At 28.7% G+C, this 66,085-nt stretch overlaps 2 protein-coding genes and 1 long non-coding RNA gene across 3 annotated transcripts; 1 reads left to right on the top strand and 2 right to left on the bottom strand.

The window, feature by feature from the left end:
- The first annotated feature begins 6,561 nt into the window (after positions 1-6,561).
- On the top strand, positions 6,562-12,404 carry LOC100203387 (high affinity cationic amino acid transporter 1). The gene is made up of 2 exons (XM_065799166.1): positions 6,562-6,964; positions 10,273-12,404. Exon 2 carries the CDS (start codon positions 10,309-10,311, stop codon positions 12,214-12,216), a length of 1,908 nt encoding a protein of 635 aa, XP_065655238.1. The 5' UTR covers positions 6,562-6,964; positions 10,273-10,308; the 3' UTR covers positions 12,217-12,404.
- A 17,212-nt stretch (positions 12,405-29,616) lies between these two features.
- Positions 29,617-31,732, bottom strand: LOC136080938 (uncharacterized). The gene is made up of 3 exons (XR_010638744.1): positions 30,730-31,732; positions 30,342-30,544; positions 29,617-30,165 (listed from the first exon to the last, which is right to left on the bottom strand). It is a non-coding gene; the product is annotated as an uncharacterized LOC136080938 (long non-coding RNA).
- A 1,383-nt stretch (positions 31,733-33,115) lies between these two features.
- LOC136081175 (tigger transposable element-derived protein 4-like) lies at positions 33,116-34,024 on the bottom strand. The gene has a single exon (XM_065798472.1). The coding sequence runs from the start codon at positions 34,022-34,024 to the stop codon at positions 33,116-33,118; it is 909 nt and encodes a 302-aa protein (XP_065654544.1).
- Between the last annotated feature and the right edge of the window lie 32,061 nt (positions 34,025-66,085).

Raw genomic sequence — 66,085 nt, 5'->3', positions numbered from 1 at the left:
TTTGATGCTTACAAACACTAAGAGTTAGCTACACAGTAATACATCTGTGCTCTTGGCTAGTTGCATGCTGAATAGAAATGGCGAAAAATTCAGTTCATTAATGATCTGTTGCAAAACGTTGGAAGACATTTTAAAAAAATTCTAGAATGGGTGACATCATTTAAAAAAGATAACGCTTCAATTTTTTTCTTTGATCTCTACCATAAATGAGTTCTACTATTTATCTACTAAAAAAGACTTTAGAAGAGTTTCTGCAATAGGGAACATCTTTTTTTGTTGGGTAACACAATATGCAATTTTGTATGATGCTTCTAAACATAGTTTTTGTGTTGAAGTAAAACCTAGCTTTGGTAAAGCTCCGCATTTCTCAAATTATCTTTGGCACAAGAAATATCAACATTATTAAATGCGTTTCTTGAATGGACAGATTTAAGATGCTTCATGATCATTTTTCTTGCTTTATACCATTGCAAGCAATTTATCACACAAAAACCATTGCAAGCAATTTATCACACAAAAAGCACTGTGGCTTTTGTGTTCAGCATCTTGTTCAGCAACAAAAGTAAAACCGAAGGTGACATGAATTGTTATATTTTCTTTTTTCTTTTTCTTTTTTTTTTTGTTTTTTATTTTTCTTGACACTTTTAACAAACAAAAAAATTTTTTTTTACAAAAATACACTTCCATTAATGAAAAACTAAACAATATCTTTGTTTTAAATTGGAGTGCACATGTTACGCTATCAACATCAATAAAAAATATAACAAATTTTTGTTCAAAAAACCAAAATTCCAAGCCGTAATTTTTCCGTAACTGCTACATGCAACCCCAGAACGCAGGCCGTGGACCCCTAAAATTTTCACGGACCACAGGAAGCCCTATATTATTGGAAGGACAGAGATTACTTTAAACAAAAACTAAGCCTATACCTAAACTTTAATTTGTTTCCAAATTTAAGTATAGGTTTCCAAATTTAAGTATAAACCCAATGAATGGAAAATAGCCTTAGCTATTTTCCATTCATAGGGTTTTGATCCTGTTTTTATAACATGTTTACAAATATGTGATAAAGAAACTTTTATTTTTTCTTAGTTATCTTTAAGTAAAAAAGAATGAAGACAAATGAAGTTTATAAATATTTGTCTAGTAAAAATTGTTTCGTTTATTTTGAGATTATGCATTTTTTGAGGAAGATTCTCGGTTTTATTTGGTTTGTTAAATAAACTAATTTTTTTTTTTAATGTTAAGCGAGAATTATTTGAAATTTCTCTCACAATGGCATGGTTGTGGATTTTATTTCGTAAGTTTCCTGCAGGATAGTTTGAAAAACAAGTAGGTGTTATATTTGGGTTTAGGAACTTAACTTCATTAAAATTCCTGTAGATTTTGAAATACTGAATCAAATTGCCTTTCATTCGTCTTACTGAAAGTGTTCTTAATTTCGAATTTGCCAATCAAGATTCGTAGTTCATGTTTCTTAATTGAGGAACAAGTTTAGTTGCTCTGCGTTGAATTTTTTCGAGTCTTTCAATATCTTTCTTTGAATAGGGGTTCCACAATGAAGCGTAAAAATTCAAGCAGCTGACGAACATAGGTAATATATAGTTTAAAAACATAATCGGACTCCAGTTAATATAAGTTCTTTTAAGAATACCAAGCATCTGGTTAGCTTTTAATGCTGCATTACTTATTTGATTAGACCACTTAACCTTATTGTTGAAATAAATTCCTAGTGACTTATCAATATCGACATTTTCAAAAGGAATAAGAGTGTTTGATGAGTTAAGCATACCAAAAGAGTAGTCTAAAATATCGAAACCACTATAAAAGTTTATTACTTTGCATTTATTTATATTAAATTTCATGCCCCAAAGTTTAGACCGGTGTAGTAAGTAATCAATATCTTTTTGGACTAGTTCTAGATCAGATGAACTTTTGATTTTTGCAATTAATTGAGTGTCATCAGCAAATAGCTTACAGAAATTAGATAAAAACTCAGGCATGTCATTAACAAAATTTAAAAACAAAAGTAGAGCAATAACCGAGCCCTGAGGAACTCCACTCAGTACATCTATCTAATCAGAAGTGGATTTACCAGGAATAACACGTTGTTTTCTATTGCTCAAAAAATGTTTTATCCAATTAAGGATCATGTCACTGAAACCGTATCCTTTTAGTTTTAGCAGAACGTGACCCGAGTGCTTATCTGTTTTAACTCCCAAAAACACATCATTGAAAAAATGAGGATAAAAGATTCAAAGTTGTTTTTCTCAACATATATACGCCTTTAAAATTTCTCATTAACTTTATTTGAAAAAGATAATAATTATATATCTTCAGATTAACTTTAAACATTTCTTTATTGTAAAAATATTTTTATATGAATTGAATAGTTTTGGAGATTGTACTCTTCAAAAAAGTATTTGTAAAAAAACAATTTTTATTATCTCCAAAAACAGAAATCAGGATATCATTTTTGAAGCATTTTACTACGTTTGCGATACTCATAATTTGACTATTGTTTTAAACTGTTTCTTCAAGTAAACAAAACGTTTTTTTTAAATTAACAAAGAAGGGTTACCCTAAAACCATGACATTACCACTGTCTACATTGTGGATACAAAAGGTACACTATACAAAATTAATATTAAATAATTTCAACATACAGTAAAAATCAAAGATTATTTCAACAAAACAAAAAATTAGTTTTATAACAAAAAGTTTTTATTTTAAGATTGTTTCATAAAAAGCACAGTCAATTGCAGGCATTAAACATAGCATTGACTTTATATCTTTAGTTATTCTATGTTTAGAGGAATTGGTGATGTTAATAATGAGACACTAGAGATTGGGACTATTTCCTTCAAATGTGTTTTTGTGCCAACTCGTAATGTTCTTCCTTTTATCAAAATACTTACACATATTTCTGGTTCAGTGATAGAGTGACAGTCCTTGTATGTTACAAAATGCGGCATATTTGAAAGATATTTTAGTTGTTTGACAGAAAAAAAGGTATCTGCAAAAAATTCATTGTCTTTGATAATTTTTCAAAGTTAAAAAAATCTGATGATCTCATCTGAAGAATGTGGAGTTGGGGCTTTCTTCTCAGCGTTTTTAATACATGAATTAAGCTAGTTGGGCTAAATACTTCATTCTTATCTAAACTTTTTTCAATTAAGCTATGAGCATTATCAACTTCTTGCACAAGAGAATGATCTTTTTCTGAAAATTTTTTAAAAAGTAGAGATAAGACAAAGTGAATTCTTAATTGACACGTAATTGTGTAATAATACACGTATTACACAAATGTGTAATACGCGTATTATTTCACAAATCAAGAATTAAAATATAAATATTTTAATGTCTTATTGACTGCTTTATAGTTATTTTGATTTTTTACAAAATTGGAGTTAGAACAAATAAGCACTCAGGTCGCGAGAAGAATGTGTTAGATACGATCAAAAACTATTGTGAAGTCTAAACGAATTAGTAGTGCAGAGCAGCAATCATTAAGAGTTTCGGTAATAATGTCTAATACTTCTAAAAGATTAGTCGTACACAAACGATTTTGAACAATCCCATGTTGATGATAGGATAATAAATTGTGGGTGTACAAATGGTCTGCCAGAAAGTCGCGAAGTAACTTTTTCATAACCTTACAAACGACAGAAGTAAGTGAAATAGGCCGATAGTTTTCTGGATCTGTACGACAACCTTTCTTGTGAATTGGAAAAGACATTTTCAAGCTTCCAATATGATGGAACTTGACCAGAAACTATGGAGCATTTAAATATAAGTGAAAGTAGCCTGCTGCTGAAACTAACTGAGCAACTTTTTAAAACATAAGCGTGTGTACCATCAATACTTATACCCTTAGAAGTATCAAGGGATGATAATAATGCTTCTAAATTTTTTCTAGAGAATAAGGAGCTGACGTCTAGAGAACAGATTGCATTAGTTCTAATAATAAACACTGGTAAGCTTAGATTACTTGTGATGGGAGAAAACAATTTGGAAAAATGAAGATTGAAACATTCTGCAATTGATTTTTTATCTACTAGTTGATTACCATTTAAGTCCAAATAGAACAAATTACACTTTTACAAGATTTTTGACTGTTTACATACGAATAGAGCCATTTTCGATTGGATTAACAACATATGAAATTGAAAAAACCACACAATTGATTAAGTTAATGTTGCAATACTATTTGAAACATCAAATAATAAATATGATGTGATACGATATCACACAATCCTTGAGAAATTCTATTAAACTATATGAGTCAATTATATAAGAAAGAGCGGGGAGAGGTTGAACGCGGAGAAGTGGGACATCTTCAAAATTCCAATTAGGAGAGGTAACCAAGCAACTTTATCTAATGTAAACAATGAGATTTTCCCCTATCTATTTAGCAAACATCGCTCTGTTCTCCTTCGTGTGGTATAAAACACCTTTTTGATAAGAACCCCACCATTTTTGATAAGATTCTTTGATAGGTGAAGTGGAACAAAGAAAATTAAATAATCTCCTATTTATTTCACTTTTGTGTAAATATTTTGTGAAAATCTCTTAAGTATTTTGATAAGGATTACGTGTTGTTAATATGTTGTTAATTATTAGCTTTTCCCATTTCACCTCATGGCTGTCCCACTTTACCCCAGTAACACAGTTCCTCTAAAGGTAAAAATAGCATATTGTAAAGCTTATATTTCATTTTACTCTGCAGTCAATCTTAAGGGATGGAATCAGTGCCCGAAATGATGCTTTATTTGTTTGGTGCAGTGCAAAAATTTATCTAAAAAAGATATTAAAGTTATTCTCGAAATTTTTTTTTTTTGTCCCGCTTCTACCCACTCTCCCCTACATCTCAGGTATTATATAAATTTACAAATTTAAATACTAATCGTTTAAAAAAGTAAAATACAAATTCTCTTGAAGACCCGAGCTGCGATACCAAATGATAATATTGTTATTGGTATCAAATGATACCAACAACCAATACTTTCGATACCAGTATAGCGTGATCTCGATATCGATACTTTAAGGTATTGCACCGATACCAAACAATCACCAACATAACCGATACTTTCTATACTAGTATCGCGTGATCCTAATATCGATACTGTAAGATACTGCACCGATACCAGACGGTAAACCGAGACTCGATACCGATTATCTAATGTCAAATGCAAATAACTGACTTATGTAAACTTCAAACTAAACAATGTTAAAACATATATTAAGTTTTATAGTTTTACTTTTTAGTTGAAAATTGAATTGCGGCAACATCTCCTTAAATTTGCAACATCTCCTTAAATTTGCAACATCTCCTTAAATTTGATTTATAACATTTATTTGCTCTTTTTGTTTATTAAATAGTGTTAAAACATACTTATGTTATTAATGTGCTTAGGTTTTAAGTCTGCGCGTTTAACACACATTAAAGAGACAACTTTCTTTCTGATAGAAAAATTGATTTTACACTTAAACTTTTATTTTCTTCAAAATTAATTAACAGGGTGAGGTTCATAATAAGCTGCGGTTGGTTTGAAAAACAAATTTGATTAAACCTGTTTGTAGGCACATCAACATTTTTTTCTTTTTAATGTAAAATAAAAACAAAACAAGTACCATAAGAGCAAAGAGGAACGCTCAAATATTAACTTTCTAAAAATAACCAAACTTATTGTTATATTATTGTTAGTTGAAAAGTTATGCAACTTTTAAACCACAAAATTATTATTATTATTTTTTTTTTGTATAAAAAAATCTAATTAAAAAAACACTAAACGCACTAATGTCATGGGCCCAAAAGTAGAAAGAAAAAAAAACAACAACAAAAATATTTACTTTGGTTTGAATTAAAGTTTATTAATTAAATAAGGAATATAAATTATTAGTTAAATAAAAATGTTATTAATTAAATAAATAATATAAATTATTAATTAAATAAAAAAGGCTGCATCAAATTTCAATGCTGCCCGAAATAGGAATATCTTACTTTACTTGAATAGAATCTCTTTAAGTTCAAACTCTAATACCTAAATTTTGAAACTTTTTGACGTAGTGTCACCCTAAACTTTTGTTGATGTAGTGTCACTTAAACCTTAAAATTAGTCACGTAAAGTTTAAAATTTGTTTATAGAGAAATCGTAATTAATAATCGATTATTACTTTTGATTTGAGGTATTTGTATAATCAAATATATGAGGTATATATATGATACAAAAGGGATATATATGATACAAATATATGAGGTATTTGATTAATCAAATACCGCAAAATTAAATTTTTTAACAGAATAGTTTAATAAATAAAAATAATTAAAAAATAAAACTATTATTTTATTATTCTTGTAATTATATTCATTAATAATTATGTAATCAATTTTGTAATTGTAGTGTAATTACCTCAATTTAATAAATAAAAATAGTTTTAAAAATAAAACTTCTACTTTTATTTATTAAATTGACTTATATTTATATTTTGCATATATTTGAGAAGCTAATATTTATTTTTATACTTTCATAGTTACATTTTGAATATATAAGAGGTTTATACAAAATATATTTAGCATATTTATAATTTTAAATTCATATTTTGCATATATTTGAGTGATTAATACAAAATATATTTAACATTTGTTAAAGAGGTTAATACAAAACATATTTCACATTTGTTAAAGAGGTTTTACAAAACATATTTCACATTTGTTAAAGAGGTTAATACAAACTATATTTTGTACTTCAAACGCGTAAAATGAGTTCAGTGCTTTAAAAGCATTTGGCAATGCCGAAGTTTAACAGGTCAACGAGATACAGAGACGTGTGCATAGAAGCTTGAAATATTAAAAATCGAATATTAAGAAGTTTATTTTACCTTACTTATTACGTCATATAAATGGCAATTCAAGCGGTTTAATAATGGAATTACCTTTAAAAAGAACCCTTAACATCGCATGGTAACAAGTCACTTTTATAAACTTTAAGTTAAAAAAAAAATGTCTGATTTATTGAGTTATTATATTTTTTATTTACAAGCATGAAAAATTTATTGCAATATTATAATAGTATCCTTCTTTAAATTAAGAATTAAAAACTTCATATATGTATGTATGTATGTATATATATATATATATATATATATATATATATATATATATATATATATATATATATATATATATATATATATATATATATATATATATATATATATATATATATATATATATATACACACACACACATGTATATACATATATATATATATATATATATATATATATATATATATATATATATATATATATATATATATATATCTATATATATGTATGTATGTATATATGCATATATATATATATATGTATACAGGGTATATATGTATATGTATATAGTATACATTTATATATTACATACATATATATAAAGTAATGCACAAATGTTTTGTAATAACAAACTAATGTACTGTTTATACTGTAAATTAATTTACCAATATCTTACTTATTGGCATTAATTGTAATTTCTTCCATAAATCCTTATCCGTTTGCATTACCTGTAACCATCATCATTAATTGTATTAATTCGTTAATCCATACTCATTTGATTCAATTCAAAACCTAGTAATCTAGTAAACTTTTTAACTTGCATAACATGATTCTGGAATATTAACACTAAAAAAAAAAAAGCAAAAAAAAATCAAAAACGAAATGCAACATTATTTACTTTAACAGACCATGGTTTGATTTAAAAGTAAGACCATGGCTTACCTAAATGACAGAAACTACTAAATTTATATTTCAAGAAAATATAAATCTGAGCAATTTACTTTTTATCAGCATCTGAGTTTGAGTCGGCTCAATCAATCTAAGTCTGACCTTTAATTTACAAATTTTTATTAATAATTTAATTTATATATTACATAAGTAACGATGTTTTTAAGGTTATAGAAAAATCCACACTTACCCAGTATAAACAAAGATGTTTTAAATCTCTTTTAGGAAGTCTAAAACGCGTGTTCGTAGACATTCTAGATCATGAATCAAAAAGATGTCTTTTAAGATGTCTTTAGGGGGAAAAAATGCTCAATATGTTGTGTCTCCCCTACTAAAAAACGTCTTTTTAAAAACATAACATTTGTGAAAACGCAAAGTATTAGAGACGTAACATTTGTGGAAGCACATAGTATTTTAAAAAAAGGGATCAAATTCAATTTTTTTATAATACAGTTATAAAATACAAAAGATATTTTTATATCAACTAATAGACAGTTATTAATAGCTTAATACTGCTAATAGTAGAGTTCAATATTATTATTTATAATATCACTTTGAAAAAATAATGATATTAGCTGTAATAACGTAATGTTTTTCTTTTAAATGCTTCAATCTAAATGCTTGAATAAGTTACAGAAACAGATTTCTTTTTTTTAGGATCTATAAATAGTCATAACGCAAAAATAAATGTTAACAACTTTATAAAATTAAAAAAGAATATTAAATTTAATGCGCAAGCGTTTTATTTGTTATGGTGTTTTGTAAAACATTATAATAAGATAAATCTAATAATTTTTGCATTTTAATAATTTAAACATCCTAAAATATTGAATTGGACATATTTCGCATATATGAGACGTCTAATGACGTCTAAAAGCTTAGTTTTCATTTTTCAAAAAAATTTACATTAGGCATTTTGACGTATAATAGATGTCTTTTGTAAAGACATTTAAAATTCGTCTAAGGCGTTTAAATTTTCCTTAATAAAAAACGTCTAATAGTCGTCTTTAACAATGTATCTTTTTCTAAATCTTAGAGTTCTATAGACATCTAAAATGCGTCGTGTATTTACTGGGAACTAACTGTTTCTCACGAAGAGATTTGAACACTGTTTACCGACTTCCAAGTTCATCTAATTTAGTTGCTAATTTAAATTGTTAACATTATTTAAAATTTAGAATTCCTAACATTATTTATAATTTGTGGTAAAATTTCAGTATTAGTGGAAAGATTTTGCATTCTTGTCATTTTCACTTTACTTTTGTTTCATCCATCCTACTAAACCAAGTATTCTATTATTCTCCACTTACTTCTGGAATGCTCGGTCCGGCTCTTCTGCAATTAACACGTTTTCATATCCTTTCAGTTCCGGAAAAAACTGAACATACTCCTTCGCATTTTCAGAACAAAATCAATCCCGACATTCTTTTTAAACAACGTTACAGAAATAACAATTAGCGTGTTATCCTCCTCTAAAAAATCATTTCACATTTTAGAGAAGTTGCGAGCAATGAAATTACAGTTGCAAGCAATAAAATTACACAGTGAAACTACAGTTCAATAATTTGAGACGATGCAAATTTCTGTACTTACTATGGAGCTTTAACATCTTATCTCCAAGATAGGAACTTCTTCAAGAAAGTTTTGAAACCCTTTTTCTTCTGAGATTTAATGTTTGATCTGTGTTGTTTCTGCTTTAATGGATGTTTGATCCATTACTTCTAGAATCGTAAATTTTGTTTAGGAATCTCTCAGAAACTCTCTCCGATCTCAGCAGATCAGATTCCAGTTCTTATGATTCTTAAAAAAAATTGTTTTTTAAACACAATCGCTAGAAAATTTAAAAACTGTTAACGTACATAAAAATGTGAAGGAATTATTTAAACTCGAGTTTCAAAAGTTATATATGTATATATGTACATATATATATATATACATATATATATATATATATATATATATATATATATATATATATATATATATATATATATATATATATATATATATATATAAATTATGTTAGTGTATTCTACAAATAGAGCGCTCAATTTTCTTAAAAAACAGCAATGATAAATTAAATTATAAATATATATATAATATAATTATTAATATAAAATAATAATATTTATAAGATATATATATATATATTTATATATATATATAAATATATATATATATATATATATATATATATATATATATATATATATATATATATATATACATATCTACTTCAACCGTTTCCGACTATTAGTAATATGTTATATACTTGTTTCCTTCATTTCATTGTTAACCTTTTGTTGCATCACAAAGCATATTTATTACATCAACTTAACAAATTAGTATATTATTAGTTTTAATGAGAATAATCAATTTTTTTATTAGTTTTGTTTTAACAACTGTTCAAACAAACAATCTAATATAAAAAAAACTCTTTGAAATGAAAACTTTTTTAAAACTAAATTACACAAAATTTTATTTATGTTTAGGAAATAAGATTAAAAAGAAACTGAAATGGTATAACAATGGCAATGTTTGCAACGTTGGCAAACGCCTGGTTTGGGTTGGTATTTCGAAGAAAAAAAGTAAATCGACAATCTTCATTACAACAAGGTCTTTCAAAATGCTTGACAACTTGGCAATTAATACACTTAGGTGTTGGTGCAACACTTGGAGCTGGCACATACGTTGTTACTGGTCAGGTTGCCGCTAAAATGGCTGGCCCTGCGGTAGTAATTTCATTTACAATTGCTGCTATAACGTCTCTTTTATCTGGCCTTTGCTACGCAGAGTTTGGCTCACGAGTGCCTCAAACAACAGGTAGTGCTTATACGTATAGTTATGTTACTATTGGAGAAATTTGGGCGTTTTTTATTGGCTGGAACTTAGTGTTAGAGTATATGATTGGAACAGCTGCAGATGCTGCTGCACTATCAGGTTCATTTGATTACGCAATTGGTTATCGTGTTCGCGAATGGACCCAAGAAAATATTGGTAGTTTCAACAGCGAATATTTAGGAGATTTTCCTGACATACTGTCATTTGTATTTACCATTGCTGTCACAATTGTTCTGGCTTTTGGAGTACGCGAATCAGCAGTATTTACAGTGACATTTAATTTTTTTAATATTAGTGTTGTTGCTTTCATAATCATTACTGGAATATTCTATATTGATTTTGATAACTGGACAAAAGGAGATGGATTTTTTCCTTACGGCGCATCTGGTGTACTGTCAGGTGCAGCTACTTGTTTTTATGCATTTGTTGGATTCGATATAATTGCAACCACAGGGGAAGAGGCTAAAAATCCAGCAAAGTCTATTCCAATTGCCATTGTGGCATCATTAGTCATAATTTTTCTTTGTTACTTTGGTGTATCATCTGTAATTACTTTAATTGTGCCATATAGTAAACTTGATAAACATTCGCCAATACCGGGTGCATTCTCTCAAAGAGGGTTGGGCTGGGCTAACTATATTATATCTGTTGGTGCTATATGTGGATTGAGTTCTAGTTTGTTAGGAAATCTTTTCCCACTGCCACGCATTATTTACGCTATGGCAAAAGACGGACTATTATTTAAAATGTTTACAAAAATAAATAAGAAAACTGAAGTACCTGTAAATGCTACTATTTACCCAGGAATTCTTACTGCCTTGTTTGCATTTTTTTTTGATTTAGAAGAGTTGGTTGAAATGATGTCAATAGGCACGTTACTTGCATATACACTTGTTTCTCTTTGCGTTCTTATACTTCGTTACCAGCCTGACAGTTATTGTAGTTACGAATCGCAGCCTTTTGTTAATAAAAATAATGATAGTGAAACTGATGACGGTGAAAATACGTCAAGCACAATTTTCATGAACGATATTTCTTCTATTAAGACAATAAACAACATAAATAAAGCAGATGAGCCAAATAATCCACTAATAACCAATAAGGAAGAGTTAAAGGAAAGTTTGCTACCAAACAGCGAGGAAAAAGTTCCAATAAATAAAAAAATAAATGCTGTAAAAGAAGCTGACCTACCAACTGAGTTCTCAGGGAGAGTAGTTTCGTGCATGTGTTTATGCCTGTTTGTCTGGTTTTTCGCATTTAATAGCACCCTCTTGTTTGCATTTGATCAAATCTACAACAAACAGGCATGGGCTATATTTTTATTAGCCTTTTTTGGAGTTTTAATTCTAATATCAATAGGTCTCATATATTCAATGCCTCAATCACAAACTAAATACTCATTTATGTGCCCTTGTGTTCCAGCTTTACCTATAATCGCAATATACGCAAACACATTTTTAATGTTAAAACTGTCAAAAATTACTTGGATTAGATTTACTGTTTGGATGGTCATTGGAGTAGCAATTTATCTATTTTATGGAACTAGAAATAGCAAAGTTGATGTCAATAATGAACATACTGATGAATCTACGTGATAATATAAATAAAAGTTAATAGAATCTTTCTAAAAAACAAAAATTTAGGAAAACATTTGTTATTTAAGTATAACAAGCTGTAGGTAAGTAGTAAAAATCCAAAGCGTTTTGCTACAAGAATAAAACTTGTATTTCAATTAAAACTTCAGTTAACTTATTATGTCTAAAAAATTGTCTCAATCTACAAATGATTTTCTTTTTTGTTTGATTTTACAAACCTGTTTGTACAAACCTTGAATAATCTTACATAGGCGTTACCTTATTTAAACATTTTACTATTCAAACTAACTTATTTTCGTTTTTGTAGAACACTAACAAAAAATATACGAACACCGCATTAAGTTAGATATTATATTTAAATTCAGTCGTCGCGTCGCAGCGCAAAGCGTATTTGCATCTTGAGTTTCATGTACTTTTTATTGCATGCATAGCAACAGATATAACACTTTTAGATATTTATGTGTTAAAGTTAAGTGTTATTTAATCAAACAAGAAAATCCAAATTCGTGACTCGAATTTAAAAAAAGAATTTATCATAGGTTAATTACACTGAAAAACAGTTAAAATTCCTTTACCCTGGTTATGTGCTGTCAAAGGTTTTTGAAATTATTAATGAATTTTTTAAACTGAATTAATATTTTTACTGTAAACTTTTTTTACTATTTTGAAGCCCATTTTATTAATTTTTTAAATGATCTTTAATTGTAACATAATTATAACTTTTTAAATATATAATATAGTACACCCAGATCAAGGATGCCACAAGTCAAAAATTATGGATATTAAGTTATGAATGTCATTTAATAGTATGTTATGTGTAGTACATGGTGACAAAATGCCACAAGTCTAAAACGAATGTTTACAAAATGACAGATAAAAATGGCACTCTTAGTTGGAAAAAATATTAAAAACTTAAAACTTTAACCCTGATTTTCTCAGTTTGACACTTTTTGGCTTGTGGCACCCTTGATCTGGGTGTACGATATGTTTGTAATATTTGTGGTAAATATTATTTGTAAAAACGCCAAATAAATACAACTCAATAATAAAATTTAAAAAAGTATTGTTACGCCAAACGCAATTAGTATTCGTTGGCGCAACTGCATTTTTTTATTTGGTTTGCGCAACTGTTGTGAGTATACCATTGAGCCTATTTCATTTTGCGTTAGTTGCTGCAACTGCATTAGATTTGCAGTTGAACTGACTACAATTAGCCCAATATAACTAATATGATTTGCGTCGCTTTGGTACATGAGTAATTTTGTACCACAAGTAAGTAATTTAACTTTTTCTTAGAGTTTTAGCAAAATTTCTGCTTTTGCTATGCTTGCTTTCTTACAAAATTACTTCTTGTTGTTGACTTGTTTTCCCATAACTTAAGTTCTTCACAAAACTCACTTACTTTTGGTCCGTGGAGATGAATAACAATGCGGATTTAGGTATGTGGCCTCTATATGACATTAGGCCGAAAGAATTTTTTTCCAAGTCACTGATATTTTTTTATTATTCGTATTTCATACTGGAGAATAAATAAAATAAGTGAGATAAAAATTGGTAGAGTAGAAATAATATATAATATAAACCATCAAACTAAAAGTAATTCAAATCTAAATTCCATAACAAAAAACTAGTTGGACCGAGGAATGATGCCATGCTTTTTATTTTAAACGGTCATAGAAAAATAAATCAAAGTTTTAAATAAAACGTGTTTTTGAAATAGTACCAAACTAATTAAGAGAACTTTCTTTATTCTACAGAGAGCTATTAAAACTATCGGTGAAATTAAACTGAGATATCATTAATTAGGGTGAACTGAGATATCATTTATTGGAGTGAATTGAGGTATCATTAATTGGAGTGAACTGACATATCATTATTTAGGGTGAACTGATATATCATAAGGTGACCAGACGCGTACAAAGAATAAATTTGGCATGTATAAATATAAATGGTATTTAAATCAGGCCCGTAGCCTGATTTAAATACCATTTGTATTTATACATGCCAAAATATAGACTGAATATAGACGCTAATTAAAAGCGTCCAAGGGCAACTTTTTTTAGCGTCTATGTTCACCTATTTTTTGATAAGATTTTGCATAAAATGATTTTAAGCAAAATCTTATCAAAAAATAGGTGAAACCGTCTTGAAAAAATAAAAAGTATAATTAATCATTTTTAATAAAATGATTAATTATATTTTTTATATTTTCAAGACGGTTTCGCCTTGCCCATTTTTGTGTTGTACTAACAATTTTTGAATATATGTTTAATTTCAATTTTTTAGTGGTTTAAATGGGTTTTACTAAAAATTTGTTTATTTCATAATAGCATGCGAAGAAACTAATTTATGGAAGAAATATTAAACAATATTTGCTTTTTTAAATCACAAATAGTTTTCATAAGAATGAATTGTTTTCAGCAACATGTCATCTTTTTTAATTTTATCTGCAAATTCTGAGCAGCTAAATTTTTTAAAATTAAATTTAACAAACAAAATAGCTGCAAAAGTTTTCATTGTAAGTTGGGATTTCCCTTCCGTCCAAATATAATTGGCAATCGAAAACAATCGCTCAACGGAAGCGTTTGTACCTGGCAAACATAAAGCGGCTTCCACCAATTTTAACAAATTGTTATAAGAAACGTGATTATTTTCGAAATGAGAAAAAATTTCAACCCATCGCTTGTCACATTTAACACTGTGAGTTCCAAGAAGAAAACCTTTACTCTGTGCAATATAAATTAGTCCTCCGAATTTCATCGAACAATTCATTGTCGTCGAATTTGATTTCTATTGATTTTTTCAAAAAAAAATTTTTCTTTATTTCTAGATTTTATCTGGTCTTTCAAATCCTTTAATACTTCAGAAACTTCAGCGGCAGAAAAATCATCTTTCTTAATTTTTTTACCGTGTTATAAAAAACATTGGCTTGACTGTGAATAAAAAACAATACTATTTCACCCATTTCGTTATTGAAAAAGTCAAATAAAAGTTTCGGAAAATTTTCTAAGCTTAAAAAGTATGATCTTAGAGACTGATATAACTTAAGCACTCTTTCGATAGCTGAAAGTAAAGCCAACCAACTATATTGTTAGCACTAATGCATTTAAAGATAACTTCTGATAAAATATCTGATGTTTCTCCATTTACACAATCCATGTTAATCAGCTGAATTTGCACTCCCTCTTTAACATCAAAATAACGAGCCAAAATTGGATACATTTTAACGCCCTTGAGGTTTGATGCATGAGAAAGAATTGACACATGATTTGTTTAATAAATCATTTTCTGAGTTAGTTTCACAATATTTCTTGAACACGTTTACAATTATTGCTTCGCATTTTGTATGCGCACAAGCAAATTTTGGATTATAAAATTTCTTAATTTGCTTTGATGTACAATTTGGGAAAAAGACATTTTTTTTGTTCTGATTGAAAAATCTTTCGAAGTAATTTTTTTTCTTCTCTAATGGGAATTTTAAAAACTTTATTTTACGGGAATTTAATTCATTTAGTTTCGTGTTTTATAGTTAAGTTTATTGGAATTTTAATTATGTTATTTTTTAACTACATTTTAGAAAATTCATTTATTAAAAGTCTTTCAAATAATATTTTTTGAAAGAATTTTATTTGCTTTTTTTTAATATATAAACGCGTACACTAACGCGTACACACCCCAAACGCGCAAAACTACCATCAAACGCTTACTGTATGCGCCAAACGCATTCGTATGGTCACTTTAATATGATTAATTGGAGTGAACTGAGATATCATAAACCGATAACTACAATAAAACAAATCTTAAACCAACTATTTTCCTTCAATAAACTTATCAAAAAATCATAATAAAAGTTCATAAAATCAAAGGAAAATCATATAAAGAAAAATTAATTTGAGTTGCTGACGTTACATAAACGTTTCAGCCTGGTTTCGCAAATCTCAAAAAGTTAAGAGTTTCTGTGAAAGAAATGAAAAAACTAATTAGTTTCTTACCTGTAATAATTGTTACGCAAACAATAACTAGACAATAACTTCTAACAATCGTCAGAATAACAATTTGCGATTGCGGAACAAGTATTTTCCTTTATTTTATTTTTATTATTTAACTTTTATTTCGCTGATTAACAGTATTACAATTTTTCATATAAAATAAAAAAACTGTATCAAAGGCCTTGGAAAGATCAGTAAAAACTCCTAATACCAGTTCATCTCTATCAAACGACATATATAGTAGAGCAATTATATATAGTAGAGCAATTGCTTTGAAATCCAAACTGATTTTTGTATAATAAATTGCTCAATGTAAAGTACTTATTAACTCTATTATAAATTACTCTCTCATATACTTTTGAAAAAACTGGGAGTAGAGAAATAGGTCGGTAGTTAGAAATATTATTGCAATCACCTTTTTTGAGAATGAGATTAATTTTGGCTAATTTAAGTTTGTCAGGGAATATACTATTTTCAAATGAAGATGATATTAAATAAAATAATGGTTTACAAATGCTGTCCATAACATAAATAGCTACATTACTGGAAATACCATCATATCCACATGACTTATTGCGTTTAAGTTCAATAATTGCTTTATTAAATTCAAGTTTAGTTATCTTTTCATTATTTATACTAGTGTTAGGTTTTCTCCCAAAAAATTATTAAATGTTTTATTTGGTTGCGCAATGTTAAAAGCAAGAGAGGGGCCTACATTAACAAAATATTTGTTAAATTCTTGACATATCTTTGTTTCACTTGTTATAATTTTTTTTATCGGAAATTAATTTTTGTGGTAAACAAGTATGCTTCTTTTTTTCTCTTCCTGTTAGTTGGTTTATAACAGCCCAAGTCCTTTTTATATTGAATTTATGCTTATCAAGCTGATTAGAAAAATATCTTATTTTTGCTTCTTTTATATTATGTTGAAAAATTTTTTTATAATTTTTGTAGAATATTTCATCATCTTTATTTTTTGATTTTAAAAATTTTACGTAAAGTTTTTGTTTTCTTTTTGATGTTTTAATTAAAGTTATTGTCATCCATGGATTCTTATATCCTTTGTTTTTTAATTTTGGGCATGTATTATCAAAGATATTTTGAAATGCGCCTTAGAAATTATCAAACGCAATATTAGGATCTGTTGATGAATAACGTTGTCCCATCGTTCTATTTGGAATTTTTTTTTTAAATTATTCAGGTTTTTTATAGAAAGATTTCTGTAAGTCACAAAGATTTTTTTTATTGTCAACATGAGATAGTACTTCGCGTGCTATATGGAAAACCGGAAAATGATCAGAAAAGTCTGCAATAAAAAGGCCTGATTCAAATTTAGTATTTAGGGAACTGATTGTTAAAATATTGTCAATCACAGAAGATGATTGGTTAGTAATGTGTGTGGGTTTAAATATGGTGGGTATTACATTAAATTCAAATACTCGGTGTAGTTAATGCGATTTACAAATTATTCGAATTCTTTTATTTGGAATTAGCATGATTTTGTCAGCGTATTGTGTCCAAACAAGAACTTTAGACGTTATAAATTTTTTTGCTTCAGATTTTTATAATGTTTAAAGAAACTTTTCTTTTTTTATATATATAATTTTCAAAACCTTTTTACTACCCTTAATAGTAAATCTGAAGAACGCCATTTTATATTCTTTAGATCATTTTCGCTCATCGGTGTTAACATGAATTTAGTTAAAATCTTTTGAAAAAGTGCCTTAACCCATTATAGATCCTAGTTCTAATCAGTTCTGACGTATATTAACTAAATATAGTTGTTAAAATACAATATTTTTATAAAATTTCACGACTATTTTAGGAATTCCGACCAAGAAAGAGCTTATAATTAAGAAAAACTGCCAATAAACGGTCAGAAAATATCATATTATTAAACTATGATGTTCATTTCACCTAAAAAATGTATTCATTTAAAATCTTATTTAAATCTGGACCAGTGATCGCAATTCTTAAGAGATTAAAAAATAATAATAAAAATCTTCGGCCAGGGTTTTTTTGACACAAACATTTTTATTTTATGTTACGTCATATACTTCGCGCAAATCCAAAAATCGAGATATGATAATTATAATGCAATTAAACAAAATCTAATTATATATTTATAATTATTTATATTATTTATAAAAACTAAATTTACTAATTATATATATATATATATATATATATATATATATATATATATATATATATATTATATATATATATTTATTTATCAATTAATTTTTACAATAAAAATCATATAGTTTTCTTTTATAACTTGGTGTTTAAAGGTGACATTTAAAAGTACCATGTCCTCATTTATTCATCCAACAACATGTGGTTATGCAAAAATTTCAGCCTTTAATGCATCTACCCTGGCAAATTTTGATGTAGCCCTCAATGAGAATCAACGGAGTTTTATTATGCGAAATAATATGCACCGATATGACGTATATACACAGCAGTTTACTGATACAAATACTGACTTTATTATACAGTATAAATTCTTTTCAAAACAAATATTAAAAAATTTACGATATATTGGAAAAAACAGTAAGCTCATCAAAGCACAAGTTCTTAGTGTATTCTCTAAAGAAAGATGGGACAAGCTTTCCAGTAAAAGTAAATCAGAGCATTGTTTTGACAATTGTCCGGCATGTTTAGGAGATATTGAATTAAAGTTATATCTTTCTCAGTTTCCAAATTTCACCAGTGACTACAAACTAATTGCAAAATCAGTGGATCTACTGAAAAAAAAAGAAGAGGCATTATTATATATAACAAAAAAAATAGTCAAAAAGTTGGATGTACAATTTAATAAAACATTTAAAACATCATTTTCTAAAACACATGCTGATCTCCTGGAAATTGGATATGAAAATCCATCAGAAATTAAACGAAAACAGAAACTAATAATAAAAAGCCTTAATAAAACACCTTAATATATATATGTTATATATATATATATATATATATATATATATATATATATATATATATATATATATATATATATATATATATATATATATATAATTTTGTTTTTTTTATATATATATTTATATCCATCTTGAAAATTTATTAATTTAGGGTGTTAAGCGGAAAAAAAGTCATGTTGGCTCCACTAAACGATATACATGGAAAAAAGAGGAGTGTCTCAATGAATTTTTAAATTACAAAGGAGGAAAAAAAATAAACTTCACAGGTATGGCCAGAAAATATGATTTAAAAGATAATGATGGAAAAACACCTCGCAATGCTGGTCAAATCATAAAGGAACTCCTTTAGAATCAAAGTGAAATAAGCTTAACAGAATTTTTTCAAATAGCAGGAGAATCTAATACAAGAGTTCGTCGTAAAAAAATAAGGTAAAATCAAAAATTTTGTAACTATAATTTCTAATTGTAAAAAATTTAAAACTAAATACAATCCATACAATAGGAAATATAATCCATAATAGGAATATAAGTCAATATGCACGATATTCCTTAGCAGTATGGTAATAACCATAAATATTAGACAATATAACATCCTTCACATTTTTTGTAGATTGGATATAGATAAAAGTGAATCTCTTCCACAAGAAGAAAGCAACTTCATGGTTACAGAAAGAATGAAGAGACAAATTTATGAAAAGAAGTATTCATTAGGCGAGTTAGTTGTACCGCAGTCATTTGAAAAGTCAGTGATAAAAGAAAAAAATTTAGAAAAAGAAGTTAGTTAAGTTTACAGTAGAAGGACGAAAACAACCTTTTGATACCATAATAAAATATACTAATGAAAGAGTTCATGAGAATCAAAAGTGACAAAGAATATATTGATATGTCAGAAACCAATATTATAGACTTTTTAAAAAGAATTCACGAGTACAATAAAACTCAACAATTAACTACAAAAGAACTCAGATCAAGACTTTAATTTTTTGAACGAAAACGTCATTTAATGTTCTGGCATGATGCTTCAACTGTCTGTAACCATGGGTATATTCTTATGACAGTTTCAACTTTACATGATACCGCTTTATACTACACAGATAAAGAATATAATTTAATAAGTGGGCAAAAAATTATTATCCAGGCAATTGTTGAATCTCCAATATGGTATCTTTTGGCCAGATCTATTGATTCTATCTGTTGACCAGCCTCGCACCCCTTCTTCATCTATTAGGCTGGCGCAGATGAATTTTTAATACATTGTTTCCAGTTTAGGATGTTGAATGCTGGATCTTCTTGACTCAATGCATGGGTTTTGCTTGTGTCTCTGTTTTTATGACTAGGCAACTCATTTTATTATCTCCTAATGAGGGTACAGCTCTAAAACTCAGTTTTATGGTTCTGAGGCCGGCTGGTAGTCAGGTTTCCCGAACTCTGTGGTAGCTCTCAGAGAGGCTGATTCCATCAACAGCTGAAAAATATCAAAGTATTAACAGTGCCATGTTGCGCATGGATGGTGTCCCTGTTTGTACTTTTGGTGTGCATTGCGGAGGCCACATTTGGAGCCCTTTGATACGGCTTAGGGTTTATTAGTAGTAATGAGGCAATTGCTTGGGCTATTAAACAGTGTTCTGAGTACTATCTATGCTTTGAGTCAAGTTCTTTAATCCAAAAACTATAAAACACAAAAAACCATCATCATCACCAAGTTCTCTAAACCTATCATTCACTAATATTCGTGGTCTTCGAAGTGACTTTTCTTCTGTTGAGTCTTATCTCTTGCAAAGTTCACCAGACCTACTTGCTCTTTGTGAGACTAATTTGAGTTCGGCTGTCTCATCTTGTGATCTTAGTGTTGATGGTTATCTTCCTCTAATTCGTAAAGACTCTAATAGTCACATGCTTGGCCTCGGCATTTACATTCGTAAGAATTCACCCATTTATCGTGAAACTAGGTTTGAATCCACAGACTATTCTTTTATGTGCTTTCGTTTAGCACCACTTCACTCTATTTCTATTTGTTCTATATCGCTCTCCTTCATCTCAAAACTCCACTATTTTTGCTGTTATTTCTGATCATATTGACCAAACCCTCTCTCTTTATACATCAGCTAATATAGTTGTTGTCGATGACTTTAATGCTCACCACTCTGAATGGCTTGGCTCTAGTGTCAGTGATTCGGCAGGCATTAAACCCACAACTTTTGCCTTTCTCAATCCCTAACTCAAATAGTCAACTTTCCAACTCGCTTTCCAGACAACCCGAATCATTTACCTTCTCTACTCGACTTATGTCTTGTTTCTGATCCTAGTCAGTGCTCAGTTTCTCCACATTCACCCTTAGGTGCTTCTGATCACAGTTTGATCTCTCTAAAACTAATATCTCATTCTTTTTCATCACCTGAATCCCCCTATTATTGTACCTCTTACAACTACAGTAAAGCTGACTGGGATTCTTTCCGTGATTTTCTTCGTGATGGCCCTTGGGTAGAAATCTTTCGTCTTCCTGTCGACAAATGCGCATCTTACATAACTTCGTGGATTCAGGCTGGCATGGAATCTTTTGTTCCCTCTCGACGATTCCAGGTCAAGCCTCACTCTCCTCCATGGTTTTCTTCACACTGTGCTGCTGCGATTGCCAATCGAAACCGTTACTTCCATATTTATCAGCAAAACAATTCTCCAGAAAACAGACGTCTGTTTATTACTGCTAGAAACAATTGTAAAAAGGTTTTGTCTAACGCCAAAACCCGCTATTCTCAGGTCATGAAATCTCGTATCTCATCTCAAAAATTAGGCTCTCGTGACTTCTGGAGAATCTTTAATAATATCAATAATAAGGGCAAATCTATAATTCCACCTCTCTTGTATGGTTCAGACTTTGTCACCTCACCTAAAGACAAAGCCGAATTGTTTGCTAAAAACTTCATCAATATCATCTCTTGATTCCACTAGTTGCATTCTACCTGATATCGCCAACAAACAGGTTGATCCATTGCTTGACATTCATATCACTCCAGCATCTGTATTTAAAGTGATTTCCTGCCTAGACTCTTCTACAGCTTGTGGCCCGGACAACATACCTGTTATTGTCTTGCAGAAGTGTTCTTCGGAGCTGTCATCTATACTCTCAAAACTATTCAACAAGTGCTTATCAGAGTCTTGCTTTCCAGCCTGCTGGAAAGCGGCATCTGTTATCCCTATCTTCAAAAATTCTGGAGAGCGATCTGATTCGTCTAACTACCGTCCCATAAGTCTTCTTCCTATCATAAGCAAGGTTTTTGAATCTTTAATTAACAAACCCTTAATTTCTCATCGTGAATCTAATAACTTACTTTCTGACCATCAATATGGATTTCAATCTTCTCGTTCTACAGCTGATTTGCTAACAGTAATAACTGACAGGTTTTAGCGTGCATTAGATAAAGGTAGAGAGGTTAAGGCTATCACTCTTGACATTTCAAAAGCTTTTGATAAAGTTTGGCATGCTGGTCTTCTCCATAAGCTTTCTTCTTATGGTGTATCCGGCAACATCTTCAAGATCATTGAATCCTTCCTTTCCAATCGTAGCATAAAAGTTGTCCTCGATGGACAACACTCTTCTTCTTATTCTGTAACTTCAGGGGTTCCTCAAGGTTTTATCCTTGGCCCTATACTCTTTTTAATTTACATTAACGATCTTCCAGATATTCTCACATCTAAGGTGGCATTGTTTGCTGATGATACTACCATTTATTCTTGTCGTGATAAGAAACCAACACCCTTTGATTGCTTGGAGGGGGTATTTGAGCTTGAAAAGGATTTCACTTCTGCTACAGCATGGGGCTCATAGTGGCTGGTGAACTTTAATTCAGATAAAACTCAATTTTTTTCAGCCAATCGTTATCGCAATAATTTAGATCTTCCTATATTTATGAACGGTGATGTACTTGATGAGTCACCTACTCTTCATCTTCTAGGATTAACTCTTACTTCCAATCTTTCTCGGAAAACATATATCAAATCAGTTGCAAAATTAGCATCTGCTAAGGTTCCATCTCTTTATCGAGCTCGTCACTTTCTTACTTCGGATTCTATTCTCTATCTCTATAAATCTCAAATCCGGCCTTGTATGGAATATTGTTGCCATATCTGGGGCGGATCGTCTAATGATGCCCTTTTTCTTTTAGACAAGGTGCAAAAACGCATTGTAAACATAGTTGGACCTGCTCTTGCAGCCAACCTCCAACCATTATCACATCGTCGTAATGTTGCTTCTCTTTCTCTTTTCTACAAATACTATAATGGGCACTGCTCTAAAGAGCTAGCGTCTCTTGTGCCATCTACTATAATTCATTCTCGTGTTACTCGTCATTCAATTAAGTGTCATCCTTTTTCTGTGGCTGTTCCCAAGTGCTCCAAAAACGCTTATTCGTCTAGTTTTTTTCCTCGAACATCAGCTCTTTGGAATTTGCTTCCTTCATCTTGCTTTCCTGATTCATATAATTTGCAATCTTTTAAGTCGTTTGTCAATCGTTATCTTGCTCTACAATCTTCATCTTTTCTCTTTCAGTAACTTCCAACTTTAATTAGTGGCTGCTTGCAGCCTTGTTGGAAGCGAAGATGTTTAAAAAAAAAAAAAAAAAAAAAAACATCACCTTTAACGGATGATTTACTGATGTATTTAACGACCAGAATAAATGACGTTATTTCTCCAAAAACTCCTACACTTATAAATAATATAGAAATTACAGATGAAATGCGATTTTTTAAGGGAGATGGGTCAGCTTCTCAGTTTGAGGCTGGACAGCAGAAAGGAGGGCACTATTTGTGTTGGGTGTGTGGCATAAATGTATAGGCAAACTTATGAAAGAATGAAGTTATTAATGAACTAGTCCAAAGAAATATAAATTTTAAAATGGATATGAAAAAATCTGTCTTATATCAAAAACTTGTTAATGAAATGCATGGTATACAAAGATTACCAAGCCTAATTTTTCTATGAACCTGAATCATTATTCAAAGATCATGGTTTACAAAATTATGAGTTACTAATGGAACCTCTCCACGACATATTTAATCATATTAAAAGCTTATTTATTGAGCTACCTTCTCATTTTTCAAAGCCAGAGTGTAAACAACTAGAAAAAGTAATTAAAGCAGCATTTGACGGAAAAGAATCTAGACGAGCTGCAATTATAAAGATAACAGTATATTGTTAACAACTCCATCCAAATAATACTTTGATTCAAATATTTCTAACTATGTGTCAAATCCAGGAGTACATTTATAAACCTGAATCTGAACGAACAAATGAACTAATTCTTAGTTTTTATTTACATTTGAACATATAATCTTATTGAAAGAAAACATTGGTTCAAATCCTAATATTTTGACTAAAAGGAAATTCTATGGAAAATATTTTCACTGCCTATTTATACACACTCCAGACCAGTTGAGAGTTATTTCAGGGCATGTGGCCAATACTGAGAAAGAAAAAAGACTATTTAATTTTATTAAAAATATGTCTAATTCCACATCAAACCGACACTCTGACAACATAATTTCTAATGCAACCATAAGAATTCAAGTATCTGAGGATTTAAAAATAAAAGCCCAAAAAGTCAAATTGAATCATCAATTTCCAAACTTTACAAAAACAGTTTTATTCAAAACAGCGGCAATACTACCAAGAAAGAAATTGATCGTGTTAAAAAATGCTGGGAGCTATGCTTACTCAATGCAACGTTGTTAATACCAGCTTTTCAAGTTAAAATTGACAGTGTAGATGGTTCTGTTATAAAATTCTTGGATACAATAAAAAATTCTGAACAAGAAGTTTAGGCAAATTAGTAGCCTTTTTTTGTCATGTAGTTGTATATGCAACAACAAAAAATTATGTTAGAAAAAAAATTAATTTGCTCTGTATTTTTGGTTTAAGGGTGAAGCATGGGTTTTCTTTATTATTTAGTCTGATTTAGAATCTCTCTTATGATTGTTGATCTTTGATATAATAGCAAAATCTGTTATGTTTTTCAGTAAGCTTAAACAATAATGGATAAATAATTATCCTAATTTAAAATAATAATTAAATATTAATCTTTTATTTTAGAATAGATTTAGAGCATTAAAACCTTTCTTTATGTAACACACAGTTTAAGGTGTATTTTCTTTTTCTCTTTATAAACAATAAAATGACACTCTTTTCACCTCATAGAAATATTTTTAAAAAAAGGTGGTGGTTATTATTTATATTGATTTAAAAAAATGAGTAATGAAGAAACATGAAAAACTGACCACAAAATCTTGCTCTTTTTAATTATAACAAACAAACAAAGCACATTAATTTGAGTGCATGTATGATGTGTTGCAATGCAATTTGTCATTATATACAAATTTTTTTAAGATATAGTATATTTTCTTACCTTATTTGTATCGAATCAATGATAATTTCTATGTTCGTTAAATAATGATTAAAAAAGTAAATTCCAGTCATGTAAATTTACTAAATTAAATCCATTTTTCAACAGTATTTGCTCTAAAATAAAATATATAAGATAATAAGAGGTAGAGTTATTACCTTTACAAAAAATTTATGAATGTAAAATATGATACTTGTAGAATATTAATTCAACAAAATTCCTTAGTGTATTTAAAATTGAGAAAATTACAGAATAAAAATTACAGATAAACTAAACATCAATCAGCAATCCCACAAAATTTTATTAAATTTTTTGAACTTTTAATATATAAACAAAGCATATCAATTTGTGTGCATGTACTATATGTTTGTGTGTGCAATTTGTCAACAATGTATGTATATTGCATACATACATTGTTGACAAATTGCATACATACATTGTTGACAAATTACTTTATAATGTAGAATTTTATATTTTTTCATGTTTGTAGTGAATTCAAGTTTATTTCTATTTTCGTTAAATAATGATCACAAAACATATTCCATTCATGTAAAATTACTAAATTTCATCTATTTTCTAACAGTATTTGCTTTAAAAAACAATATAAAATATAACAGGGGCTTAACTTATGAAGTTTACAAAAAATGTATTAATGTAAAATAAGTTACTTGTGGAATATACTTAGCACATAAATACTCCATTAATTGGCCTAAAATAATTTTTATTAGAAAAATAATTTGTGTCATAATATTATACATATTTAATTAAAACTGTTGATAAATATAAAAATAGACATAAATAAATAATTCTGTTATATAGGGCAGAAAAATATATACTCTACTCAAGTGTAAACTATATATACAACTAAGAATACAAAAAAAGCTAATTAATTTAAATTTTAAACAACTATAGTTGTGAATTTTATGTTATAGATTGTTGTATAAATATGTTGTAAATTTTAAACAACTATATTTTGTATACGGCAAAATATAAAAACTCATTTTGTTTTGTCATAATTCAGAGACCGTATTATTTAAAGAAATTATGTTATGGTCAGCAAAATATCATACAGACCCTATAATATTTTAAAACGGCCTTAACTACATCGAGTAGTAAATTGAAAAAGTTTTTTATGTTTGCAAACTTTTCAAAACGTAATGCGTCCATATTTGTATCTCCCGCGAAGAAAACATGCTTGTTTTGCTTACTCATTTGAGACATAAAATTTCTTAAGGATATTAAGGAAACTTCCTTAACTTGTTTACCACATGGCGGTCGATACAATGAGGAGATTAAAAACGATTTACCAGAAGTATTTAACACTTCAAGGCACAAAGTTTCAATATGTTTTTGAAAATGTGTTGTTTTTTTTTAATTCAAATTTATCAAGAATATATACTGCAACGCCACCTCCCTTGCTGATTACACGTGGTTGACTTATCATTTTATATGAATCTAAATTGTAAAGGGAATTTTCGGGCATGGGCGAATTCGCATCTTCCCAAGTTTCTGATATACATATTACATCAAAAAGATAATTTAAAGAATAATAAAAATGTTTAAATGATTCAAAATTTTTGTTCATTGACCGTATATTAATACTTAAAATGTTTAAATCTTTGTAACGTTTTTCTGTCTTAAATTCTTCTGGTTTATAATATTCATTATTTAAGCAGTTAATATCTATTTCAGTCCTAAAATTATAATCATTTTTGTTATATTTCAAAATTTCGAAAATAGGTGATATTAATTTTGTCAAATTAGCTTCATCGTTATGCATTGTTTTAGATATACTCATTGTTAATATAATCCTTAATAAAAACCTTAATTTAGTACTTAATAAAATAATTAAAACGTAAATAAATAAACTACTTGCTTTCAACACCCTCGTTCTCGTTTTTCATTTCTCTTACCACTAATCGATTATATATGACTTTCGCGTATTTTCCGTTACCACGATGTATTTTTGCTTGGACAAAAAGCTCTTTACGAATTCGCATTGTTTCATCGCTATAGTCTTCGTTAATAAATATGTTTTTTCCCGTCGGTTTCGATCCTCAAGATTTCTTTTATTTTCATTTAAATCGTTGCTTAATTTTCCGTGGAATGATTTAATACCCACAATAGTTTCTTTAATTTCTCCCATTTTACTATCAACCTTGCTCACTTTTGTCTCCATTTAATCACCAACAAAGGTAAGTCCACGTTTTATTTCTTCAATGTCTTTGGCTAAGTTATCAACTTTTTCAAGAACACTGAGCAAACTTTCCTTAAAACATTTGAAAATTGTATCTCCTTGTAATGACATGAGTTCTCTAAGCATTTCCATCGTAATTACTTTATCGTTATCCATTTTTTATGTTTTTTAATATATGTTCTTATTTTTATAGATATACAACATATATATGTAAATACATACATACATATATATATATATATATATATATATATATATATATATATATATATATATATATATATATATATATATATATATATATATGTATGTATATATATATATATATATATATATATATATATATATATATATATATATATATATATATATATATATATATATATATATATAAATTTACATTTTTAACAATAAAGTCCGGAGTCTAAATAAATATTTTGAAAATTTAAAGTTTTTTTTGAATGATGTTAAACATAATTTGAGGATTATTTGTTCAACAGAAAGGTGATTTTGACAGAAAAATAAATTTCGATGAATCAACCGCATGAAAATTATGCATGAATCAACCGCATGAAAAGGTGATTTTGACAGAAAAATAAATTTCAGTGAATCAACCGCATGAAAATTATGAAGACGGTGTCGTAAGTTTTTTTGTTTACAATTCAATTAACTTTATCCTTCATAATGAACTATGAGTTAATGAAACAAATTGTGAGTCATTATGCATTGAACTTGTTAAAAACAGTAAAAAACATAATCATTAATACTATTTTTAGAAAACTAACTGGTAGTTTAAAAAAATTTACTTTAACACATTTTTAACTGTCAATAAAGAAGAGAGACATCGATGAAAAATGTTTCTAATAATACTATATATTTTAAAAATACTCTTTTTTCACGTAATCTTATTTACACAATAAATAAGTCAACGAGAATAACCAAGACCTCTTTCTATCTTACTAGATTATAACAAAAATTCTAAGACCTTTTAATATGTAATGATATGTATAAATGTATAAATAATAAATGTATAAAGTGTGATATATAAACTAGCTAATATAGCTAATTGTGTATGAATAATATAAACTAGCAGTCCGGAGCCGTAAAAAAGGGGTCTTTGTAAGTTAATTTTACACCGACTACTTCTATACGTAATTGATTGCCGCTTACGATAAAATATTAATGTAAAAATTAATCCCTACTTCAATATTTTATCGTAAGCGGTAGAAAATAAGTCTTTCAAATATTTGCTTTGAATTAAGGATTAGTCTTTATTACTTCTTATTGTAAAATTGTAAACTTCTAAATAAAAAAAAACGGGGACGGGTCCTAATACTTTTTTTCTTTATTAAGTTGCTATTAATATGCGCTTCAGCGTAATATTGATAATTGATAAAACACGGAAAAAAGATCTGATGTTTTATGCCAACAAAATAGTTTGGTGTATGCTCTTCCATCGTTCAACCGATGACTTAAAATACAATAACTTTTTATTTGTTTATTGCAAAAAGTAGAACCACAGCTTGTTGACCGCGATCCGTGATATAAAAATGTTATAAGAAAACAGTTTTCTTGACCTCCCTCTCAGAACTACTTTATTTTTTCCAAACTTGCGTTTTAAAGTATACTGCTTGTGAATTTGAAAAGTTCCCCATTTTTCCTCCGGCAGCTTTCGAGAAATATACGATTTAGTTTTATATTGTCGAGTGAATCGATTTTTATCGTGTAAGTAAATAGTGATCTAAAAACTGTTTTTAGCAGCTACAACTGCATAAATACTAAATTGTATATAAATGTATGAAATATTTTTAATATAAAACTAATTATACATTTATTTACATAGGTATATAAGAATGAATCGATTTTTATCGTGTAGGTCTAAAAGTTAATTTGAAATATCGTTTTAACAACTAATAATACATTGTTCATTTAGCTTTTTTAAATTTATTTTATCATCTTACAAACGTAAAAGTTTACAATGGCTGATTATCTATATCAGAATCATAATCACTTGAAATTATTCCATTGTAAGTATCATCGCTGTCTTTGGCGAATTGCCAGCAAGATTAACTTAGCAAACAAATTTGTGGTGTTCTTTATTTCTGCCATTTCCCCCTTTTCTATTTTTAGTATGCACTTTATTGTGCATGTTGGAAAATGTATGTAACATTGTTTTTTAATTGGAGAAAATACGTCTGGCTCTTTGCAAATACTATTTTTTTAAATAAAATTCTTAGCCTTTTGTTTCCCAAAGACTAAGCATATCTCTCAAAGTATTTTCTGTGGCAACTTTCCCACTTGCTAACTGTAAAAGTTTATTTCTGTCATTGTCAAAAGGGTTTACTATTGTATTAATAGTCTCCAGAATTGATGTACCATTCTCTTCATCCTTTTTAATTCTTAAATCATCCAATTCTTTTCTACAACTAAATATTATGTTTAAAAGTATACTTTTGAAACATTCTTTAAAAAAATTAAAAAACCTATTTAAAAAACTAGAATTATAAAATTTTTCAAAATTTTAGAATGTAAAATTATATCCATTCAATCAATTATGTAATTTCATAAATAAAAAAAGGATTGTTAGTACAAATATGTTTACTGTGTTACTGAAGATACTCTTGCGGATTCCTCAGCTGCTTCAGTTAACAAAGCCCTCTCCAGTTGGGTTAACAGCTCCTGGCTTACGTGTTATACCTAAAATTCCACCCGTAACTTTACTACTCCTGTTATAAATTTGTTCTATAGTTTAATCACATGCAATATCTTTAACCGTCCAGTTTTCTTTTATTTCATGACAAATATCTGTCAAACATAAAAAAGGAAATTATTCCAGGTTGATTACTATAAAATCAAACATATAAGATAATTCTATAATGTTTTTAAAAACACACAAGACAATTATCTTGTTAGTAAACTATATATTGTTGTAAAACAAATTTTTTTACTTAACCTTAACACTTCAATACGAAAGAAAAAATAGACAATACCTTTATGCACTTGATTAAGTACGCTTATTTCTAACCAATAGCAAGATACATATCTGCTGTAGTTGATACGATCTGTAACAAAAAACCATCCAAGCATAGAGTTAACTGTAGATAGATGCAGATCCCAATTTCCAGCACAAAATATTTTGTGCTGAGCATTTAAATGGTCTTAAATGAAGCAGTATTAATTGCACCATTTCTAAGTAGACACTACAGAAAGAAAACAACAGGGGCTTTGTGAATAATATAAGTCTGATAGCTTATAATATCTTTGACCAATAACAATTGACTTTGTATATAGTCATCAAAATCTAGATCTTCATAACATTCTTTCTTACCACAAATAAAATTTAAAATGTCAGCTTCTTCTTCTCTGGTCTTTGAAGGAAGAAAGAACTAAAACCTCAGACGACTTAGTGCTTTATACATCAGTTTATGAGCTCTAACACCTCAATTAAAATGTTTGACATTACTCCATTGCAAGAGCCACAAGCAATAACACCAGACTCAATGAGCATACCCTTATAAAGCAAAATTTATATATATAGTAAAGATTTTTATTTTTACAAATAATACAAAGTGGCTGCAAAACTGAAGAATTAGTTGAGATACTAACTGATGACAATCGAGAAGATTTTCTTTTATTTTCTATTTAAAAACTTTCAGATATATGATTCAATTTTCTTTTTCTGGCTCTTTCAATTTTAGAAATATCTGTGAAATACTTGTAACATTTTAGATGGTATACCAAATGAAAGTTTTTATCAAAATGTTCAGGGCAATTTACAACTTTATGTGCTATGCGCGTAGTTCTGACTTTTCTTTACTTATCATAAGCCATTTCGTGATAAAATAAATTTTTCATAGGTTAAATTAGTAAAATTTCTTAATTATTCAACTTCACAATTCGAAAAATGAATAAGACATGAGTGTTTGCAAGACTCGGCTGCGACCATATTTTTATTTTGTTTTGATTATTAAGACGAGTAATTTGCCGCATGTATTTAAAATTAGCCTTAGAAAAATTATACAAAAACACGTTCTGTTTTTTATTGATAATTTTCAACGAAACGAAACGATGGTCGTTTAAATCGATTTTTATAGGGAGTTGTAACACTTTTTTCTCAAAAGCTGCAGAAGAAAAACTTGAGAACTTTTTCGATAATGTTATTACATATTACAAAATCCTTTTTCTGAAAAAAATACTTGGTTCTGAGAGGAAGGTCACAGACCGATGCGATTAGCATGCTCGGATCACGGTCTATTAACAATAGTATCAAAAGTATTTTTTTGAAATTTTTATTTTAGAGATAATTTAATTCATAAATTAAGATTTATAACCTGAATAAACTTTATAACCTAAATATTTTTTTAAATATTTTGCGTTTTTTTTTATAAGAAAATCATTTATAACACCATATTACCCTAGTAGTGTGCATAATTTTGAATGGTGAGCATTGATGTGTGATAAACGAAATCTAAATAAAAAAATATGCCTTCACCAAAAAGTCAATTTTTAGTAGACAAAAATTTTTTTTTCTTTTACCACTCGTCAATTTTCAAGACTTTATAGACATTTTTATGAGAAAGCAGACGGAAATTAAATTTTTTAAAGTTTTCAGTTAAAAGAGTTAGTTTCTTTTAGTTTCTTTTTTAAAACCTTTTTGTATTAATGGTACCATAAAATACCAAGTAAATATATTTTAAATATAAATACTATTTATGTAAAAGTGTTTAGAGGAAATTATAATACTTGTAAAATAATAGTTTATGATTCCTAAATTTATTTTCGATTAGAAAGGCATTAAAGTTTTGAAGAGAAAAGTGAAAAGAATAGAAAAGTGAAACGTTTTGAATAGAAAAGTGAAACGACAGACACTTTTGAAGCATTTTTATGAATTATAATACTTTTTAACTAACATAAAAAACTTTTATAAGTGTTTTTTAATGATTAAAAAGTGTTTTTGAATTATCTTTAATTTATTTGGAACTTTTGATTTGCATTTTATTACACTCAACGGCTTCAGCTTTTGCCGTTTTTACAAATGGCGGACTATATTTAAAAACAAAACAAAACAAAAGACGGCTTCATTTATCGTCCGATAATGTTCCGCAAGTTAGACACCTAGTTTACAGTAGTCTCTCGCTTAATTGCGCAAATTGAAACAGGCACTGTGATGCGCAATTAACTAGGAGTGCGCAAATAAGAAAAAGATAAGAAAAAATTTAACAAACTAAATTATTAACCATATATACAAATCTTTATTAAGAAATATATTATGTATGACGGAAAAAGTCATGAATTGTAGGCTGATATGCATTCTGCAGCTTTTCTCGTTTAATTTTCATAATTACTGACCGTATGTTTGATGATAGTTGTTCGTTGCTATTTATCGTTGTCGTCTTTTAAAATTGCTTTAGCTTTTTGACATTTTAATTGCTTGCCAATATCGATCAGAGATAAATGTATAAATTCAATACCTAAAAAGTTGGTACCATCGTCTATCTCATCATTATTAGCTTCTTCTTCATCAGAATTGTTATCCATAGCAACTGCATTATTTTCTTCGAGAGACAAACAATCTTCAACATCTTCCTTGATTGCTTCAATATACGTTGGAGAATCTTCACAGTCAATTGATTCAAAATTGCTGATATCTTCCGAACTGAACATAATTCCTATTCCTTCAATTTCGTTCAGCAGCAAGAGCATATTAAAAGATGTGAAGTCAGCCTTCTCAGAGCATAGTTCAGTGTTAACGGGACTGGAAATATGAAATAATTCTGCCTTGTCGAAGCAATTTTTGAGAGATGAAGCTTGAACTGATTTCCAAGCCAAATCGACATACTTAACAGCGTCAAGAAGATGTGCGGGCATCCCGTATTCAACTCCTGCTGCACCTCTTTTGCACAAAAGACTACTTTCTTTCAGACATTCTTTTGTATTTACATCGAGGCTGTAATATGACAATATGTCTGAGAGATATAGATATTTATATCGCTTTTTGAGAGCCGCAATAATCCCCATATCACATGGTTGCTTCCAACTTGTGCAATTTGGAGGGAAGAAAACAACTTTTACAAGATTTTGCTCAAACGCCTCAAAATGTCCAGGTGCGTTGTCTAATAATAAAAGAACAGGCAAGCCAGTTTTGCTTTTAACTTCAGGATAAAAGACTTCATTGAACCATTTCCAACATATAGAGACATCCATCCATGCATTTTTCTGACAAAAATATGGTATAGGCCATGTTCTACCGACTATACAAGCAGGTTGTGCAGCTTTTCTAATCATAAAACAGGGTATTTTGTGAGATCCTGTTGCGTTGGAGTAAAGTCACTCTTTCTTTAGATTTTTTTTACCTCTTGTAGTTACTAAGCTTTCAGAAGGCATTATCAGAGAATATCTTGGCAGCAAGCGACAAAAAAATCCAGTTTCGTCCATATTATATACGGGTCTGTACATTTTAATAACTGAGTAAAGGTCCTCAAGTTGCTGAAGAAGAACAGGATCATTTTCCAAAGAGATGCATCGATTTAAGCCTCGACGACGACAAAAGTTTGCGAGCCATTGCCAAGAAGCTTTAAATTCTTCTTCTTTTATATTTAATTTTTGCGCTATTTCTTTTGCTTTCATAATTGCTACCAATGGAAGCACTTCAATCTTCAAACGACGCAATGCATTAATCCAACTATATAGCTCATTTTCTATTGCTTCAAATTTTCCAGACGATGATTGAAACACTTTTTTTCTAGCTTCTTCTGTCATTGGTAAACTCCTTTTTTCTATTTGATCTCGATAATTCCAGAGAGATCGAATTGAATTTTCAGTTACATTATATTCTCTTTTTTTTTAAGTTTAGCTATAATTTCGACTCGTTGATCTTCTGATAATCTTTTTCCTTTACTTTTAGCCATAAGAAGTAAGGATAAAAAGTTGGAATAAGAGAACTGTGAATAGACGGCTAATTTTAAAATGAACTTTTTTTATTAAAGTTTTTTCACTGAGACTTGATTTATAAATCGTTAAAACTTATTATTATCTGTTTAAAACAAGATTTATCATTTACTTCGATTCGAGTTCGAATTATTTATGTATTTACATTCTGATAAAATCATTATCTCAAAATATTTATGATAAAAACTTCCTGTGTTAAGTTAAAAACTTCCTGTTTAAGTTTTTAACTTAACACAGGAAAGTAATAGTTACGTTTTCTGATCTAATTACACTTTCAACAAAAAACTAAATAAAAAATTGAAAAACAAATATTTTGGGCCTAAACGCGCAATTAACTGGGATGCGCAACTTATTGGTTGCGCAATTAAGCGAGAGACTACTGTATATAATACATCATTGGTTCTAACCATTACAACTCGAATTATTATACTTTTTAAAAATGGTATTATTACGGAGTTTTGAATAACAACGGTCGTTGTTAAATAATATATAATATATAAATAATAAATAATATAAAATAAGACTGTTTTTTTGAATAACAACAGTCTTGTTTATTGTTACTATTTATACTTTATTTTACGAGTTTCTAAAAGAACGGACGTGATGGAAACCTTGATGCGATTTTAAGAGTTTACGTTAATTGCTGGTAACGCTAATTGCTAAAAACGTCAAAAGTCGTATCTTTTTTTTAATTTTGTACGTACCAGGCTGAAGGAGGCAAACTAGTTACAAATTTTACTGATTGTAGCTATAAAAACTGATGCATGGACATTGTCCGTGTCAGTTCTTGTCTTGGTTGCAAATAGAAATAAGGGTATTTGGAAAATACCCTAATATGACGGAAAATATTTTGTTTTTAAGCAAAATAAAGGACTTTAAACCACTAAGCATTTGTTTATGGAGTTCACCTAGTAGGTTTTATATTAGTCATAGACACTTAAAACCTTATTAAAATGTTGCTAATGTTGAACTACAAGAAATCTTAAAATTGTTTTTCTTATTTTTATGTAAAACTCTAGTATTTTTTAAACATTATATTTTTGACTTCAATTTCTGTTTACACACCCTAATGGGCAAACCATGTAACTCAGGACCAGGGTCTTAGGAAGTGAGTAATCTGTTTTTTACCAACCAACGAGTAAAAAAAACATACGTGTACATACATTGGCTAACTTTATTTGGGATAAACGAAGTGAGTTATCGACACAAAATTTATACTGTAAAATCCTGTTAACTCGGACCCTGGATAAGTCGGACATTTACTAAGTTAGACAAATTTTCAATTCCCTTTAAACTTTTTTTATCAACTTACTATAAAATCATCCATTTAAGTCGTATACTGGTTAAGTTGGACCATTCGCTATTTCGTACTGTTTTTGGGGGATCCCTTTGGCAAAAACTATGCTTAACTAGGAATTTTATTTTGAATTGCATATCAGTGCATATAACAACAAAACTTCCAATACTTCAATAAAAATTCCAAACTTTGAACGCTCGAAAATGAAATACCTTTGCGTCGAATATAATTAAACTTAACTAAACATTTCCACAGATATATTCAAATCGGTTAAGCTTCGATTAAGTTCTATTTATTAATGTATTTTATATTAAAAATTCAAAAACATCAATTGAAATTCAAAACTTAGAACGTTCAAAAGTTAAATGCCTATGCGTCAAATACAAGTTAACAAACTAAATATTTTTACCGATATCTTCGATTCGGTTTATTTTCGATTAAATTTTATTTATTAAAAATGTCTAAGGTTGCTAAAAGAAAGCTAACAAGTAAGACTACAAAACCATAACATAAAAAATACATACTATAAATACTATAAATTCGATCATGGTCGAAAGAAAAAATAAAACTTCAAAATATCGAAAGAAATAAAACTTTTGCGAAAAGAGTGAGAATGCGAGTCTACCTAAATGAAGATTTGGAAAAAGCATGTTATATGTGGCTTTTGAACACCCGACACCAAAACATTCTGTGTCAATAAGTCTCGAAGCCTCGATAAGTCGGACATTTTCAGAAAGTCCGACATAACGAGAGCTTCGTTTAATTCGAACATTGATTTAAGTCGGACAAAATTTATATATATGTACCTCTTCAGAATCCGACTTAACGGGATTTTACTGTATTTTTAAGTTCTGTAAAATTTTAAAATGACTTCTCGAAAAAGATTTTTATTTCTCTTGAAAAAGTTTAGAGATAATAATGTTCATATTGATTTATAATATGTACTTATATGTTGTATTTTATAAAATAATAATATGCGTTTGTATTTATATGTAATAAAATGATATCAAGTTTAGTGCCAGTTCAAACTGAAGCGGGGCATTACGCGAGTTTAGTTTGCGGGACCTTCAAATGAAAACTTATAAAAAAGGGGGATGGGGTGAAGAATACTAATGTATGAGGGTGAAATCGTATTCAATAATATATATATATATATATATATATATATATATATATATATATATATATATATATATATATATATATATATATATATATATATATACATACATATATATATATATATATATACATATATATATATATATATATATATATATATATATATATATATATATATATATATATATATATATATATATATATATATATTTATCATTCAGACTTTTCTTTTGCAACCCAAATTTTGATATGCACTCATTTAAGTATGTTTTTTGAAGTGTTGCAACCTTGTTATATATATATATAATATATATATATATATATATATATATATATATATATATATATATATATATATATATATATATATATATATATATATATAATCAAATTTTAGGCCACTTTTAACTAAAACAATAGAACTTTATAAAACTAACTCGTTATTATTTCAATTTTATTAACTTTTAATCGATAAAAATACAAATTTTTTGAATTTAAATTGCAGAAAGATATTTAGTTTATTTAAAATATTAAGTTTTACTATGTTTTGCTTTTATTTAAAAAGCAATTAAAACCACTGCAATTTTAGGACTTTAAACTAGGTAATTTCGAATAATTTTACTCCACTTCGGATACTCCTGGTTGCATTACAGTCACGTGACATATGCACATTTAATCTTATCACTTATACAAAATTCCATTTGATTTTAGATTATTAATTGTAAAATATATATACAGAGTATTTATAATTTAGTAGCACAACAATTAATGACTCTGCTAAACTCTTTTTATCTTATTATGCAACTCTAAGGCGCTCACTGTTAAGTGTAGCTTTATTAGAATGCTTTGCATTCAACACAAAAAGTGCTTATATTTGCAATTATATTACTTATAAAACGAATATATCTTTTCCTCCTTTTCTAAGTGATTTGTGTGGTAGACACTAACAATAACAACCTTACAAGCAATTTTGATTTTTGTCTTATGCTATTACATTTACGATGGATCCTGTAATGTAACATCATAAATTCTTCTGTAGAATAAAAATCTGGCTCATTTAGACTTTATAAATTACCGCGAAATTAATACCGCGTTTTTTGACTCGCCTGCCTCATTTTCCCTGATTTAGGATAAAAACCAATTCTAGAACCGCACGGTATTCTATTTGAGCTCTGCAACAGAGCGGTAAGTTTAAAATTACTTAAATTTGTTTATATTCACGTGGTCTTGGTATGTAATATTATTCTAATCAATCTTTACATTTTCTACATACCATTGATTGTTTACTATCTTTTATATGTTATATTGAGCTTTTATAACAACAATGAAAGGTTTTATGGAATCTATGTTTTCTGGTTATATGTTAATGGTTATATGTTTATTTATGTGTTCATCTATGTGTTTATAACATATAATGTTCATAATTGCAGTTAAAAATTATAAATATGTTTTGACTTAAATACCAATTTATGCTGTATATATGTGTAACATAATATTTGTTATATGATATCTAGCTGAATGTTTACATTGCTGTTTGAACCTAAGAGAATAAGCACACGTATCTTTTACTTGACTTTGTTTTATTCACAATTATATTTACAAACTATGTTTATATACCAAAATATTTATTTATATTTATATATTTTGCTTTTTTCACTAAGCTACTTATTACAGTGTTCCTAACTGTGGTTAGTTGTTTTAAATATGAATCAGTGTGACTATTAACTCATGTTGTATGTCTGTGGTACATAATATATGCGTAATGATATCTATGTAAATGTCACTATTGGCATTTCCATGTAGATGTACTAAAACCCCAATCAGGGTTAGGCATCAAGAGAACAAGCTAATATTAAAGCACATCATCCCATCATAAAATACTGGTGTTCTACAAACTTGAGCACGTGCTCTATTTTAGCAAGGTAGTGTCCACAGGGTGTCGACCATTGGTCAGGCGTCACACCTTCGAAACTCCCTGATGACAATTATTGGTCCTGATAAGAATGTCATCTCGGTACTACATGGGTAGTTGGATAATAAAACACCTATATTTTAATCATCTACCACTCAATACACTAATGCTTGTCATTCTAAGACTTATACTAATATTTCTAGAGTTTATATTTGTTAATTTATGCCTATAGGGTTATACTTTATCCAAACTGGGTCATTAAAACATTACTCTAACACCTATTTAACACAATAAATGTGTGAAATAACCATTGTAACATATATAATGCATATAAATAATTTATGGATGCCTTGGAATATATATGTATGTCCATGGGTTATATGTATGTGTATACACATACGTGAGAACATATATACTCATATATGTTTGTATGAATATATACGTAACTGTGTTTATCAGTGTGTGTATGTTCATATGTATGTATTTATGTATATATTTGTAGACAGATACATATCTATTTTTATGTATATGTATTTGTGTTTGTGGGTGTATGTAAATGTATATGAGTATTTACTATATATATATATATATATTTATCATACCAATAACGTAAGCCACACCACACTAACTATGTATAAAACGAATCATTCCACTCCAAATATTCTACTCCAGCTCTGCTACATACACATTCTGATAACTACTTAAAAAACGAATAATTCTACTCCAACTCTGTGACATGCACCCATACACATCCCTCTATAAAAGATAAGTAATAACACTTAATTTTTAACTTAAATTATATTTAAATATATATACATGTTATTGTTAATGTATCATTTTCACACTGTTAAATACTATAATAACGCTAATAAAGAGTTATTAGGCTATAAAAAAGAATAAAAAACACAAATTCACATTATTACTAGATACCACATAACTTAATTTTGATAACCAGCTTCTAACCACTAACATTATTTTGATACTCATACTAAAGACACAAGTCACTATGAATTAAGTAAATACAAAATCAGCCATGCTATACATACAGTTTTTTTAATTGACAAGAGGCTACCTGCTTCCTGTTTTATAAAACAAATAATTCTACTCCACTTCAGATACTTCTGGTAACATTGCAGTCACATGACATATTCACAGTTTTTCATATAACTTATACAAGATACAAAATTCCATATAATCTTAGATTATTAGTTGTAAAATATATATACAGATTATTAGTTGTAAATTATATATTCAAGTTATTGTTACTATGTTGGTGTAATTCTACTTAAATTTTCCAGATTATCTAGTTGCAATAGTTTGTTATTTTTTAAAATACATGTTATTGGACTTCTAGTATTCACGTCTAGCTTTCGTTACATCAGTTTTAATGACTTTCAACCAATTTTGTACTAACAACTCATACTATCAAGACATTCTATCACAGTAGAAACACACATGTACTAACTGCATTAACTATTTTAATTACATACACAGCTATAAGAACTCAAAACAGTTCACAACTCTCACTGACCCATGTTATACTGCGACAATGCACTGCACTTATCGCCACTCATATCAAAAAAGTTACTTACAATTGTATGCAAGTTGTACCAAACTCCACTAAGTGTCCTCTGGTCTCAGTGTCAATACAGACGTCTGTGGCAATCGGCCTGATCGGATACTCTGAGAATAGTCCTTTTGGGATAACACAATAGGATACCTGAACAAGATACCCCGGTGTAGACCCAGAGTGGAACTTCTTTTGGGATTCTGGTCTTGGGCGAAAGTTGGAGGTCTTCTTGTGTTCATACTGTATCATATGGTACGAATCCATACTGTGCTCAAGACACCCATGACACACTTATATCTAAAATGTATGTTTTTCACCCTAAAAATAAAGACCACATGATAACTACTTAGAAAACGATTAATTCTGCTCCATGCATGATACTGTCTATACATCACACTTATGCTAACAACAATTTCGTAGAACACTAACACTAACAACAGCTCAGTAGAACAACAGTAAATGACTCTTACTTATCTCGACTATCGTTTATTGTTATTGTTTATTTTTACAACATTTTACTTATCAGTTTTTTAATATTTTTCTACTTTTAAGCTCTTTGTTTTCCACTGGATATCTGTCCTTTTGTACTTTTATCCCACTCTGCTAAAATCTTTTTAACTTATTATTCATGTCTAAGGCGTTCACTGCTCGGTGTAGCTTCACTAAAATGCATTGCATTTACAATAAAAACACTTGGTAATTTGAGCATGCTCATACTACACGAAAATGATTTCTTTAGAATATTATTATCTCCCAATAGGAGATTGTAATTATAAGGTATTCATGGTGCAAAAAATGCTCTTGAATTTTCCTTTAGAAGCCTAGCTTGCACCCCTGAAATCTTTCTCTTCATGTTAGAACCATTGTCATAGCCTTGCCTTCTGATGTCATTAATATTTATTCCTAAAGATTTAATTTCTTGTTTGAACACAGATAATAGGTTTACTCATGTACTGCTCTTTACATGTACAAATTTAATAAACTGTTTATATACACTGGCACTTGAACCTGGTGATGCATGTAATTTTTAAAATATTTTAAAATACAAAAAAATAATTTTAAAACTGCTTTTCCAATAGCGTCTATGTTGTTAAGGTGTTATGTTAGCATATCTCAAGGCCATATATAACCTTTGGAACTGTTAAGAAGTTATTTAAATGAGCTATTGTTGACGGCAAAACAATATTGTTGACGGCAAAATAATATTGTTGACGGCTGGCAAAAGCGACTTCCACTCTCATTCAGACTTTTCTTTTGCAACCCAAATTTAGATATGCACTCATTTAAGTATGTTTTTTGAAGTGTTGCAACCTTGTTATATATATTATATATATATATATATATATATATATATATATATATATATATATATATATATATATATATATATATATATATATATATATATATATATATATATATATAGATATATATGTATGTGTGTGTGTATGTGTGTATGTGTGTGTGTGTGTTTGTATGTGTGTATTTATGTATGTATGTGTGTATGTATGTGTGTATGTATGTATGTATGTATGTATGTATGTATGTATGTATGTATGTATGTATGTATGTATGTATATAATAGCACCCTGTAGTTAAAGAAACATAACTCCGAGTTTCACTGGGCTTAGTTCCACAAACATTACAAAATTAGGGGAAGGGCAGAGTGTTAGTGAGGGCATCAACTACTATCAAACATCATACATAAGAAAAAATGAAAAACACCACCCCAATATGGGGAAAAATGGAACACCTGTGGGGAGAAATGGAACGACTTTGGGAGAGAAATCGACCACCAGTGGAAGACACAAGAAGCTTTAAAGAAATTAATAAAAAATTTTTTTTTTAAAGATACATCAAATGAGATATATCTTTCTGTTCTTTTTGTACCTTTACAATTTACTGGTGGTGACAAAATTGTTTTAAATTGTCCCATTCTGACTGTCCCAATGTCTTCTACTGTCGGCCAAAAAACATGTCAACTATTTTCCCACTCTTTCGCAAAAAAGAAACTTCGATATCACCATCCTTATCTTCTTCTTTCATAACCTTACCAACAAAATATTTTGTTTTCTTTCCCACCTCTTAAAGTCACACAAAACATAGTCCTTAACATTCACACTTTCAACACCAACCATTCTGACATCAATACTTTCATCACTACTGTTGCTTCTGTCACTAATACTGTCTGTCCTATCATCAGTCATGTCAGTATCAAAATGATTCTTTTTTACATTGCATTTATCCCCACATTTAATGCACTGCTTTAATTTTATTTCCTCTATCATTGGTGTTGATGTCGCGATCATACATTTTCTATGTTTATTCCCTCTGTTGGTTTGCTTGCGAGGAGCAGCTTTAGGATAGTCTACAAATATTTCAGGCAAAGCAAACATTTTTGGTGAAGCTGCATCCAAAGATATTGTATGGACCAACTCATCAATTAATGTGTCCCCTTGTGAAGCTGCGTCGCAAGATACTGTCGGGACTAACAAATTAATTGACGTGTCCGCTTGTGGAGTTGCATCAGGAACAAAAGGAGTGTCAGTGTTACTTCATCAGAAAATATGTCTTTATCTAGAGGCCACACAAATAATAGATATGGTCAATTTATTGATCATTTTACAATTTTAAGTATTATTTATAAATAGTTTAAATGGCTCGTTGCCCAATCAAAATCTCATAAATTCAAATAAAGGTTTTTTAAACGATATACGTAAAACGATTTGAGGCCTGTGGCCAAAACTTGCTTTTTATAACAGCTGTTTTATTATAATTATGTAGTGGAACCAAAATCTCATTTTCGAGCAATTTGAGATTTACAATAGGTTGATTTTTAAAGCCTGATAATATGGAGTTTTTTATTAAATTTATTTAAGGCCGGTTTACATCGAAAGTTTTTAGATAAAGATTTTTAGATAAAGTTAATAAAAAGCTCAATTTGGGTGGGAAAATTTTTCGAAAATTAATAAACTTCCCGTGAATTAAACTCTTGAAAGTTGGTTTTTACGGCCAAGAAAAAAAATAGTTTTTTGGATAAAACTGTTGGTTTTTCACAGAAAATAGTGAAATATTAAAAAAAGAGCTTGATAAAGTAAATTAAAAAAGCTATTAGCATGAAAAAAATGTTTACATTATTTTATTTAAAAGTAATATTAATGTTCATAAAATCACAATCAAATTTAAAAAACAAGTAAATACTGTGAAAATAACAAAAAAACAAAGAAATAGTATATTGAAATGGATTTATTTATTTATTCAGTCATCATTAATTATTTATAAATTTATTGAAATCTTGCACGGTAAAAACAATTCGTGGCAAGAATTTATCTAAAATGCATGTTCTAATTATTGATGGAGAGAGGCAGAAAAGGACCCCTCTTTTCTGACAACATTTGCAACTATTGCTGCGCTAGCCAAATTGAAAAGCGTGAATAAACTGTACTAATCAAGTCTACATTTAAAACAGTTGAGTGATGGTGCATTTACTGTGGTAGTTAATGAGGAATTCCAGCTTTTAACTACTCAATTAGTGAAAAAATTATGTCTTTCATAATGTTTCAAATTTTTTTCCACACCTAATTCAAAGACATGGCTCCCTATTCTTAAATTATTCTTAGATCTTCAATACGCTGTTATAAGGTCCGTACGCGTGCGGCATTTTTCAAGGGTAGTCAAATTAGGCCGTGTTAAACGTTCCTCGTATTTTAGGTAACTTATTGACTTAATCCATTTTGTGGTTCGATGTTGAATTTTTTTGATTGTATTTATGTCTCCTATGAATTAGGAGACCACGCTAAGACGGTAAATTTTAATAATGGTCAGATGTAAGTAGTATATAGGAAACGCCAAAGAGTAAAACTACGACTTCTGAACTCTTTTTTAAATTTCTCTAGCATTCTATTTCCAACTGCACCTGCGTGCTCAGCTTGTAACTTTACTTTAAGATTAATAGATGCTATAACGCCCAAATCGCATTCTTTTGCCGCGGTTTGTTTGTGATGACCATTTTGTGATTCCATCGTATATATAAGGTTTGGCTCCCTTTTTTTTTTTTTTTTGCATATAAGCATAACTTTGCATTTTTCAATGTTAAATGGCATAAGGCATTTTTAAGACCAATTAACAGCTGTGTTAAGATCTTTTTCAGACTTAATAATAACTATGATCATGCTGTTATCTGCATACATTTTTATATGACTTAAAATTAAGTCCGGTTAATAGTTAATATAGAGCACAAACAGGAGCGGACCTAAAATTGAACCGTGAGGTACTCCGATAAATACTTTTCTTCATAGCGATAATGTATTATCTATTTTGACACGTTGTTCTCTATTTGTCAACCAATTTTTATCCAGTTATGTAGTTGACGTTGATTCCATATGCCTTCAACATCCTTTTTGAATATAGGTGTAACTTCTGCTTTTCTCCACTGATCTGGAACAAAAGATATTAAAATAGAGGACTTAAATAACATGGTTAAAGGGACAGAAAAAGCTTCTGCACAGTTTTTCAAGACTCTAGGATGAGTTCCATCAGGAACTGTTGATTTTGAAGGATCAAGTTTCAGCAATTCAAAAATTAGGTAGCGGTCCTTGCGGCTCTACTTCAAATACATATGTTAAATATGTTATCGGTCACCGATCCATTGCTGTCTTCAAGTAAATGGATTTCATCGCGAACTTTGATTTTGCTTTTGACATAAGAATTGAGTCCCTTTGGGTTAAGTTTAAACGAAGGAGTTAGCGCATCTTCGTAGTCAAGTTTTGCTTTTTTTTACCACTTTTTTGACGGTTTTTGCTGCTTTTCTAAATTCTGCTCTAATAAGTTGGTGTGATCCTGGTCCTGCTGACACATATTTACCCCAGAGTTTACTCCTATTTTTTACAGCTTCCATGACCTCACAAATAACCCATGGGTTTTTATTTGGCTGGTATGGTTTTGTGTACTTGGTTCTTTTGGTTATTCTTTCGGTTTTTTTAGATTTAAAAGTAAAAACCTTTTTTTAAATAGAATTGTCAAAATCAAATTATTTATGTAGGAGAGCGTAGTACAAATCTTAATTTAAAGTAAGTTTTGCATTGCGCTTATCTCCATAAATAATGGGATTTCGAAAACTCTATTTTCGATAATTAATAACCGTTTACTTATTGTTAAAGTATTTATCACGATATTATAAATAAATGTTATAGTACTGTTAAAATGCTGATGATGCATGAAGATTGTTTAACCTAAAATTTTAAAGAGCTTTCTTGCGGCATATCATATAGTTTCAGCGTTTGACCATTCATTTCATGCTTTTTTAAAAAAAATATTAAACTATAGCTTGAAAACAGAAAAAATCGCCTAAAAAAAATTGATCAATAAAACTGTTTTTTGTTGAATAAACAGTTTGTAGCTAATCCTCTAAAATGTTTTAAAGCAATTTTTGGCTTTGGTTAAACAAAACCCAGTAAACACACAAACGTCTATTAAACGTCAAAACAACGTTTTGACAAAACGTTCAGATTTCGTCAATTATCCATTTAGAATAAAATCCAGATTAACGTTTAGAACAAACGTCTTTAAAACGTCTATATTCAGACGTATTTTATACGTTTATTACAGAACTATTATACGTATATAAAGCGTTTAGATTTTGTCTAATTTACGTTTAAATCTAGTCTAATTAACGTATATAAAGCGTATAGATTTAGTCTTTGTGAACGTGTATAAAACTTTTAGATCTTGTCTAATAGTTTCTTTGATTTTGTTATCGTAATTTCAATTTATTTAAGTTATAAAACTAATATAAATTAAAATTACGTGATAACTTTTAAACTTTATATAAATAATAAGAGCTATACTGGTCTTGAAATTTATAAATAAGATATAGTTATAAAAGACCCGGTCTTATTTTTTATATTTTTTATAATTATTATAATATGTTTATAAACTTTTATACCATACTACTTATACTATACTTTCATTTTATAAAACTATATATAGAGTTATAAACTTATATAAAACGTTTTCATATAGTGGGGATTTAGAGAAAAAATGTTTGTGCGCTAAACTCGTTTATTTTTCTATAATTAAAATAAATGATCAAGCTTTTTGCAGTGAAAATTTCTACCAAATATTTTTAAAATTTAATCTCATTAGCAAAAAATAAGAGTTTACATTAAGATTAAGTCAAAGATTACTAATAAAACTAATATTTTGGATCATTACAAATATTTTGGATCACTGTTTTCTCTGGTTTATGCATTATCAAAAATCTTCCTAGAATACCGCCTATCGCTTGTTCATCATGCATGTTTTAAATTTAATCTCATTAGCAGAAAATAAAAGTTTACATAAAGATTAAGTCAAAAAGTCAAAGAATACTAATAAACTTATAAACAAATATTTTGGATCACTGTTTTCTCTGGTTTATGCATTGTCAAAAAATCTTCCTAGAATACTGTCTACCGCTTTTTCATCATGTATGTTTGTGCAACATCATCTTTTTTATTCGCATGCTGATCGTCTGGTTTCGTAACCTGATTTGTTACCACAAAAAACTAGGGTAAAATAGTTAGCATTTTAAATGTAAATTCATAAATCAAAATAGGAATTACGCAGAACAACTTTTCATATAGAGGATTTCCTGAATGGAAGTTTCCGAAATCTCCTGTACCATCCATGCTTATTTTTGACATTAAAAAGTTAGTAACGTCGCGACATAAAATACGCAGTGGCTTTTACCAGCTATTTTCCACCGATTTACTTTAGCAAATGTTACTAAATAAAGCTAAAATGCATCTAAAATAAAAATAATAAATATTTAATTATTAAAGCTCTTGATTATTGCAAAGATGAATACCTACTGTTATGCAATCATTATTACTGTTACGCAATCATACTAGTATTAACTAATAGCTATTTTACAGAATGAATTTAAACTGTTTATAAAATTTACAAAAAAGTACTTGCAGCAGGACTTTCATAACATGAAACCTGTAACTTTTATTTTTTAACTGTGTCAATGTTGCCATCAATAATTTCTAATACATCGGAGTCCATTGATTTGTTGGTATTTAGGAAGGTACATTGTTGCGATAAGAGCTTATTAACTTCCATGAATTAAAATGGCGCACCCGACACTCGTTTATTATTTATATATCAGTCGTTTTGCCTTCAGTTTTTGTAAGGAAGGGAATCTTGAAACGCCTTTAAGTCTAATTTAATTATTTAGCCAATAAAAAATAATTTTTTAATAGGTTTTTTATTTCGTTTTATTTATGTCTATTTAAATCGCGTGACTTAAGCTGTTATGTGAGTTTCTGACCAATGGCTATATATTATAACATTATATACGTTTATTAAACGTCGATCAAACGTTTAGAATAACGACTTAAATTAGTCAATATTGTAAACGTTTGATCGGCGTTTAATAAAAGTATAAATTAAAAGATTTAAAGCGTAGATTTTAAATCTATAAATGTTTAGGTTAAATTAAGCTTGATTAAAGGTTTACAACATTGACTAATGTAAACGTATATATAAAAAGTGTGAAATCTACATTTCAAATCAAGCGTTAATTTTTAGTCAATAAACGTTTTATCCATTTTTCGACCGATTTCGACTAAATATTGACCAATTCTGAACTAATCTGTGTTTAATGGGAAGTTTAAATTGCACTTTGCATATTTTAAAAAACTAAAACTTTTACACCCAAGAAGTTTGCATCTTTGTCTGGGCTTCTCATAGATGATCCAGTGACCAACCTGCTCTAACATTAGATGGTGATGCTTTTGCTGCAAGCCCTCTATGTCTCTTCTCTTCTAAAGAATTTTTAATGTCACTGGGTCTACCTTTTTTATTTGATTTAAAACTCCTATTTTACACAGACACTGCGCTACTTCCTTACGAAATTGCCACAATGTCAATTTTGTTATAGTTTCTTTTTGTTTTGAAGCTCGACAAAAGAGCAGCCAGGCATTTATAGACGCTACATCTAACAAATGGCAAAAAAAGCCTGAAATACCACTTTTTTGAGCGGAGCATAATACGCCTTGTTGCAAGGTGGCTGTCATTGAGGTCAACGCCTCCCATGTGTTTATTGTATTTTTTTATTACACTGGGACAATCAACTTGTATCACTTGCTTTGACTTTCTGCCATATCTTGATACTTTTGTTTTTGGTAATTCTCCTGTGCTCGTTGATAACAGGGTTATTATTTTGTTGTCTACCCATGATACGCAACTAACTTCAATATTATCATTGTTTGGATTAAACTGCTCTGAACTGCCTTTTGAAAGTTTCTTTATTTTACATTTTTTTTTTTTTTTTTTTTTTATATATATAATAATTATCACATGCAGTGGGCAGTTTTCAAACTTATTTATTACCCTAGACAGTCTGATATGCAATTATATGCCAATTAAATATTTAAATCCTGATGCCCCGCATAGCACAAACAAGTTGAAGCTCTATTTATTTGGCTAAAAGTCCTATATTGCTTCAAGTGATGTCGAACTTTTGTTGCACATATTTGTTCGTCGATTGCCATGCTAGGTTCTATAGACACCGATGAAAATTTATTACTTTTCTGATTTTGTATAGTTTATCATATAAATGATGTGGTTTTTCCAGAATTTTGGAGTTGGCATTGAAATGAAGACATGCTTTCCAGGTTTCAAATTTATTTATGGATATTGCTGATATGATATTTTCTATACCAATTTCAGGATCCTAAAAGCATTGGGTTCCCGGCGGTGAAACAACTAACCTATACTGTAAAATGCCAATAAATTTTTTTTTTCTGGGACATCACAATTTGAAGACAAACTAGGGCTATTTTGAATTCTAAATATATTAGTTTGTTGACAAATGAAATCCATGAAATTATCATCAAAGAAGTACTTGTTAAAACTCATAAGGAGTTGTCAATGTTATAGCTGTTTTCACTATCTGTTTGCAAATCATCTTTAACATCTTCTTGATCATCATCAGATATTTTTAAGTCATCCTCACTATTATCTAAGTTATCTAGAAAGGCTAGAAGTTCTTTCTCAATTAGAGGTTTTTAACTTCTTTTAAACATCCTATAAAAAATATAAAACATAAATATAAAATAAAAAGTTTAAATTCATATTTATAGCAATCTTATATAGCACAAACACTATTATTTTTCTGGTATTTTTTTTAAATCATCACTTTTAGACTTTGAAGAAGCAGTTGTGAGTTCCGCCTAAAACTACAAACATAATGACAGTATCATGCTAAAAGTGTAAAAATAGCGGCAAAAATTACATCAGTTAAAAAAACTGCGCACACTAAATTGTAAATTTACATGAAAATAACTTTAAATTATTTACTTTAGATTTTACTAAACACGATGCTGATGATTTTATTTATATTAGATTTATAACTTATTTTCGATAACCTGTCATTACTAGTGATACTAGTGCATAATGTAGCATTTTAGCTACAAAGCTCAAAAGATCAATATTTACATTATAATTTTATGAATATTTAAATCAGCTAATGTAAATTGTAAACTACTTACCCAAGAATCATAAAATATTTTTTACATTACAAATAATTTAAGGGTGCAAGGGAAGAACAGGGGATGTCAGTTTTTCGCAAACTGAGATAAATCAAATTTTGTTTTCAAAGACTTCCCGTACGTCATGTTTTTCCTTTTCTTATCACAAAACTAGACCATTAATTTTTATTTATTTGCTTCAAATTTAACACTGAAGGTAGTTTATGATTAGTAAAACATGTTAATAAAAAAATTTCAATATTTTCAAAACTGACAATCCCTGTTTTTCCTTTGCACCCTTCAGCTGAGTTAAAGTACATACAACGTCTCTGAGTTGCCAATGAAAACAACACTTTAAAAATTGTGTACAAAATTTGCCTTTGAAAGAAGTAGTATATATTGAAAGAAGAAGTATATATTGACTAATGGCGTCAGTGACTTTTGTTTTTTTTGCTTCATCTGTTATTTAGCAAAGTAGATACAACAATGCAATAGTATGTTGAAGACTATTAATGTGTGTATGCCAAGTAAATTGAGTTTTTATCATATTTAATACTATATGAAATGAAGGGGTAAAAGTAAGTTTTCTTGTGTCAAATTTAGTTTAGCTAAGTTATGTAATACCTATGATGCATGGGAGATTTTAGTTAAACAAAACCCTTTGAACTGAGGTCAGCAACAAAATTTCCACTTCAAACACTTTCTTGTTTGTTTGTGTGTTTTTGTTTTGTTTGTTTATTTCGCCGTTTAATAACTTTTATTATTTGAAAGTTTATAAATAAAAACACTGGCGATGCAAGTAGAAGACATTATTTTGTCTTATCCCCGAGCACCAATCGTACGTATTTAAAATAGCCGTATAATATATTACCACTGGGCACAGGACCTAAATAAGACGTCTTTTGAACGTTCAAAAGACGTCCAAAACGTTCAAAAGACGTTTAAAAGACGTCTTTTTTACGTCCTGTGCCCACTGGGTTTATACTTTGCAAACTATTTATTGAAAATTATAAATGTAAAAATAAATAACAATTAGTTTAAGAAATACTTCAAGAACAATATTCATGTTAAGAGTAATAACCAAGTAAACAAGAAAAACTGAAAGAAAAGTAAAAAAGAAAAACAAAAAATAAATTAATTAAAAATCACGTATTAACAAGAACCACACTATATACGTATATTACACAAAGTATTTATTGAAAAATATGAAAATAAAATTTATAACAATTTGTAATAAATTAATATTTAAATAAACAACACAAAATTAAAAATAAAAGAGTATTTAATTTACATAAACCGTTATGCTTATGTATATTTTAAAACCAATTTGAATAAAAGTAAAATAAATAACAATTCATTAATAGTTAAAAAAAAAAGAAAAATATTCAAGAACTCAGATTAGATTCGAACAATTAATTTTTAAGATTAGAGGAAACACCATAACTGAAATAATGAAGAAAAAAAAAAGTTGATAAATTCTGAGACATTTTATATAATTGAATTTTAGTTTAAAAGAAGCATTTAAAATCGGATATGTCAAAATCTATAAGTAATAACACTTGTTTCGATTTATTTTTAAACTGTTGTATACTAATTTTTTTCGTATTTGCAATATTAGGAAACTTTTTCCACAAATTAGCTTTTGAACCAAAGAAAGTTATTATTTTTTACTCCATAATATTCAAGTTTTTTTATAAGCATGTTATGGTTTACAGTATCTAAAGCCTTTGACAGATCAATGAAAACCTAATGTAAAGTAGTTAGTACATAATGCGTTTGTTATTTGATTGACTATTTCAAGCACTGCATGTTCAGTGGAACATTTTTTTTGAAACCAAACTGTTTTGAGTACAACATTGTTTTCTGATAAATAATTAAATAGCCTGTTGCATATAATTCTTTCAAGCAATTTTGAGAAACACGGTAATATAGATATAGGTCTATAATTAGAAATAATAGAGTCATCGGCAGTCTTAAAAACCAGTGTGATTCGCGCTATTTTTTATTTTTATGGACAATACCTGTTTTAAAAGAAAGATTAAAGATGTGAAACAAAAGAGGTTCAATTATATCATAAACAGATTTTACAACATTAACGTTAATTTTATCAAATCCAGCACTTTTGTTTGTTTTAAGATTATAAAAGGTGGCTCGCAATTCAATTAATTTAAGATTAGGTTCATCCATAACTTTATCGTAATTTTTTAAATAAGACTCAAGTGAAGTTGAATTCAGAGGAATTATTGATGCCAAATTTGGACCAGCGTTAATAAAAAAACTGTTTATTTTTTCAGCAATAATTGATTTATCATAAATATTTTTTTCATAAACTGTTATTTTTTTTGGCCGAGTGTTTCTCGCATAATTTTTTTGCCAATTACTTCTTTAATTAAATTCCAGGTTTTTTTAGTGTTTCCGCCTGCTTTGAAATGATATATAAAAAATACAAAAATGTATTCGAAAAAAAAAAAGAAAATCTAAAAAGCTTTATTATGCAAAGCTGTTAAGCTTTGCATAATAAAGCTTTTTAGAGTTTCTTTTTTTTTTTCGAATACATTTTTGTATTTTTTATATATCATTTCGTTTTTACAAGTTTTTTTTTTTTTAAGTATTTATCATACAACTTTTGTTTTCCATGGAGTCATAACTGTTTTGTGTTCACAATCATTTTTTTTTTCAAGAAACGCTGTTTCATATTGCTTGCAGAATTGACTTAGAAACAGATTATATGAGTTGTTAGCGTCGTTTGATTGCAATACCAGATTCCAATCAACGTTAAGCTCGACATTGGCGAATGTCTACCCTAACTCCGAGGTCTGCTACTATGTAAACTGCTTCTAAGTTTCTCATCCTCTTTGTAAAATTTATAAAAGAGGACGTCATTTTGTACAATTTTTTGATAACGGCCAGTTAAGAAGGCTGGTGCAGGTGCTTGTGTTATATACATACGCATAGTAATTTGACAAATAAATGCGAGTGATTAACCTTATTGAAAGCTTTAGCAACGTTCAGAAGAATTATAACAAGTTCTAAAGGAGATTCGTGGTTGTGGTTAATCATATGTTTAAGCACATCATCGCAAGTTAAGCGCTCCATTATCATGCAGAAAATAGAAGTAAGTGATTAAGGGCGATAGTTTATTTGCTTTTCCTGAAATCTTTCCTAAAGATTGGTGTGACGTTTGTTTGCTTTCAGCAAAGATAAACAGAACTGGAAGTGAAAGACTTTTTTGTTGACTAGTTAGAAGGGCAGGACTAACGCAGATCGGGCTTCTGAAAAGATTTACGGATAGAATCTATCATTAAATAGTAGTTAGTTTTTGTCCAGTTTTAAGAAACGCAACTAGACAAAGTTTTTGGAATAGTTGTGTTCATTTATGTTAAGAATCTCATTCAAAAGGATACCGGGAAAGTCCTTGCTACATGCAGAGAAGAAATATTTGTATAGCAAGTTGCATATCTCAGATCCGTCAAATGTTAGCGCACTGTCTTTATTCTGTCATTATTCTCAAATACGTTATTTCCATTCTTTTGTCTTGTTTATTTAGTCATAAAGAAAACAAGGGTAATCTTTACACTACCTTATGCTTCACTCGTATGTGCAGAAATTTAAAGAATTTTTATAGACTTCTAATAGAGTGACATAACACTGGCCATCTGTAAAATTACCAAATTTTAGAACCTAATCGTACTAAGTTGAAGTAATCGCATTTTCAAAATTTTTATGCTTATAAATCAAAATGTTTTTGAAAGTTTTTGAAGCTTTCTGAATGATAGTCCTAGATAAAAAACTCCCAGTAAAGCGTATAGCGTTTATGTGTTTTAATTTAATGGACACATGATGAGAATCACTTTTTACATGTTAGATATATGTTGAATCTTTTTTTTCTTGCTTGAATTTTTTTTTTTTTTTTTTTTTTTTTTGTAATTTATTTTCCAGAATAATATGAACAAGGTAAATTTACAATGAATATATTACTGGTAGGACTTCCAGAAGATCACATGATCTTATCATGAAGTCCTTTACAATCTATATTAAAAAAAAAAATTCGTACATTAAAAAATTACATATGCGTTATAATACTCTTCAGATGTTAAGCAAGTTTTAACATAATATTTTATAATAATAGTATATAACATTCTCAATATTAAATAATATTATAATATAAAGTATTCAATATATGTTGTATAAATTATATTCTTTATACAGTAAACAAAAATAATGTATTAAATCATATTAATTTGAAATACTAAAAATAGATGAATATATTTTGTGTTGAAAATAATGTTTCCTTTAATTTCTTTTTAAAGGGAGAAAAAGACCAGTTGAAAGAAAAATCAAAGTTAGATAATACTATTTTATTCCAGAGAAATGGACCACAATATGAAATACAAAACTGGTCAATTTTTATTTTGCAAAATAGCTCTTGAATATTTTTACTACAACGAAGTTCATATTTGTTTTTAGTTTTCAAATTATAGAGATTTATAAATACACTAGGAGATACATTTTCTTTACATTTAAACATAATACATAAAATATTAAAAATATTTAGTTCGTATATATTTGAAACTTTCATTTCTATAAGAAGTGGTGTTAAGGTTGAAAAATAATTTGCAAAATTAATTATGGAGCTGCGTGTTTCTGATGCCGATAGAGAGGTTTAAGTTTGGTTTTTTGAGCGCTTCCCTATATAATATTAGCATAGTGTATATGGCAATGAATAAATGAATAATATAGTTGAGTTAGTCGGTGCTTATTTAGTATATATCTAGCTTTATATAGAATTCCAATGCTTTCAGCAACTTTTATGGAAATATTATCAATTTGTTGATTCCAAGATAAGTTTTCGTCTATCATGACTCCTAAGAATTTTGTAACTTTTTCTCTTTTTATGATTGTATTGTCAATTTGTATTGTAATGCACTTCCGCGGTGCTCTGTGACAAGACCGTTAGGACTTCTTGGGGCACCTAAAATAAAAAAATAAAAAAATAAAAAATTAATAAGTCAGGCAAGATATTTTGGATTTTCTTTTTTTTAGAGTTTGGGTAAAAAAGTAAAAATTTTGTTTTATCCGTATTCAAAGACAATTTATTTTTTCTAAACCAATATGATATTCTTTTTAGTTCATTATTCATTTAATAAAAAGTGTATCTATGTCTTCGTGCGACTGAAATAAATTCGTTTCATCCGCAAAATTTACGGTCGTTAAGTTAGAAGCTTTGTAAAGATCATTTGTGCATAATAAAAATAACAGTGGCCCAAGTATGGACCTTTGGGGGACACCACATGTTGTATTCGTTATTATTTGCGATGAAGATTCTTTATTATAAACAAATTGTTTGCGATTACTTAGGTAGTCTTTGAACCAATTTAGGGTTTTATCTTTTACACCATAGCTCTCCAACTTTTTAATTAAAATATGATGATTAACAGTATCGAAAGCCTTTGACAAGTCAATGAATATGCCTAGCGTGAATTGAGAATTCTTAAATGAGTCGGCAATACTGAGCGTTACTTGGAGAATAGCGTGTTCAGTAGAACAGTTTTTTTGAAAACCAAATTGATTTTTATGGAGAAGTTTATTATCAATAAGATAAGTGTATATTCTGTTATACATTATTCTTTCTAATATTTTTGAAAAGACTGGTAGACTGATAGTTTGTTATATTGGTTTGATCACCTGTTTTAAAGATTGGAGTTTTTGCTATTTTCTAACTATCTGGAAAAGATCCTTGAGTAATAGATGCTTAAAAGACGTTTTAGAGGATATCTTTGATCACATTAAAAGAGTCAATTATAATATTTCCATTTATAACATCAGGCCCAATTGCTTTATTCCTTTTTTTAATGATTTTAATGCTTGAAGACTTGAATAGATGCTTGACAAATTGACAAATATTTTTGATTTTGATAATGACAGCTTTGGAGGGCTACGAGGGCATTTTTTAGAATTAAGACCGATATTTTATAAGCTCATGCCTTTTCGATACCAGTTTCAGAAAGAGTATTGTCTTTGTTGAACTTGAATGTTCACAGAGTTTTTATTGTGCAGACAGCGATTTCTACTCGGGACCTAAAACGCAGAAAGATGTCGAGTAGTTATTGATCGAAACTAGCTTGTTTATGTCAAACCAAATCTCACAAAAGCAGATTACGTTGTGGTAGTCCTTTTGTACAGATAGAAAAAGAGTTCTTTACATTTGTTTGAGACTGAGGTTGGGTTCGTGTAAAACTATTTGAGTAGTTTAGGAGAAGCTGAATAAAACAAATAGGGGAACATGGGACAAGATGACGAACGTTTCGAAAAACGCCTGTTTCTTAGTCAATATTTGTCCCAAAAATTAAAACTTGATTTAAAAGTGATAAAAAATTATTCCGCGTCACTGATGTATCAAAAAACCACTCTAAAAGTAGAAAATAGCTAAGGAAAAACTCATTAAACGATGTTAACTCAAATCGTCATCTTGCCCCGCATACGGGGCAAGATGACGATTTGAGTTAACAATGTTTAAAACTTTAAGAAAGAAAACTCTATGAAGCTATAAACGCCTCAAAAATCATAATCACAAATTCTTTTTTATTAAAAAAGTAATACAAATAAAGGTGTAACTTTTAAAACTAATAAATTATACATTTATATCGGTCAATGCAAAAAAAACAGTAACAACCTAGTAATCAGTTTGTAGCAAACTCCAACGCAACAAAATAAAACTATTGTCAAACAAATATTGTATTTCGTAATAAAATAATGACTGAACAATACAAGAATAGCAAACAGTACAAGTAAACTTCCGTTTAATATAGATTACGGAAAAGCCATCTTGCCCCGGTCATCTTGCCCCAGGCTAATACAATCTTTAAAATGAATCAGAATCAGTACATAATCAAATTATCATAGCCTAATACTTCTTGTATGGCTTCCAGTTTAATCAAATAAAATAAAAATTTCTCGCTTAGCTTTAGCTGGTGATGCACAGTGGGCCAGTAGGTGGACAAAATGGGAAAAATTTTAGTTGTCTAATCTTGAAAACCTATTTAATTTTAGTATCTACATATATTAGGAGAAATCTATTGATAATTTATTTATATTAAATCCCTTAGTTACCAGGACTCTAAGCATTTGAATATTGAGATAAAATAAAAAAATAAAAAAATTATAAATAAGTAATTAACGGTGACATCAACGTTGTGTTATATTTCAATTACATCTACGTTTTTGAAACAAAAAATTAGTACATGTTATTCTAGAGTATTTAGAGATAAGAAAAACCAATGTGTGAAATAAATTTGTCATAGCATGTTATCTCAGTTATACTTTGAAAATCACAGATTAAAAAAAAAAATTTCTTAAGAAACTTATTTTTTGCCGCACAATAACTAATAATTACCACAATTTGCCATGTGTTGTCTTATATTTATTTGAGCTATATGATGCTTCAATCGAGTTTTAATTGATTGCTCGTCCCCTTAAATCCCCGTTCAGATTTTATGTATGTTTTAACTTGGTTGCTATGGTACTAAATTTTGCATAGCAACAACTCATTTTTACATTAACGTTTTAACAGTATTTTACTTGCGCTAAATACACAATATTGGGGGTATGTATTAAAATGAGATTCAGAATTCTTATGAGGTTAACTTTTTTTGGTTACTATAGATACCTTACTTTGCATAACATAGCAACAACATATTTTCGGTAGTTGTTAGTAATTTAATTACTAACACTGACAGTAATTTAATTACTTTCAATTTTAATTACTAACACTTGTAGTAACTTAATTACTAACAAGTATTAGTAGTCCAGGCGGCATATATATTATAACATTTTACTTTTAAATACAAAATACTTGTTACAATAATTATTTAGATATGGTTTTGTTAAACTTAGACATTCATAATTTTCTCCAAAAAAACAATCTTAGTATTTCAAAACAAAATATTACTGAAGATATATGAAAATTTATTCAGCCAAAATTTGCTGATTTTAAAGACGTTGATTTTAGACATGCTGTTCAACGATTTGTTTACTTGTATAAAAAAAAGTGGAAATCTGCAAACTATACTGTGAAAATTTTTGAAAAGAAGTTTGTGAACTGGCTTAATGAATATTTAATTGTCAGAAAAAAAGACAATGAACCAACTGCAAGTAGACGTGGTCGAAAACCAGTTGCATTTGATAATAGTTCTAATAAAACTAAAAAACGACGTGTATCTTGTTTAATTGAATCTCATTCATCCAATGAATTATTTTTTGCTGCTAATAAAAAATTTAGAGATGAATCTGTTGTTATTGCTGCCAAGAATGTTTTAAATATATCAAATACAGATAAAGCAACTAAATATTCACCAGACGAAGCACTGGCTTTAATAATTGATGCAAGTCTGACAAAAGCTTCCTATCAATTGATTAGAAGCGGAGCCTTGGAGAAAGAATATAACATCTACCCCGCTTACAATGATGTCAGAGATGCAAAATTGAAATGTTATCCTGCAAACATAACAGTGGAGGACTATTCAGCTTCAGTTCCTTTAAAAGATTTAATGATTCATACTTTGCAAAGAATCTGTGCAGTTCAGGAACCTGTGCTAAGGCACTTGATATTGAACGACGAAGCAATAAAAACAATGACACTAACGTGTAAGGCTGGTTTTGATGGTGCTACTGGCCAAAGCATTTATAAACAAGTTTTATCAGAACCCGACATTAACAGAGATTTAAAGCGTGAAGAATCATTATTTATTACTTGTCTTGTCCCATTGGATTTGACTGGATTTAACAACAGCAACGAAAAGGTGCCTATTTGGAGAAATCAAAAGTCGTCCTCCACAGCCTATTGTAGACCCATAAGATTTGCATACAAAATGGAATCCAAGGAATCTGTGATTGAAGAAGATCAGTACATTAAAAGTGAGATAGAAAGCTTGGGTATGATTTTATTAGAGGTTTGCGGATCTTCTATTGAAGTGAATTGTATTATTGAACTTACAATGATTGATGGGAAGGTTCAAACAATATTATCTGAAAAAAATAACTCATACCAATGCTGTTCAGTGTGTGGTGTCTCTCCAAAAAATATGAATAGTCTTGATATCTTTAATATAGATTATACTAACAGAGAGTTCAAATATGGTCTTTCCAGTCTTCATGCATGGATTCGATTTTTTGAGATGTTATTGCACATTGCATATAAAAAAGAAACAAGAAAGTGGCAAGCAAGATCTAAAGAACACAAAGAAAAGGCATCTGTAGCTAAACAAAAGATTCAGACTGATTTTATGAACAAAATGGGACTTGTTGTTGATTTCCCTAAAAGTGGTGGTTCTGGAACAAGTAATGATGGCAATACCTCAAGGCGTGCTTTTGCAGCATATGAACAAACAGCTGAAATTCTGGGTATTGACCAAAACCTTATATTCAGAATTTACATTATCTTGGTAACGCTCTCTTCAGGATATGAAATAGACTGCTTAAAGTTCAAGGATTATTGTTTTGACACTTTTAGACTATATGTGTCCCTTTATCCATGGTATTACATGGCTCAATCAGTTCACAAAGTATTGATACATGGACATGACATAATAAAAAGCCTTACATTACCCATCGGACTTATGTCAGAGGAAGCTCAAGAGGCTAGAAATAAAGACTTTAAATCTTATCGCGAAAATTTCAGCCGAAAAACATCCAGAAAAGCAACAAATACTGATCTTATCAATAGACTCCTAGTTTCCAGTGATCCTGTTATTTCATCATTGCGTAAATCAACATCACACCAAACAAATCATAAAGCATTTCCTTCAGATGTTTTACAATTACTTAAACAATCTTCAAACGATATTATTGTTTTATAATTTTTTGATGTAATTTAAAATTGATAACGTTTTCTTGCACTATTTTTTGCTTTTATTATTCCTAAAACATTATTTACCTAAATACTCAATTTTTATTCAATATAGGTGGGTCAAAAATCCGATAAGATATTCAAATATCAATATACCACTTTGTAACTAAGGAAAGTATCCGGTAACTAAGCAATATTAGTATCCATAACAACTAAATTTAAAAAATTATCACTTTTGTAAGAAGTGCGATCTCATATTGGTACTCATGCCAAATTTAGTGAATATAGCACTTATAAAATATCTGCAGATAACAAAAGTAGGTTGTTGCTAAGCAAAATAAAGGTATCCATAGCAACGAAATAAAAAAATATTACCTTCATAAAAAGCGCAGACATCATATTAGTACTCATACTAATTTTAGTGAATATAGCTCTAATATTAAATTAGTTATGAATTTTGTCCAGTAAAAGTGCATTCTGGCCCACTGTGTGATGTAGCGATGTAATAAATCAAGTAAAACGAGGATTAAAAGTTTTTTTCTCAATGTCGGAAAAACTTTTTTAATACTTAACTTTCGTCACAAAAATAATATTTAAAAAGAAACCATTGATAAATCTAGTAAAATTAATCTACCTCTCTTTCAGCTAAAGTCAACTGTTATATTTAGTTTTGCTCAAGAGATAACTGTAGGTCGTCATCTTGCCCCATTCGTCATCTTACCCCATGTTCCCCTCTTTGCTAGTAAATTTGGATGATGATGTTGGATTTTAATGTTAGACGGTTAATCTTGGTTTGTAGGCCTCGCAGGCAGCCTTCCAGTTGCTGAATAGAATTTAGTGAATTGATTTTTAGATTATTACTAAAATTGGTTCACTCTCATAAACATTTTTATCTCCAATAAAATGTGTAAGTCTAATATAAAAAACAAAATTTACATTTTACTATATTACATATACTGGTGGTGTATAAATTGACTTAAGGGGAGAAGTGAGTTTTAATTAAAGTAGGTTATCGAAAAAGTAAGAAAAAAAAAGATTGATCAGTGTCCTTTTTCTCAAGGAAAGAAATATATACCCCTCCAACCTAAAAAAATAAAAAAAGTTTAAAATGTTTCAAGGAGAAATTATTTAAAATCATAGAAGTTTTAATATATAATGATAGTACAAAATACTCTTTTTTTTATTTTTTTATTTTTATGTAAATATATATGCATTCCTTAAGTTACTTACATGTAATATATAGGTAGCAGGGGCGAGAAGAAGACTAATATGTCTTATCGCCAAGCCCCTTGATAAATTCCGTAAATAAAAAGTTTAATTTGAAAATAAGAAATTTCGTTAACTATATAAAATAAACAAATGTAAAAGTGATAAAATAATAAATAAAACACCTATTATGTAAAAATAGCAAGAAGCGCTACTAGCTTAAACGTATTTTTCTAAAAACATGGAAATATTATTTAAATTTCATTTATTGAAAAATCGTGAATTTAAATTTTTATTTTAATACCAAACTTCAGAACACAAAGCTTAAGTCAAAAATAAAAAGAATGACAACACATATCAAACTAAAACATAAATTAATTTAAAAAGTTACTTATTACATTTAAATCAATTATCAATAAAGTATTTTGTAAAATTAATAAACTTTTCATTTATGTGATAGATCAATCATAAGGGTATATTAGCATTTTCAGAAATAGTTTTGTGATATACCATTCTTTAGTAATAACTTTCTAAGTTTAGCCTTAAACTCATTAAACATTGTAAGAGTTTTAAGTTCAGTTGAAAGTATTTTATTCGATGTCTTTGGTCCTCTAATTGTAATTGAAAATTCAGTTGCAGCAAAATAACTTTTGGGTTGTATATAGGTAATATTTGAATATCTAATTAAGTATTTATTCTGCCTTGTTTTGAATAACGGATTAAAAGTTTTTAGAATAACACTTTTAATAATTTTATGCAAAAAAATTAAAAGATGATAAATATTTATTTGGTAGATAATTTGTATATTTAACTTAGTAAATAAAGGTTGTTAGGGTGTATATAAATTACCAATTTAACCTGTGTTAAATAAAACCAATACAAACATTGTATTTGTTAATTTAAATTATGGTAATGGTAATAATGCTTTATTCGCATTACAATAGGCATCAGGGTATCCATTTTCGTAGGGATGTTAGACCATCCTTCCCTATAACCTCAAAAACTTAAAATATTTTGAAACAAAACTTGTAATTATTTTATATTTCGGCTTTTCGTAAATGATTATAGTTTTAAACTCTACTAACGAAACGAAATAACAATAATTTTTAACGATAGTCACGTTTATGTAAGCCAGAACCATTTACCAAATAGTTTCACAAGTCACAACGCTTGCTGGTTTGTTACTTAAAGATTTTAAATTAAAAGAATATCTTCAAACTTTATTATTATTATTTTTAATGAAATTGTCTTATTATAAAAAATAAAACACGAGGCTGACATTTTCGTACTTAAATTTTAATTTTAATGAATCTAAAGATAAAAAAAAGTAAGAAAAACATGTTTTGACAATAACAAACCTTGAAAAAATAGGTAAATATAATAACTTTAACTATATTTGTTTTTTGTTTTGTTTTGAGTGTGACTCAAAATAAAACAAAAAACAAATATAGTTAAAGTTTATTTAAGCAAATAATTAAAATAATTAAAGTTTAACTTATTTTACTAATATTTATTTCTAACGAATCTAAAGACAGCAAAAGGAACTAATAACTTAATTTAAAAAAAGTAACTTAACAAAAATATTTAGGTACGTACAGTGGTGTTGCTGAGGTTGGTGTCACCCAGAGCGGTAAACTTTTAGTGTCACCCCTCTAGATTAACAAAAAAATTCGGGCATATTTCCTTTTTATTCATTTTGGTGTCACCCCTCTGTGTCGCGTTGTGATTGTGTCACCCGGTGCCGTCCGCATCCCCTAGCGACGCCACCGTTTACGTACAATAAAGAAAAAGTTCTGGTGCAAGACTAATAACAGAAGTAACAAAAGTTACACGACAACTTCTCAAAATAAACAAAAAATTCAATATTAAAAACCGACAGTTAAATACTGTATAACTAAAATAATATAAATACTATAATAATAAATATAATACTATAAATAATAATAAATAAATACTATAAATAACTAAAAACTAAAAACAATAACTAAAAACAAGAATACTGATTTAGTATCAGATGAGTATTTTTATCTTAACAATGAAAACATATGCTGAAAATATATAAAATATGTTTAAAGTATTTTTATAAAACAATAAAAATACTTGTTTTACTGGTTTTTAAATAAAAATTAGTTGTTATAGATAAATTTACTAGCTGATGTTGTTTGTTTTGTTGTCGTCAACTAAAACAATATATAAATTATATTTTATAATAAAAATATACTTTGAGCTTTGTAATATGTTGTATGAAATTTTAAAATAAATCTAATATGAAGTTAAATGTTACTTAGTTAGTGTAACTAATTGAATTATTATAGCAGTTTTGGTTTTATATGAATATCAGGATTATCATTTATAATCATGAAAATGATGGAACATTTCAGAGTATAAATATTTGAAATAAGATAACAGTAAAAACCTTTACATTCATACAGAGGCGATTCTACAAATAAAATTAGGGAGGGGGGTTATTCCTCAAAAAGTATCAACTGGCTTCTAAAAAAAAAAAGGTCCCCAAGACCAAAGTTTGCCCGTCTGTTTTGTGCCAAACACCCGACTAGCCGACTAAATTCGTAAAAAACCCGTCTAAATTCGTAAAAAGCCAACTAAATTCGTAAAAAACCAAAATTTACTCAACTGATTTGTGTCAAACACCCGACTAAATTGGTAAAAAACCGACTATAACTTGAAATCGCCTTCTTTGGGGTGTAACGCCCCCCCCCCCCCACACACACACACACGCACATACACACACACCCGTAAAGTCGCCTCTGCATTCATATTTAACCTGTGGCATGCTTATTATGTTATTTTTCAAAAGTTATTTAATCATTATTTTATGTGTCGTAAATAATATTTATATAAATTAATTTTCATTTTCTTATAATTTTTTGAAAAGTTCAAGCTGCAACCCCTTCCCTAGCAACCTCGACTAAAGTGAAAAAACTTAAATTTAAGTACCTATTTTATGACAAAAAATAAGGCAAAATTTTAGCGCAAAATTTGGTTGCGTAAAATTTTTGCACACCCAGGGGAGGGTTTAGGGTTTGGCTTGTTAGGTCTTTTTTGCTACACAATAATAATTTAAACAGGTTTTTGATTTTATAAAAAGCATTCTTTAATTTTATTTTGTGATTCTTTGTGTGTAAAAGTGTCTAAGAAATTATTATAATTATATAGTTTCCATCTTGCTCGTTTTTTATCAGCTCTTGAGTTTAAGAAATATAAGTGGCTTCTAATTTTGTGTTCGGTAATCGTAATTTTAAACCATATAAGGCAAACAGATACAGAATTTTTTTTCTTGGTACCGATACCGATACTATTATTTAGCAAAAAATTTATTAGCCTTGTTTTCCTTTCTTCAGAAAAATTCCCCCTCTTGGAAGAGTTTTGGTTTATATCTAAAATCAAGAAATATTGCTAAGATGATGTTGTAGTTGTTGGCGCAAAATAAAAGATTCATATAATGATATGAATCTTTTATTTTGAAACAGTTAGAGTTAAAGGATATACTCTCTAGATCACCTAGCGTTTAATCACTAGAAGCATTCTTAAGAAAATGTTTTAAAAATTGTTTTTGAGAAATAGTGTCTAATATGATACTGTTTCTTTCATTTAAGCAGCGACCTTACATGCTCATAAAAGCTTCATTGCCATACAATACCATAGAAATACTTGCCATACAATAGTAGAAAAAATTATTAATTCTGCTCTGTTTAAAATAATTTTTACATTATCTATTATTTTTGAGTAACTCTTAAAATGTTTTCTGAATTAAATGGAGCTCGCATTTAATTGTACAACGATGAAATGCTTTGTATAAAAACATATTTCAAAGATTTAATGTGAAAAACTTAATTACTTGATATTTGCTTTGAAAAAAGTTGATGATATCCACGTTAATGTATTTTTGATTGCCTTCAAAATTTAATTAATCTTCAATACATTTCCTCTGTGTTTTGCAAAAAAGTGGACTTCTTATTAATGTTAATAATGTCATGACTTCGAATGCATCATAATGCTTACAAATAATGGAAACTGAAATGAATCATGCTCAGTTGACAAGCTATATTATCTGTTGTTCTTAATAGCATGTCCAAAAATATATCTGAGCATCAAAATCAAGCATTAGCAAAAGAAACAGAAGTTACTGAAAACAATTGTTCTTCGGTTAGTATTGTAATATTGTGTTTAAGAAATCTTAGAACCACCAAACTTTAGTTCTACGACGGTTTCAGATTTTCCATTTGCAAACTCTTTCTACCCTGGTAAGTCAATTATTTCACAAAGCAATCAATATTTTCATAGCAACAATGCAACTTTTAAAATAATTCAAAATTTTAAAAATTATTTAAATACTTGTACTTTTATGGAGTATATGTTTTTATCAACGCAGGTAATGGAGATAATAATGTCTTGGCATATCCTAAGGCAACCGCACGGAAAAAGATTGCGAAAGAAGCATACTTAGCCAAGCTGAAATATCACCAAGAAAAAATCCAACAGGAAAGAAAAAAATGCAAAAGAAAACAACAGCAACTTATCAATGCTGTTAAGCGACTCAAAGAAAAAGAAGAAAGAAGGTAATGGCCTAGAAAAGAAAATTAGAAACTTTCGCATTCAAAAAAACCCTTGGTTTTATACTTTCTTTATTAATTAATTAATGGTACAATTGAGCATACAAATTAACTAACGAGATTTAATCTCACTTACCTGTATATAATGTCGCGCTAGGCAATTATAAGTTCTTTTTCACACAGTGGGTGAATTTAAATCAACATGGCGAGATTGAGTTCAAGTGGACTAGAATCAGTGCTTTTGACACACTGTACAATTTATAATGGTACTGCCAACTACTCTCATAAAATCTAAAGAATTCTACATAGTTTTGTAGCTGAAGGAATAAGCTATCTAATAATATATAGCGCAGCTGTG

This window comes from Hydra vulgaris, chromosome 06 (assembly GCF_038396675.1).
Source record: "Hydra vulgaris chromosome 06, alternate assembly HydraT2T_AEP".
NCBI lineage: Eukaryota > Metazoa > Cnidaria > Hydrozoa > Anthoathecata > Hydridae > Hydra > Hydra vulgaris.
Note: the sequence above shows the minus strand (reverse complement) of the source record. Positions and strands in the feature narration are given on the sequence as shown.

Coding starts and splice junctions, on each gene's coding strand:
- LOC100203387 (XM_065799166.1), top strand. CDS start 10,309: ATGGCAATGTTTGCAACGTTGGCAAACGCCTGGTTTGGGTTGGTATTT.
- LOC136081175 (XM_065798472.1), bottom strand. CDS start 34,024: ATGATTAGAAAAGCTGCACAACCTGCTTGTATAGTCGGTAGAACATGG.